A 65592-nucleotide genomic window follows, 5' to 3' on the forward strand; every position below is an offset into this window, starting at 1 on the left:
AGTCCTGGGAGGGGAAGGACTTCCCCTAGATAAACCTGGGGCTGAGGCAGGGTTAGAGAGAAGAGTAGAGAGAAGAAGAGAAGCAGTGATAGGAAAGAAAGATCAGGAGCTCTGTGGGAGTCGTGCTAAGAGGAGATCAGGGCTGGAAGCTGTAGAGCTCGCCCTGATTGAAGATTTCTTACCGGACCCGGAGTCCGAGGCTGTGGGGACTAACTCCTACCCAGCAGCAGAAACCGACCGGCAGGGGATTTCAGGTCCTCTGGCCCAGAAACCCGAAGGCTCGGTCACACGTGTGGGACCAGCACCGCCGTCGTGGAGCGGAAGCTACTAGAAGGCCCCGAGTCACCGGCCATACGGGTGAGCACCACACGGTACACTCAGGGACGTGGGCTACCTTTACCCGCCTCTAGCAAGGTAGCCAGAAGAGTACAATTAGTTGGGGAGGCCTACAACTCCGCCTGGCCAAGGGGGATCCCATCTGCTCAAGGACTGACCAGGCCCCGACCGCTAGCCAGTACTCCGGGAGGGTCTATCTTTGTCACCAGTAAAGACCCTGAACTACACCGTATCGTCTCTGAGTGATTCCTGCTACCCCCATCATCCACGTCGGCTGCCCTGAGGCCATACCCCTCCCGTTGGGGGTTATACCATCCACGCTGCACCATCCTCCCACCGGCCTCAGCGGTTTGCCCTGCAGCGGCAGCTCCATAGCTGCATTCAACGGGTGGTGTAGTCGTCCTACATCTACTGCTAATATACCGCCACTTAGTCTGACTCCCTGGGCACGGACCGGGTCACCGCCACGAGACTACTACCCCTATCAGATCCGGCTCCGGGTAGTCCCTGCGTGCGCAACGCTACATCACATAGGCCCAGGGCGCGTCTACTTTTGGCGTAGTCGGCAGGATCTCGTGCCCGTAACCACCGGGTACTGCGTGCCTGAAAAAGAGACTTTTTACTTACCTGTGGTGAAGTTTCCCGCCGTCCGGAGTCGTTTCCCGCCATCCGGAGCCGATTCCCGCCATCCGACGCCATCTTCTGCCTTCTTCCCGCCATCCGTGGAGTTTTCCCGCCATTGGGCGCCATCTTGAGGACACCGCGCGGGAAGAAGAGGGGCGTGGACTCCGAAAGCGCGCGAGAACTGAAGCCCCGCCTCACGTCCGGACGTTGCGTAAGGTCCTGGAAGGAGCCCAGCAGACGCCGACGTCACAGGAGCGCGACGGAAGGTCCTCAACCCTGACGATCCACTGCGGAGCCGCGGCCTACGGAAGAGGATCATCGCAAGGTAGGCCACGGTCCACTAGGGGGGAGGAAGATGTCGGATACGGAGGAGAGCTTCACTGCCTCAACCCCCGCCAGCGCCACCGCTGCTGCAGTCATGCCTTTCACCATGCCCTATATCCCGGGAGCGGCCTGGCTACCCCAGTACTAAGGGGAGTCACATACTCTGCATGACTTTAGAGAAAAGCTGGATAGCCTCTTCCAGGTGTACCCCCTCACAGAAGAGCAAAAAGTGAGCATCCTGGTGGCCCAATTAACTGGGGCAGCCCAAAGGGAGGTAAAGTCCTGGCCACCTGGGGGAAGGACTGTCGCAGGGATACTAACCCGGCTGAAGGATACCTTTGATACCCGCACCTCAGCCGAGATCAAGCTTAGATTCTACGGGTGCAAGCAGCGAGCACAAGAGAGTATAAGGGACTATGCACTAAACCTACAAGAGGCCCTGAGAGCCATTAAGCAGACCGACCCTGACGGCGTGGGAGACGAGGACCGGCTGTTGACTGAACAATTTATAGAGGGTTTTTATTGCAATGCCCACCGAACCCAGTTGCGGGCAATGGCCTTACAGGACCCTCATCTGGGATTTGCACAGTTCAAGGACAGAGCCATCCGGGTGCTCCGAGAACCGGCACCAGGTGGCGTTGTGACCCACAGACGCCCCACTACCACTTACCACCAAGAGGCGGCGCCCTTGTCGGCAGGGCCTGTGGGAGCTGATGCGCAGGCTTTGAACATTGACCCGGCTCCCGACCTGCACCATCAGGTCCAAGAGCTAGCTAAAAGCGTTGCTGCGCTAACCCGAACTGTGCAGTCTTTACAGGTTTCTACTCCAGGGAAGATCCAGCTGGCATCCGGACCGGAGGACATCCCGTGGCGCCGACCAAGGAGGACCCCACCGGCCAGAGGAAGACCCAGCGACCGATACAACGAGGACGGACAACCTATCTGCCGCCGCTGCAATCAACCCGGACATATGGCAAGGTACTGTCCTTTAAACTGGCACAACCTAGGGTAGAGGGCCAACCCCTAGGAAAAAGATCATCAGGCCCATCAAACTGGCGTGACAAATATGTGGGAGGACGTCCAGTCTTGCCTGTGGTACTGGATGGCATTCCTATGAGTGCCCTACTGGACACTGGGTCACAGGTCACCACCATCCCGTACGTGCTCTTCAAGCAGTACTGGAATGACTCGGATATAACCCGCTACCCTGACGACGACTTGAGTATCATCGCCAGCAATGGTCAGCCCGTGCCACAGATCGGATTTAAAGAGGTGACCATTAAAATCGGTAGAGTCGAACTGGCAGCCCAGGGACTGATCATTGTGGACATTGATAAGCGCGAGAGTCACCCTAAGATAACTCTAGGAACTAATGTAATTGAAAATTGTCTTGCAGAGGTGATTTTTATTTTACAGCAGGTTGCCAAGAACGCCAGCTCCGGCCAGCAGCGAGTGCTCCAAAAAGAGATCCGGGCACTGATGCGACGGCAACAGGTGGAACTCTCCGGCGGTGAGATTGGTAGCGTGAGAATGTGTGACCCTTTCCCTATTGCCATGCCCACAAAAAGTGAAATGATGATTTGGTGCCGGGCGGCTATTGGTCTGAGAGGTAGAGATTACCAGGCAATGGTAGAACCAGTTTACTCAGACAGTAGGCCCACCATTTTGACAGCACGGGGGGTGGTCAATGTACGCCATGGGAGGGTGCCCGTTCGCATAATAAATATCGGGAAGAGGGAAGTGTACCTGCCCCGGTATGCCACGCTAGCCAAATTGTATACCATCAATCAGATTTCTATACAGTCCGTAGAACCCTTGCCTCCATCTTCTCCGGAGGAAGGCAACGGCTCTAAACAACAAATGGAGGATTGGTGTCAGCAACTACATTTGGGTACTGACTCCACTCCCTCCCACCAGAAACAGGGAGTCTACCGGGTGGTTCAAGAGTACGAGAGAGTGTTTAGTAAACACCCGTTAGACTTCGGGCGAGTCAAGGGGGTAGAACATCACATCCCCACGGGAGACCATCCTCCCATAAAAGAGAGGTATCGACCCGTACCCCCTGCACACTACCAACACGCCAAGGGGATGCTTAGAGACATGAAGGAGGCTGGGGTAATCAGGGAAAGCTGTAGCCCCTGGGCAGCTCCACTAGTCTTGGTCAAAAAGAAAGACAACACCATGAGAATGTGTGTAGATTACCGGAAAATAAACCGTATCACACACAAAGATGCGTACCCCTTACCAAGAATAGAGGAGTCTTTGGCTGCTTTAAAATCTGCTAACTTCTTCTCCACCTTGGATCTCACTAGCGGGTACTGGCAGGTTCCTGTAGCAGAGGCGGATCGGGAAAAGACCGCATTCACCACCCCGATGGGATTTAGTGAGTTTACCTGCATGCCGTTTGGACTCTGCAACGCACCAGGAATCTTCCATCGATTGATGGAGTGCTGTCTGGGACACCGGAACTTTGAGACGGTCCTGTTATACCTGGACAATGTCATCGTCTACTCCAAAAAATACGAGGACCACCTGAAGCACCTGGCGGAAGTGTTTGAAGCTCTGGCAAGTTACGGCCTAAAGGTGAAACCCTCCAAGTGTCACCTCCTGAAGCCAAAGGTGCAGTACCTGGGACACGTGGTGAGTGCTGACGGAGTGGCTCCCGACCCTGATAAGATCACCGCAATTAAGGAATGGCCAAGCCCCTCCAGTGTAAAGGAAGTGAGGCAGTTCCTCGGGTTGGTAGGCTACTACCGAAGGTTCATACCCGGTTTCACCAAAAAGGCAGCTCCTATGCATGACCTCCTGATAGGCCAGTCCAGGAAGGCCAAGAACCAGAAGCCGCCCTTCAGATGGGAGAAGTTGGAAGAAGAGTCCTTCCGCCAGCTGAAGATGGCCCTCACGGGGGATGAAATCCTGGCGTACCCTGATTATAGCCAACCCTTTATCCTCTACACCGACGCCAGTAACATTGGGCTAGGAGCCGTACTATCCCAGATCCAGCAGGGGAAAGAACGGGTAATTGCTTACGCCAGCCGAAAACTGCGACCCACCGAAAGAAATCCTGAGAATTACAGCTCATTTAAGCTAGAGTTCCTGGCAGTGGTGTGGGCAGTCACCGAACGCTTTAAGCACTACCTCGCTTCTTCCCGGTTCACCGTGTACACGGATAACAACCCGTTGACACACCTGGACACTGCAAGACTCGGTGCCCTAGAGCAGAGATGGATGGCCCGCTTGTCCAACTATGAGTTTACAATCAAATACCGGGCAGGACGCTCCAATACCAACGCGGACGCCCTGTCCAGGATGCCAAACCTACCGGACGAGGGTGAGGATTCAGAAGATTTGGAAGAGGTCGAACTCCCTGCGTTCCACCGTCATGGGACTATCCAGTATTCCCACCGTGTAAGGGGTAAGCAAGCCGCTACGTTCAACCCCTTACCTCACTACAACTGGGCGGAAACGCAAGACAGTGACCCTGCCGTCCGGCTGGTGAAGGAGATGCTGACTCAGCCCGAAGCTCGCCTTGACCCAGACGCTCCGGAGGAGGCCAAGCAACTGTGGGCAGAGAAGAGTCGACTGTTCCTTTACAAGGGGAAGTTGTGCCGCAGAATGGTTAACTCCCGGACGCATGAACTGATCTGGCAAGTAGTGGTGCCAAGAAGGGACGCAGCTATGGTGATGGAGGCATACCACGACGGGGCTGGGCACTTCGGATGGAAGAAGCTGGAGTTCCTGCTGCGCGGGCGGTTCCATTGGGTAGGCATGAGAGGAACCATCGAGAGGTGGTGCAGAGACTGTGGCCCATGCAACCTAAGAAGGAAGGACCGTGCCAGCCAGAAGACCCCCCTTCAGTCCATCGTCACCCGGCAGCCGTTGGAACTGGTAGCCTTGGATCATGTAAAACTGACCCCAAGCAGAAGTGGCTACGTCTACGCATTAACCATCGTGGATCACTACTCCCGGTTCTTGGTTGTCGTCCCCGTCAAGGACTTAATGGCTCAAACAGCAGCTAGAGCCTTCCAGCAGCACTTCTGCCGTCCACACGGCTACCCAGAGCAGGTGCTGACGGACCAGGGACCTGCCTTTGAAGCGTAGGTCTTCCAAGAGTTCTGTACTCTGTATGGCTGCCGGAAGATCAGGACGACACCCTATCATCCGCAAACTAATGGACTTTGTGAGAAAATGAACCAGGTGGTGATAGATCTTCTAAAAACATTGCCCCTGGAAGAACGCAGTCTGTGGCCTGAGAAGCTGCCCGACCTGGTGGACCTATACAACTACATCCCTGTAGGTTCCACCAACTGTACCCCGGCTTACCTAATGAGGGCAAGACCCGGTAAGCTAACGGTTGACCTGGAGATGGGAGTCCTGACACCCGAGGACACTTCACCGGAAGCAGACTGGGACACAGAGAGGCAGCAGCAGTACCGGAAAGTACAGGAGAGCGTGGAGCGAAGTCTCTGTCTAGCTAGGGAAAGACAAGAGAAAACTTACAACCAGTATGCTCCCGCTGTTCCCTTGGTACCCGGAGAGCAGGTCTTGAAGAGGAAAAGACGGCTCCACAAGTTGGACGACCAGTGGGAGAAGGACCCGTACATCGTACTGCCCTCAAGCCACGACAACCCGAAGGTCTGTACCATCAGTAAAGACGGAGGGGAAACCACAACCATTGTATCCCGGGATCACCTGAAGAAGTGTCCCGAACAGCTACGGAATCCTGAAGAGGAACAAGAAGACCCTCGACCCGTAGAGGAAAGGGAAGATGTGGTTAGTACTGTGCTCGGAGACTTCCCTCGGTCCTGGACTCAAGTCAATGGTGCAGTTGTGGTACCCGTCCTCACGTTCTTCCAACCAGCATCCCAAGTACTCACGGAGCAACCGGTAGAGCTGGAAGAACAGCCGGTCCAGGAGGCAGAAGACTCCACACAAGCAGATCAGGAGGATCAACCCTCTGCTTATAGTGAGCCTGCCATACCCCTAGTGAGCCAAAGAGCCTGTAGACAGCTGCCCAGTTTACCCTTGACAGCTCCTACACCCTGTAGTTCAGGGCCAGACAGTCAGCTCCGTAGGTCCACTAGGGCCACTAAAGGCCAGCTACCCGCACGTTGGAGAATTTGAAGTGTTTAAATTGTTTTATTTGTGGTCACCTGTCTGTTACTTGTAAATAATTATGTGTTTCTAGTTATTTTTAGGAGTCCTTGGTGGATTTACCGGGAATCCTTGTACAATTGGTTGGAGTGTAACTTAGGAATGGACTAAAGACTGTTAAGGACTCGGGGCAGGACAGACCCCTACCTGGTTATGTCTCCCTGTTTTGGTGAAATGGACACCTTGCTTTGCTTCAAAAACTGCACCCGGTTGCGGACACGCCGTGACCATTCTAATATGTTTTTTTTTTCTATTGTACCGTTTCTGTTTGTATTGGTTATGTTTTTCTAAAATATGTTTAGTCCCGGAGTACTAAATTTCACTAGGGGGGAATGTGGCACCCCAGGGGTCTGGTTTCCACAGTAACAGCAGTGTTATGTCTGAGAGCAGGTGGGAGGTCTCTTGGTCAGGAATCCTATGCATGCCACACCTCCTGCCCAGTCCTGGGAGGGGAAGGACTTCCCCTAGATAAACCTGGGGCTGAGGCAGGGTTAGAGAGAAGAGTAGAGAGAAGAAGAGAAGCAGTAATAGGAAAAAAAGATCAGGAGCTCTGTGGGAGTTGTGCTAAGAGGAGATCAGGGCTGGAAGCTGTAGAGCTCGCCCTGATTGAAGATTTCTTACCGGACCCGGAGTCCGAGGCTGTGGGGACTAACTCCTACCCAGCAGCAGAAACCGACCGGCAGGGGATTTCAGGTCCTCTGGCCCAGAAACCCGAAGGCTCGGTCACACGTGTGGGACCAGCACCGCCGTCGTGGAGCAGAAGCTACTAGAAGGCCCCGAGTCACCGGCCATACGGGTGAGCACCACACGGTACACTCAGGGACGTGGGCTACCTTTACCCGCCTCTAGCAAGGTAGCCAGAAGAGTACAATTAGTTGGGGAGGCCTACAACTCCGCCTGGCCAAGGGGGATCCCATCTGCTCAAGGACTGACCAGGCCCCGACCGCTAGCCAGTACTCCGGGAGGGTCTATCTTTGTCACCAGTAAAGACCCTGAACTACACCGTATCGTCTCTGAGTGATTCCTGCTACCCCCATCATCCACGTCGGCTGCCCTGAGGCCATACCCCTCCCGTTGGGGGTTATACCATCCACGCTGCACCATCCTCCCACCGGCCTCAGCGGTTTGCCCTGCAGCGGCAGCTCCATAGCTGCATTCAACGGGTGGCGTAGTCGTCCTACATCTACTGCTAATATACCGCCACTTAGTCTGACTCCCTGGGCACGGACCGGGTCACCGCCACGAGACTACTACCCCTATCAGATCCGGCTCCGGGTAGTCCCTGCGTGCGCAACGCTACATCACATAAGCCCAGGGCGTGTCAGAGATACGTATTGCTAGGGAAAGTAGATCAAATCCCAAACTGTTCTTTACGTATATAAATAGTAAAAGGATTAAATCGAATAATATTGGACCGATAAAAAGTGATGAAGGCAAAATCATAGAGAAAGATGAGGATAAAGCTAATCTATTAAATAAATTTTTTTCGTCAACTTTCACAAAGGAAAAAGAACTAACAGGCGAAATGAGAAGTGACAAGCTTAATCCTCCACTAAGTATGACAAATCTAACCCAAGCTGGGGTACAGAAACGCCTCAGTAACATTAAAATAAACAAATCACCAGGACCTGATGGCATACACCCACGGGTACTAAGGGAACTAAGTAATGTGATAGACAGACCGTTATATCTTATATTTAAGGACTCTGTTGAGACTTGGTCTGTGCCACTTGATTGGCGACAGGCGAATATAGTGCCAATATTCAAAAAGGGAGCAAAAAGTAACACCGGAAATTATCGGCCGGTGAGTCTGACGTCCGTTGTGGGCAAAATTTTTGAAGGCTTTATTAATGAGGCAATCATGGAGCATCTTGATGCTAATAATCTATTAACCCCGAACCAACATGGATTCATGAGGAATCGCTCCTGCCAAACAAACCTGATTGACTTCTACGAGGAGGTTAGCTCTCGAGTAGATCAGGGGGAACCAGTGGATGTCGTGTATCTCGACTTCTCAAAAGCGTTCGATAGCGTGCCACATAATAGGTTGGTATACAAAATGAGAATGATGGGGCTGGGGGAAAATGTCTGCAAGTGGGTAGCTAACTGGCTAAAGGATAGAAGGCAGAGGGTGGTTATAAATGGAATATACTCAGATTGGGTAAGCGTCACTAGTGGGGTACCACAGGGGTCTGTACTAGGCCCAATGTTATTTAATATCTTTATTAACGACATAGTCAACGGGATAAATAGTAAAATATCAATATTTGCAGATGACACAAAGTTATGTAAAACAATTAATACAAAAGAGGATAGTGAAGACCTACAGAGGGATTTGGATAAGCTGGGTAGGTGGAGCATTAAATGGCAAATGAGGTTTAACGAGGAGAAATGTAAGGTCATACATATGGGAAGGAGAAATGGAAGTCACCAGTACTCACTGAATGGGAAATCATTGGGGAATTCAGAGATGGAGAAGGACTTGGGCATCTTGATTGATAGCAAACTAAATTGGAGTGCCCAAAGTCAGGCCACTGCTGTAAGGGCAAACAGGGTAATGGGATGTATCAGAAGAGGTATAGCTGCAAAGGATGAGAACATTGTTCTTCCACTGTACAAAGCACTGGTCAGACCACACTTGGAATACTGTGCTCAGTTATGGGCCCCAATATATAGAAAGGATATAAATGAGCTTGAAAAGGTACAAAGGAGGGCAACAAAATTAATAAGGGGAATGGAGGGACTGCAATACCCAGAGAGGTTGGCAAAACTAGGACTATTCAGCCTGGAAAAGAGAAGGTTGAGGGGGGACATAATAAATGTGTACAAATATGTTAGGGGACAGTATAGAGACCTTGCCCGGGATTTGTTCAAAAGGAGGGATATCACGGTAACAAGAGGGCATTCACTAAGACTGGAAGAGAAAAGGTTTCAGCACCAGCATAGGAAGGGGTTCTTTACGGTAAGAGCAGTGAGAATATGGAATTCACTGAGTGAGGAGACGGTAATGTCGGATTCACTAAACCAGTTCAAGCGGGGACTGGATGCTTTTCTAGATACCAGGCAGATTTCTGCATATACTTAACAATAGAATAAAATAGTAGGTTGATACAGGGATTTATTCTGACTGCTGGTTTCAGAGTCGGGAGGGAATTTTTCCTCAGGTGAAGATTGGCTAAATCATTTGGGGTTTTTGCCCTCCTCTGGATCAACTTTAGCAATTACAGAACTAACAGGTCGAACTTGATGGACGCAAGTCTTTATTCGGCTTTACTAACTATGTAACTATGTAAACTGATTTCTCACATCTTATCCCTAACACCATTAACATGACACTCACAATTTGAAGCAACACTACTGTCTACTGCATTTGCAATCGCCTTCTTCGGGGCACTATGCATAAGCGAATTAGTCCCTCAATCCAAAATTACCACCAGTGGAGGCTTATTACAATAGGACGTAGTCATAGCCAATAATGCAATACGTCTACGCATACGCAAATCGAAAACGGTTCCAGCGGGCAGGGGCACTTGGGTACTTCTACAACCCACAAACGGTACACTGAGTCGGGTAACAATAGTAAAAACATATATAACCATCAGATCACAAAGTAATTTCTTCCTATCACACATTGATGGAACGCCATTATCAAGATACCAGTTCCAAGCTATATTTAATAAATGCCTAACATCGGCAGGGAACCACCCCAAAGATTATGGGACACACTCATTCCGCATAGGTGCGGCCACGGAAGCAGCAAGAGCAGGACTGTCAGAAACGGAAGTTCAGAGGATAGGGAGATGGCGATCCACGTGTTTGGTGAGATACATAAGACCGGACTTGTTATCCTAACGTGGTTTGTTTCTTTTACAGGTGACGCTAAGCCAACAGTGTGGGTGATAGGCCACTCATATATATATTGGGCGGAAAAAAGGGCGAAAGTCCGCCCAGGCGGGAGGAAATTAGAGTTTCATAACACATATTTCAACTGGAGAGGTATTAGAGGCCTGCAATGGCCACAGGTACTAATGGAGGTAATCAAGGTAGGGAGAGAGGCAAGAGGTCTGGTCATCTTAGTTATACAGGCCGGGGGAAGCGACCTAGATCATCACAAGAGCACATAACTAATGGCAATTATGAAACTAGACACTGAGCGCTTCAGAGAATTTTTCACAAAACTAACTATAGTATGGTCAGAGATTGTGCCGATAGCGGTATGGCAAGGTGCGCGAGACATCACGGCCATCGAACGGACAAGGCGGGTAATAAATATTCGGATGGCAAAATTTAGAAGAGACAGAGGCGGTGTAGTGATACGACACCGACAACTGGAAGAAGATAAAGCAGGCCTCATACGGCCCGACGGTGTTCACTTAATGGATATTGGACTGGACATATTCCTGTCAGGACTCCAGGATGGAGTGGAACAAGCGTTAAGAGTGATGGATGGGGGTCAGAGTCCTGCATACGAGTACGCAGGATCCTCCGTGGCCTGGAAATAGAAAGGACATGTTGGAGAGTTACACTTGTTGGCCAACTTGCCGGTGTGGAGACACAGGGCATGCTGCAACAAGCTGAATTATTTTAGAAATAAAATGCCTTTCTAATGGAATGAGTATAAAAAGTTAATAAAGCTGTGACCGATCCTCACTAGTGTTGAGCGAACATGCTCGACACTGCTCGGTACTCGCCCGAGCATCACGCTACTCGGGATGTTCGGCGAACACTGAGCATTTCCGGGTTACTCGGGCGGGAGCTCGGGTCTCCGCCCTGCATGTTTGGTGCTCTTTACAGAGCCAATGAACATGCAGGGATTGCCAGCCAGTCACTGTAATGCTACAGCCATGTTGGTTGTGGGCATTACAGTGATTGGCTGGCCGCACAGCGTCACCTCGAGTATTTAAAACCGGGCGCCGCCATCTTGGACACAGTCGCTCCGGATTAGACAGTGTAGGGCCAGCGCTGCTGATTTAGGGAGAGATATAAACTGCGAAATAGTTAGTGTAGGGTCTGTAAAGGCTGCCAGAACAAACAAACAGTCCTTTTCAGGACTAATATCCATCCCAGATACCAGGCAGGCAGACTGTATAGGAGACACAGTGGTTATACCAGCAAACGCTGCATTACAGTCCTGTGTGCTCCTGTTGCTGAAATTGCTGGACTTAGCACCAGGTGTCGGGGGCCAGGAAAAATCCTTTTTTTTTCATCTAAATCCTCCTTTTTTTTCCTCCTTCACACTGTACAAATACCCGTCTTATTAACCTTTTGGTGTGTTCCCCCCCCCCAAAAAAAAGCGTGTCTCTGATTTTTCAGACACAAATATAACTGTTGAAAATAGTCTGGTGTAGGCTAGAGAAACAGAAGTGTTGTTTTGCACTTCCATGGGTCAAACCTCTGTATTATCCATTTTGGGCCATTTGTATCTAAAAAAAAAAACTGTTTGAGTGTGTCGCTCACTGTTCAGCCGCAAATATCTCTATTTAAAAAAGTGTGGTATACCCCAGTAAACAATAACTGTGGTTTTGCCATCCCACGGTAAAAAATCTCTATTATTCAGCTTTTGGTAGTTTTTTCCGTAAAGAAAAACAGTAGTGTCTCCTGACTGTTGTGACACAAAAATATATCTGTTGAAAATAGTCTTGTGTAGGCCCGACATCCCAGTGTGGTTTCGCAGTTCCACGGGTCAGATCGCTGTACTATCCAGTTTTGGGCCTTTGATATCTAAAAAAAAAGCAATTTGAGTGTGTCGCTCACTGTTCAGCCACAAATATCTCTATTTAAAAAAGTGTGGTATACCCCAGTAAACAATAACTGTGGTTTTGCCATCCCACGGTAAAAAATCTCTATTATTCAGCTTTTGGTAGTTTTTTCCATAAAGAAAAACAGTAGTGTCTCCTGACTGTTGTGACACAAAAATATATCTGTTGAAAATAGTCTTGTGTAGGCCCGACATCCCAGTGTGGTTTCGCAGTTCCACGGGTCAAATCGCTGTACTATCCAGTTTTGGGCCTTTGGTATCTAAAAAAAAAAGCAGTTTGAGTGTGTCGCTCACTGTTCAGCCGCAAATATCTCTATTTAAAAAAGTGTGGTATACCCCAGTAAACAATAACTGTGGTTTTGCCATCCCACGGTAAAAAATCTCTATTATTCAACTTTTGGTAGTTTTTTCCGTAAAGAAAAACAGTAGTGTCTCCTGACTGTTGTGACACAAAAATATATCTGTTGAAAATAGTCTTGTGTAGGCCCGACATCCCAGTGTGGTTTCGCAGTTCCACGGGTCAAATCGCTGTACTATCCAGTTTTGGGCCTTTGGTATCTAAAAGAAAAGCAGTTTGAGTGTGTCGCTCACTGTTCAGCCGCAAATATCTCTATTTAAAAAAGTGTGGTATACCCCAGTAAACAATAACTGTGGTTTTCCTCTTCCACGGTTCTAATCTACTCGTTATTACCCTTTTTCCATTGATAGTGCAAGTGTAAGCTATTTTACTTCATTTACAATGGGCTAGGCGCATGGCCAGGGACGTGGAAATGGACGTTCTGGTGATGGTTCGTGCAGAAGACGGGGCCGTGGCCAAGGTGAAAATGTGCCACAACCAACAGCCACATCTTCTCGCTCCCACTTCTTGACCGAATTACTAGGGAAGCACAGAACAACACCAGTATTGAGAACTGATCAGTGTGAACAGGTTATTAATTGGATAGCAGATAATACTTCCAGTTACCTGGGCACCACCACCTCCGGCCTGTCTTCCACACGGTCAACTCTTAGTAGCCGTGAGTCTCGGCCGCATACTCCTCCTCACCCTGATGCTCCTTCCTCCCACCATGCCGAGTGTCGTCAGACAGCAAGTGATCCCACACTTGGACACTCTGAAGAGCTGTTCACTGGTCCATTTCCATATTTGGGCCCCTCGCCTTATACGCTTGAAGTGGTGGAAGAGGAGATCCCATGTTGCGATGCCCAAATATTTGAACAGCCACGGCCACAGGAAGTCGACGTTGGCAATCTGTTGCAAGAGGTGGACGATGACGAGACACAATTGCCAGGAAGTGAGGAGGAAGATCGTGGTGCGCAAGTGGAAGAGGAGGAGGTAGTGGATGATCTAGGAACTGACCCAACGTGGAAGGAGGACATGCAGAGTGAGGCCAGCAGCACACAGGGGGAGGGAGGCAGAATACCCCAACAGGCAGGAAGAAGCAGTGTGGTGGCCGCAGACAGAAGGCAGGCAACCATTCCCCGTAACACCAACACGAGGGACGTTGCCAGTACAAGCGGTAGGTCTTCCAGAGTCTGGAATTTTTTTAAAGACTCTGCTGATAACCCCAAAAAGGCCATATGTTCCACCTGCCATGCCAGCATCAGCAAGGGTGACAAAACTACCAGCCTGACCACCACCAGCATGATCAGGCACATGGCAGCAAAGCACCCGACTTTGTGGGGCGAAACCCAGGGTCCACGACCAGTGTCAGCGGGTGTCACCACTGCTTCTTCCACTGTTGTGCGTGCAATAGAACCCCCTGTTGTGTGTGCAAGGCAATCCCCTGTCCATACTGCATGTAAAGATGCCCCCTCCTCTCACTCTTCACTTGTTATGGCAGTTTCTCAAGAAACCGCATCAACGTCCACATCCACGTCCCACCGCAGCGTTCAATTGTCCATGTCCCAGACCTTTGAACGAAAGCGGAAATTCGCAGCTAACGCCCCACAGGCCACAGTCCTAAATTCGCACATTTCACGACTGCTTGCATTGGAAATGCTGCCTTTTAGGCTGGTGGAGACGGAATCCTTCCGCAATCTTATGGCGGTGGCCGTCCCTCGGTACTCGGTCCCCAGCCGACACTATTTAGCCCGGTGTGCCATCCCCGCATTACACAAGCACGTGTCCCAAAGAATCTGCCGTGCCCTCAACAACGCAGTTACTGGGAGAGTCCACCTGACAACGGACACGTGGACAAGTGCTTGTGGCCAGGGACGGTACATCTCTCTGACGGCACACTGGGTAAACATAGTGGAAGCCGGGACCCAGTCGGACCTTGGGACGGAACACATCCTCCCCACACCGAAGATTGCGGGCCCTATGTCAGTCAGAGTAGCCCCCACAGTGTACAGCTCCTGCGCATCCTCCTCCTCCTCATGTTCAGCCTCCATCTCAGATATCACCACATCAGTTACAAGCTGGAAGCATTGCTGTACTGCCTCCGCCAAGCGGCAACAGGCTGTGCTGAAACTCATAAGCTTAGGTGATAAACCTCACACTGCTTGTGAGTTGTGGACAGCTGTGAAAGAGCAGGCAGATCTGTGGCTGAGACCGCTGAACCTACATCCCGGCATGGTCGTGTGTGACAATGGCCGTAACCTGGTGGCGGCTCTGAGGCGAGGTGAGATCACACACGTACCATGCCTGGCTCATGTGCTTAACCTCGTGGTTCAGCGGTTTCTTAAATCGTACCCCGAGTTTCCAGATCTGCTCTTGAAAGTACGCCGCCTGTCAGCTCATTTTCGCAAGTCGGCTACAGCTTCCGCCGCCCTTGCTGTGTTGCAGCAGCGTTTGCAGCTTCCAGCACACCGACTGGTGTGTGATGTCCCCACACGTTGGAACTCTACCCTCCACATGTTGCAAAGGATTTGTGAGCAGAAGAGAGCAGTTGTGGAGTACGAGCTGCAACAAGGCCGTCGATATTCAGGTCAGACTCCACACATAAGACCTCAGGAGTGGACCTGGATGTCTGACATATGTACCATCCTGACAAACTTTGAGGAGGCCACCAAGATGGTGAGTGGCAATGACGCCATCATTAGTGTCAGCATCCCACTTGTCTGTCTTTTGCAACGCTCTCTGCAGAGAATTAAAAAGGAGGCATTGCAGCCAGAGTATGATGAGATGGATCAAGAAGCCGTAGCGGGCGATTACACACAGCCCAGCCTCATCTCATCCCAACGTGCATTGGGGGACAATGAGGGAGAGGAGGAGGAGGAGGGGGAGGAGGAAGAACAGGAGCTGCTATCATGCGTTGTAGACGGTAGTACCTGTACAAGTGTCATACCGTCGGTTCAGCGTGGGTGGCCTGAGGACAGGGGGGAGGAGGAAGAGGAGGAGGAGGAGTAGGAGGAGAGCATGGTCAGTCGTCATCTTGGTGAGGACACGGAAATCTTGCCCGTTACCAGTCTGGCACGCATGGCTGACTTTATGTTACACTGCCTTAACCGTGACCCTCGCTTTGTCAAAATGTTGGTTGACAGTCATTACTGGTTGGTGACACTTGTAGACCCCCGCTACAAGGAGAACTTTCACTCTCTTATTCCTGAGGTGGAGAGGTCTACAAAAATGGGGCAGTACCAGAAGGCCCTTGCTGCAGAACTCTTAAAAAAATTCCCATCTGAACACGCTAGCGGCAGAGGTCACAGTTCGTTGCCCAACCAAGGCGTACAGGCGAGAGAGATGCAACTCCAATCCAGCAGAGGCAGGGGAACACTGTCAACGTTCTGGGACAGATTTCTGACACCCGCCCAGCTTACAGGCCCTGAGGCGCGGGGTACTCTCACAAGGAATGGAAAGTTTCAAAAGATGGTGAGGGAGTACCTTGCCGACCGTACCAGCGCCCTCCGTGATTCCTCTGTGCCTTTTAATTATTGGGTATCCAAGCTGGACACTTGGAATGAACTCTCTCTGTACTCCTTGGAGGTCCTGGCCTGCCCTGCTGCTAGCGTGTTATCGGAGCGTGTTTTTAGTGCCGCTGGGGGAATTATAACTGATAAGCGCACTCGCCTGTCAACTGACAATGCTGACAAGCTGACCCTTAACAAAATGAACAAGGGCTGGATTGGGCCAGACTTCTCATCACCACCAAATGACAGCAGAGTAACATAAAGTCAAATCCACTGTGTTATTTCGGGAGGTGTATTCACATGCACCGCTTCACACCCACACATGGGTATAAGCTTCCTCCTTTCGGCTGTTTTATCTTCTTCTCCTTATCCTCAGCCTCCACCACCACTATACCACCAGGGTGCCAGCATTGCTAGTTCCTCTGTCCTTATTTTTGGCAGCTTTTGCTTGCAAGGCATAAGCAAATACTATGGGACACCCACTCCCCAATAATGGGACTTATGTTTGTAATATGCTGTACTGCATGGCTCTTGTAAGGGGCATTGCAAGTTGCTCCGTCCTAATTTTTGGCAGCTTTTGCTTGGAAAGCATAAGCAAATACTATGGGACACCCACTCCCCAATAATGGGACTTATGTTTGTAATATGCTGTACTGCATGTGACGCGCCCCCTGGGCCGTGTGTACACGTGTGTGGGATACCCGGTGCCGGGTCTCTGGGGTCTGTAGTCTCCGTGGCGGTGACCCGGTCCCGTGGCTCAGGCTGGTCAAACCAGTGGCAGTCTTTCTTAGGTTTTGAGGTTAATTGTCCGACTGCGCCACCCGTGGATTGCGGTCAGGGAGTACCACCGCTACGAGGCAGACCGCTGAGGCTGGTGTTGTGTGCGCAGCAGAGAATGGGATAACTCCCCACGGGAGGAGTATAGCCTCAGGGCAGTGAGTGTGGATGATGGGTGTGATGGTGCACGAGCGCAGCAGGAACGACTCAGAGTCTTTGCAGTGCAGTTCAGGGTCTTTACTGATGATTATAAGGTAGACCCTCCCGGGAGTACTGGCTAGCATAAGAGGCCTGGTCAGTCTGTGAGCAAGCAGGAGTTCCCCTGGCCAGGTGGAGTTGTAGGCCTCCCCGTCTGTCTGCACTCTTCCTGGCTACCTTGCTGTAAGCGGGTAGAAGTAGCCCACGTCCCTGAGTGTACCGTGTAGTGCTCACCCGTATGGCTGATGACTTGGGGCCTTCTGTTAGCCTTCGATCCTCGACGGTGGTGCAGGTCCCTTGCTTGTGACTGAGCCTCCGGGCTTCTATGGCCAGAGGACCTGAAATCCCCTGCCGGCTGGTTTCTGCTGCTGGATATATAAGTCCTCACAGCCTCGGACTCCTGTGTCCGGTTCCTATTGTCTTCTCCAGGGCGAGCTCTGCTGAGCTTCCAGCCCCTGGTCTTTAGCTCCTAACTCCTACAGAGCTCCTTGCTGTTACTTTCCCTTGCTCTCACTCTGACTCTGACTGTTCTCTGTTCTCTGACTCACTCAACCCCGCCCCAGATCCAGTTTATAAGGGCAGAATTCTCCCCTCCCAGGACTGGGGCAGGAGGATGTTGCATGTTTAAGGGATCCTGACCAGGAAACCTCCCACTTTCTCTCTGACGTAGTATCTCTATTACTGTGGTGACCAGACCCCTGGGGTGCCACACATGGCTCTTGTAAGGGGCATTGCAGTTCCTCATAATTTTTGGAAAGCCTTCCACTCACTGCTTAGGCCAACAGTGCACAGGAGACCCAGTTGCTATAAATGGAAAAAAAGGTTTAGTTAACGCCCTCTGACCTCCATGTCATTTCCAAGGGGCATTGGAGTGCCTCGAAATTTTTGGTAGGTATTGCACTCACTGTATGCCCTATAACTGTGTAGCCGAACCGCTCCTTTTGTTACAGAAACATATTCTACAAGACATATCTGGTTGACTGGCCTGATATTGATGTGAATGGTCCCTGTTCCTCCTGCTCTTTCTCCTTTGCCACTACCTCATCCATCATTTATCACCTGAAGCTTGGTTTTAACGGGAGTCATAGAACTTGGATAGTAGCAGGAAAACATCCAGCAATCCTCGGAGGAGGTAGGATATGCGCCAAAACGCTGACCACCTCAGGCCTAGCCGCTACTACATACATGCGCTTGCATTACAACAAAACAAAGCAGATGCTAACTTCTATCATCCTCATCATGCTCCTCACCTTGGCACTCTCAACTCCCCTGATGGAGAAGCCAGGGCCCACAGGAGGAGTCTGATAGTCCGGTGGGCTCGGCCAATGCTGCCCTAAAGCAGGCCAGGCTAAGAAAAGTGTGGGAAAGGTTACCGGGACAAATAGGGGTGGCTGGGGACCGAGTATGGACACCCGGCCACCCCCTGGAGGCTGGGGAGCAAGCGGGGACTCCCGGCCACCAGGCGGCTGGGGACTGAGTATGGATACCAAGCCACCGACACAGCCATGGCGTGGTGGCCAGATTCCGCCTCCACATGCCTAAAAGGCCCAATTTAAAGTGCAAGCAAGCAAGCAGTATGGTATTGCAGCCTGGGGGTGGGTGGGTGGCAGGCTGCATACTTGCGCTTGCATTGCAAGGAATGGGAGAGGTACAATTGAACACTGCCCTGGGACAAGGACTTGTTGCAAGTCTGCAACGACAGGTGCAAGGTGGGAGGCATCTTCGCATGTACCATGAACAGGGGTTTGGCATGCACACACTACAGCGGAATAGGCTCTCCTTCCCACTAAATGCACTGGGGAGGGCACAGGTAATGTTTTGGTATACGCACTTAATCTTATGTATACGGCACACCAGGACAAATAGGGGCGGCTGGGGACTGAGTATGGATACCTCGCTGCCAAAGCAGCCATGAGGTAGTGGCCAGCTTCGGCCTCCTCCAAACTAAAAGGCCCCATTTCAAGTGCAAGCTAGCAGTATGAAATTGCAGTCTGGGGGTGGGTGGGTGGCCGGCTGCACACTTACACTTGCATTAAAAGAAAACATAGCAGATGCTAACTTCTGTCATCATCATCATGCTCCTCACCTTGGCACTCTCAACACCACCGATGGAGAAGTCAGGGCCCACCGGAGGAGTCTGGTTCTCTGGTGGGCTCGTCCAATGCTGCCTAAAGCAGGCCGGGCTAAGAAAAGTGTGTGGGGGGATGTTCCAAGGAGAAATAGGGGCGGCTGGGGACCGTTTGTGGACACCCGGCTGCCCCCAGGCGGCTGGGGACCGTGTGTGGACACCCGGCCGCGGGGCGGCTGGGGACTGAGTATGGACACCCGGCCGCCGGGCAGCTGGGGACTGAGTATGGATCCCAGGCCGCCAACACAGCCATGACGTGGTGGCCAGATTCCGCCTCCACATGCCTTAAAGGCCCAATTTCAAGTTCAAGCAAGCAAGCAGTATGGTATTGCAGCCTGGGGGTGGGTGGGTGGCAGGCTGCATACTTGCGCTTGCATTGCAAGGAATGGGGGAGGTACAATTGAACACTGCCCTGGGACTAGAACTTGCATGGGGATAGTTGCAAGTCTGCATCTTCTGATGCGGCAAGGATCACTTATGATGGGCACACTTTTAGACAGTGACCTGGGAGTCAGAGATGCTTCCAGGGGTCTTCCCCATGCTGTTCCCATGTCTTTTCAGCACTTTATGCATGTGTCACATAGCACATGGCAAGATAAGGTTGTAAAATGTTAAAATGACATTTCCCAGTGAATGCATTTGTCATAGTTGAAAGCAATACAAAAGTGCAAAAACGCATAAAAAATGCTACTTGTGAACATAGCTGAAGGTGTGGAGGAGTATTTTTGCTTTTGGTCTTTTATTTTAACTTATACACAAGTCTTTTCCCTGGAAAGGATGTTCCTTAACATATTTCACAGGAAAAAAGTTTCACTTTCGTTTTTGAACGTTTTATTGTGAGCCCGTAAAAGTGGCTTAATACCTCTGACCATGTTGTTGACAGCAGTGACCTGGGGGTCAGAAATGCTTCCTGGGGTGATCCCCATGCTGTCCCCATGTCATTTGAGCACTGTCACTATCGTTTTGGGCACTTGTTAGGCTTTTAAAAGACTGCCGGGGGTGCCACCGCAAAAATGCTCGAGTCTCCCATAGACTAACATTGGGCTCGTTGCTCGGGTCGAGCACCCGAGTATCACGGCGAGCTCGGCCCGAGCTTCGAGCACCCGAGCATTTTAGTGCTCGCTCAACACTAATCCTCACCCATCCAGTAGTAAGAGTTACATTATTGTATTGTCAAGGAAAGGGGGGCGGTAGGGGGGCTGAGCGTCTGGGTTTGGTTGGGGGTCCCCACAGTCTGCCTAGGCTAGATGCAGTTAAAAATTCTTATTAGATACACAGGCGGTGCAGCTTGCTTCGCAGCTGGGCTACTACGCCCAAAGTATTGCCTGGGCTAAATGCAGTTAAAAATTCTTATTAGATACACAGGTTGTGCAGCTTGCTTCACAGCTGGGCTACTGCGCCCAAAGTATTGCCTAGGCTAGATGCAGTTAAAAATTCTTATTAGATACACAGGCGGTGTAGCTTGCTTCAGAGCTGGGCTACTACGCTGACTAGCAGACACTGAAGCTTTGGTGCAGACCTCTGAGAAAACAGCTCTTCAGATTCAACCATCTGTGTTACCCCAAGCCATAGTGTATGTAGTTTCTTATGGTTAAAAGGTGGGGGGAGCGACCCAACCCACCTGGAATTGACGAAGCCAACATCACGTAAAACACAGCAAGGGGACTCCAAAAAGAGTCTCCATTTTTTCCAAAAATTGTGGCACAGACACCACTTAAGTGTCATCAATTGCCCCAGAGTTGCTAAAAACAGTTGGTGAGGTGATTTTACCAAATCCTCAAGCTTTTAGTCTCCCCAGGGTGACACAGGGGTAGAAAAGTCCTTGCAGATCCATGATTTGTTCATCTTTATGAACGTGAGTCTGTCTACATTCTCAGTGGACAGCCGCGTGCGCTTATCTGTCAGCACACCACCAGCAGCGCTGAACACACGTTCAGAGAGAACGCTGGCTGCAGGGCATGACAAGATCTCCAAGGCGTGAGTGGCGAGCTCCGGCCATTTTTCCAGATTGGAAGTGTGGCGCCCCTGAGGGTTCGGTCGCCACAGAGGTATTGCATCTCACACAGAGGTGTGGTATTTCACTCTCAGGTAAGGAAGGAGTATGGCTCAGGACCCTAGCACTACATTCACTACACCACATTTCCGGGGGACAGGGCGACAATGCTCCTGTGGGGAAGTACAACTGTCCCTGATCCCTGTCTGGAGTGGGGGGAACCACCTAGTTAGGGGAACCATGTAGTGGGTGTGGGTGGAGGACATAGATCCTGGGAGCACTGGAGTAGGAGGTATAAAAGGAAGGAACCATCTTGGTTCAGTAGTACAGTACAGTGGTGGAGTTCAATTCAGCCTGAGAAGAAGTGACAGGAGCAGAGGCTCTGTAGGAGCTCTGCTCCACAGGCAGGCCTATCCAGGAGGCCGGAGCCTGAAGGAGAGAAGAAAGGGAGCAGGAAGGCTCCAGGAGTCAAGAAGGGACCCTAGGGGTGCGGGCCGTGCAGAAGGCCACCCGTACACCCGCCATTACCAGGAGGTAGGGGGGTCAGGCCAAGGCAGGGAACCGGATCCCTTAACTAGTGGAGGCAGAAACCACGCTCAGCTAGTCACCGGAGGCTGTGGCATTACATGTGCTACCGGCCACTCACATCCCACGTAAGGAAGGCAGCCACATAGGGCCCAGGGGACGGAACACACGTCGCCCGCCAAGACCCGAGGCAGCTGGACCGAAGCGGTGTAAGGTGTGAGGCACGAAGGGCCAGAGAAAGGACACATGAAGGGGGTCCTGATAAGTACTCCAAAGATATCTGGGAGTCGGCCGAGCTCCTCACTTGGTGAACACAGTACGACGCGGGAGATTATGACCGGCCGTAATAATCTGGATTAACAACTGTGAGTAAAGACCCTGGACTGCACTGCAAAGACTCTGAGTCGTTTCTGCTGCGCCCTTGCACCACAACCACCATCATTCACCCCCGCTGCCCTGAAGCTACACTTCTCCTGTGGGGAGTCACATCATCTAGCTGCAAACACCATCAGCTTCAGCGGTCTGCTCCGCAGCAGCGGTTCCTCATAACCGCAATCCACAGGTGGCGTAGTCGGACTATATAACCTATACACATAGACTGCCACTGGTTTGACCGACCTGGGTCTCGGACCGGGTCGCCGCCACAGTGACTACAACCCCCAGCATCCAACAAGGCCCGGCTCCGGGTATCCCCCACGGTCCAGGGGGCGAGTCAGAAGCCCAAAATGAGCAAGGGTCCAGTGACACAATCATGACTTCGATGTTCACTTGGAGATACTCCTGTACCATCCTCTCTAGGCGTTGACTATGTGTCAGACTTCTTGTCTCCTGTGGCCTTGCAAAGGATGGTCTAAAAAAGTGGTGAAACGATTCCACAAAATTGCTGTTACCAGCAGATACTGTGTTACTGTTACGGTTTGAGTGATGAAGACTCGACAGTCCCACGGTTGGCAAGTTAGAACTGTGAGATTCACTACGTGCACCACTGGTGTTTTGAGGAAAAGCACATGTAAGATTCTGCAACAGCCTCCTACATGCGTGAATCCCTTTCTATGGCAGGAATTATTTCGGCAAATTTACTTTTGTACCGGGGATCTAAGAGTGTGGCAACCCAGTAGTCAGGATTACTTCGAATTCTGAAAATCCGTGGGTCATGTTGCAGGTAGTGCAGCAAGAAGGCACTCATGTGTCTTGCGCATCCAGGAGGACCAAGTCCTTGTTGTGTTGGTAGCGAGGTAAGAATCATGTTTCCTTCCTCTGCCCTCTCCCCCCAACCTCACACAACAGAAATGTGATCAAGGTCTCCCTCATCTGATGAGTCGTCCATGCCCATCGCCAGTTCATCCTCCACTTCTTCCTCGGCTCCTGCACCTTCCTCAACAGTTTGGCTGCTACCATGCGCCATGGTTAATCCCTCTTCCCCACCCTCCTATGCCTGCCGCCTTGGTGCTGCCGACCGTCTGGACCATGGAGATGTTATCCCTTCCGCATACGACTCCTCCTCTACTTCCTCCACCTCCTCTTGTCCCACCACCTGACTCTGAATTCTGTTTAACGTGTGCTCCAGCATGTAAATCACCGGAATAGTCTTGCTGATAATGGCATCGTCAGCACTAAACATCTTCGTCGCCATTTCAAAACTGTGCACAAGGGTGCATAGGTCCCTGATCTGAGACCACTCCTGCAGCGTGATTTGCCCCACCTCTGGATCTGGTTGGCCCAGGCTATACGTCAGAACGTATTGCACCAGGGCTTGTCGGTGCTGCCACAGTCGCTGCAACATGTGCAGAGTTGAATTCCACCGTGTTGGCACATCGCATTTCAGCCGGTGAACTAGCAGGCCCAACGACTTCTGTAGAGATGTAAGTTGTTGAGCTGCGTGATGCGAACGGCGGAAGTGAGCACACAGCGACTGTGCCCTCTGCAGAAGGCCATCTAGTCCGGGATAGTGGGCTAAAAATTGCTGGACAACCAGGTTCAATGCCTGAGCCTTACAAGGCACGTGTGTGACATTGCCCCGGCGAAGGGCCGCACCCAGGTTTGCGGCATTGTCGCACACGGCCTTCCCTGGTTGCAGGTCTAGTGGAGACAACCATTCATGAAACTGGGTCTCCAGAGCTGACCACAACTCCTCAGCTGTGTGACTCACATTTCCCAGACATTTCAAAGTAAACACCGTCTGATGCCGATGAGCCCTGCTGCCAGCATAGTAAGGAGGTATGTAGGATTCCTTCTGCGCAGTTAGAACGCGGGTGGCATTACCAGACAGGCTTTGGGTGCAGGTGGAGGACTGAGAGGAGGTTGAGGAGGCAGAAGCAGTGGAGGAACTTCTAGATAAAGGGGATTGGCGCACAACTCGTGGGGACGGCAAGACTTGGACAGCAGCCCCTTGTCCTGCTCTTACCATAGTTACCCAGTGCCCAGTCAGCGACATGTAACGCCCCTGTCCATGCCTACTCTTCCAAGTGTCTGTGGTGAAATGCACCCTGTCACACACAGAGTTTCTCAAAGAAGCGGTGGTGTTGTGTGCGACATGCTGGTGTAGCGCATGCACACCTTTCTTTGAGAAGTAGTGCCGACTGGGCATCTGGTACTGGGGCACTGCGACGGACATAAGGTCTCGAAAATCCTCTGTGTCCACCAGGCGGAAAGGCAGCATTTTTGTAGCCAACAGCTTGCAGATGGTGAAATTCAACCTCTTAGCTTTGTCATGGCTAGGAGGAAATGGTTTTTTACTTGTCCACATCTGAGGGACCGAGGGCTGGCTGTTATGCTTAGACGGGGTTGAGTAGGGTGTCCCCGGCAAACTGCCGGTCTGTGAGGAAGATGCAGGCGGAAAAGTTATGTTGCCTTGATCCAAAGGTGGTGCTCTCGATGTCGGAGAGCGCTCAACACCAGCTGGTGTTTCCACTTCCAAATGAAATGATGACCTGACAATCACACTGGCTGTTGCGGGTAAAGAGGTGGCAGGTCTGCGTCCAAAAACATGTGTGACTGCTGTCCCCCCAGTCACAGAGGATGAAGAGGCCGCGGATGCACAAGATGGGGCAGACGGTGGTTGGCCCGGCCCGCTAGGCCGCATTGTAGCACAGTGAGCTTCCCACTGCAACTTATGCTTCATATCCATGTGACGGTTCATGCATGAAGTACTCAAACTATGGATTTTTTGGCCTCTACTTAGCTTTTGGTGACAAATATTACTGAAAACACGAGTTGGGTCATCTTTATCGATCTGAAAAAATGCCCAGGCTATGCAAGGCTTAGAGCCCATGCAACCTGAAGAGCCACCACGACTTGTGGTCAGAGGCAGAGTTGTGGTTGAGGATGCAGTTGTTGACGTGCTTCCAGTACTCCGTCTCTGTCCAGGAAGGTGCAACCTAACCTCGTCGTCAATAGCATCCTCCTCCACCTCCTCTGCTGACCTCTTCGACTGGCTGACTGTGGGTTGACAGTAAGTGGGATCTCCAACCTCGTCATCATCACCCTGTGTGTTTTCACACCCGTCGTCCTCAGAGCCAACCTCTTCCTGCCCTGAACGAAAAGTCAAGTTGTCGCTCCAATCAGGTATTTGAGTCTCATCATCGTCTTCATCATTGTCTCCACCAACAGGAGTTACAGTTTGGGAACGAGGGTCTACATTATGCTCAGAACCTTCTTCATCTGGTCCTGGATCCGACTCATAAACATACTGGGCATCAGTGCAGATCATTTCCTCATCTGGATTAACAGTAGCTCTGGAGCAGACCTCCGTTTCCCAGGCTATAGTATGAGTAAACAGCTCTGCAGACTCAACCATCTGTGTTAACCCATGCTCAGACGGGCAGCTGGAGACTTGGGAGCTGTGAGGAAGCAAGTGCGATTGGGGTGACAGCTCTGAGGACTGGAGTATTTGTGATGTTGAAGTTGAGGTAGAGGAGAGCCCACTTGAAGGAGCACTTGATATCCATTGAAGCACCTGCTGTTTTTGTGCCTCATCTGGAATTTGTAGCGATGGGCGTGTCCGTAAGAAAGGGATCATATCACATTGTCCACGAAAAGAAGTAGACATCTTAGTTTGGCTGGAAGATGGTCTTTCTTCTGCAGATGTTACTGTTGCTTTAACACCTACCCCACGGACACAACCTTTTTTTCCCTTTCCAACACGCCTATTCCCCTTTCCACCAGCAGCAGGCCTTTTGCCACTCATTTTGGTGGTTAACTAATTTACAACTCTGTAGTTGTTTGCACAAAAAACAATGGATGGAAACCGAGCATAGCTGAGTGGCCAAAATGTGGTACTAGCCCAAAAGGATTGGCTGGGTTAGATGCAGTAAAACAATTTTATTAGATACACAGGTGGGGTAGCTTGGTACAGATGGGCTACTACAATGAGTAACAGACACTGCTACAGGCCCAAACGTATTTACTGGGCTAGATGCAGTAAATAATTGTTATTAAATACAAAGGTGGTGTAGCTTGGTACTGATGGGCTACTCCAATGAGTAACAGACACTGCTACTATGCCCAAAAGGTTTTACTTGGCTAGATGCAGTAAAAAATTGTTATTAAATACAAAGGTGGTGTAGCTTGGTACAGATGGGCTACTACAATGAGTAATAGACACTGCTACAGGCCCAAAAGTATTTAGTGGGCTAGATGCAGTAAAAAATTGTTATTAAATACAAAGGTGGTGTAGCTTGGAACAGATGGGCTACTCCAATGAGTAACAGACACTGCTACTATGCCCAAAAGGTTTTACTTGTCTAGATGCAGTAAAAAATTGTTATTAAATACAAAGGTGGTGTAGCTTGGTACAGATGGGCTACTACAATGAGTAACAGACACTGCTACAGGCCCAAAAATATTTACTGGGCTAGATGCAGTAAAAAATTGTTATTAAATACAAAGGTGGTGTAGCTTGGTACAGATGGGCTACTCCAATGAGTAACAGACACTGTTCCTATGCCCAAAAGGTTTTACTTGGCTAGATGCAGTAAAAAATAGTTATTAAATACACAGGTGGTGTAGCTTGGTACAGATGGGCTGCTACAATGAGTAGCAGACACTGCTACTGTGCCCAAAAGGTTTTACTTGGCTAGATGCAGTAAAAAATTGTTATTAAATACAAAGGTGGCGTAGGTTGGTACAGATGGGCTACTACAATGAGTAACAGACACTGCTACAGGCCCAAAAGTATTTACTGGGCTAGATGCAGTAAAAAATTGTCATTAAATACAAAGGTGGTATAGCTTGGTACAGATGGGCTACTACAATGAGTAACAGACACTGCTACTATGCCCAAAAGGTTTTACTTGGCTAGATGCAGTAAAAAATTGTTATTAAATACAAAGGTGGTGTAGCTTGGTACAGATGGGCTACTCCACTGACTACCAGACACTGCTAATATGCCCAAAAGGTTTTACTTGGCTAGATGAAGTAAAAAATTGTTATTAAATACAAAGGTGGTGTAGCTTGGTACAGATGGGCTACTGCAATGAGTAACAGACACTGCTACAGGCCCAAAAGTATTTACTGGGCTAGATGCAGTAAAAAATTGTTATTAAATACAAAGGTGGTGTAGCTTGGTACAGATGGGCTACTACAATGAGTAACAGACACTGCTACTATGCCCAAAGGTTTTACTTGGCTAGGTGCAGTAAAAAATTGGTATTAGATACACAGGTGGTGTAGCTTGCAACACAGATAGACTACTCCACTGACTAACACACACTGCTAGAGGCCCAAAAGGATTGGCTTAGCTAGATTTAGCCAAATGCTGTGAAAAACACTTGCACGGCACTGGCACAGACCTGCCTGGCAAAAAGTGCTAGGAACTGCTGTAACCTAGCCCTCAAAAGGGCTGCAATTACAACTAATCCCTACTCCATAAACCTATCTGTCTATTTAAGAGCAAATTCGCTTGCAATTCACACAGTTACAAACTATAGCGCCCACAGCAGCAGCGGTGCCGTCTAACACTCAGCTGCAGCAGTGAGAAAATGGTCGCTACGGGGAAAATGGCTGGGTCTTATAGGGCAAGGACATGTGACATACGCAGCCAATGACACATGCCCTTGCTTGTGTGAAAAAAAAGCACTTCGCTCCGTGTGTGCGCTGCTGATAGGCTGACAGATTGCACCTCCCCACTGTAAATGCGGGAAAGAGAAAAATAATGGAGATCGGCATTATTTCTGCAGAGATCCATCCCCTGCCCCTTTCCCCGCCCACTCTACACTGAAGCTGTCTATTAACATTGATTAACAGTATTACTGTGAAAAAATCCAGTTACGATTTTGGTGCACGAACAGTTATCGAACATAACCTCGAACAGCCGGATTTTTTGCAAATCGTTTGGGTTCGTCGAACGGCTCGAACACCGCCAAAAACAGCTCAAATTTGAGATTGGCGAACAGTTCGAGTCGAACACCGCTCATCTCTACTCTTTACAATATAATGGGCCCACATAGTGCTCCATACAGTATAATGGCCCCACATGATGCTCCATACTGTTTAATGGCCCCAGATTTAAAAAATACTCACTTCTGCCATTCTTCACTGGCACCGCAGCCATTTTCCTCTGCACGCGTGCAGTCTCATAAGGCTGTGCACTCTGATGGGAGGACATGCATGCTCAGGGCGCGTGTGCAGAGGAGAGTGGCCGTGGCGTTAATGAAAGGGGGATGGCATGCGGGCTGAGAAGAGTGTGGCAGTTGCAGTGCTGGGGAGATGACACTCGTGTCCACTGGGAGGGCTCTGCGTACCCCCTCTGGCACGCATGCCATAGGTTCGCCACCACTGGTATAGAGGGATCATCCTTATTCTCATTTGCACTTGGAAACACGAGAAGCAATGGAATGAAACTGGAAGGGAGAAGATACAGATTAGATATTAAAAAAAATTTTTTGACAGTGAGGGTGTTCAATGAGAGGAACAGGCTACCATGAGAGGTGGTGAGTTCTCCTTCAATGGAAGTCTTCAGAGGCTGGACCGACATCTGTCTGAGATGGTTTAATGACTCCTGCATTGAGCAGGGGATTGGACACGATGACCCTGGGGGTCCCCTCCAACTCTAACATTCTATGATTCTATGAGTGCCAGTGTAGGCTTAGATTCTGAGCCTGCTCCATACAATTGCACCAATGACGCATATGAACGTTACTCTTAGGGAAGGGGCAAAGGGAATGAGCTGCAATACCGGACACCCCATATGTATAAATGTGCACTGTTTATGGAAGAAAGACATCTATATTTTTCTGTAGCCAAATAGCCCCTTTAATGTTTACTTTATGATGCTAGAAAAACCCCTGATCGGTTATTTGTAGCGGGGGAGGAACAAAATGTCCATTATAATTGATGTTTATACAGTATATGGTTAATTTCATTAACGGGGGAGGAACCCGAATGCCTTTGACGCGCCCAGGGGATAATGGGGGGACGACTCGGCGCCTGGGCCTCGTTGGTTTTGGGGATGTTGCGGTGGCCGGCTCCCGGGCCCGTACCCTGGGGTCACTCTTAAAAAGAGGGGAAGGTTATATGGGATAGGGGAATGTTCGTGACGCCACCCGTGGTATCTGGTGAGGATCACCAGCACTGCAACAGTCCTCTGAGGCCGGTGTTCTGGCAGCTTAGTTGGTGCTGCTCCCCACAGGTGGAGCGGGGCCTCAGGGCAGTGTAGAGGGAAAGGCAGAGTAGAGCGTTGGCGGGTGTAGAGCCGCGGAGGAAAGAACAGACAGAGGCAGTAATTGAAGTCATCCAAGTCTTTTACTCACAGTAGTCTTTTCTCAGCTCAGAACTTCTCTCTGCTGTCACACGGCGAGCTGCGGCCGCCAGGGTGGGGTTCAGCACACACCAGGTAGTTCAGGAGCACTTGACAGGACCCCCGCTCTAGTGTGTTCCTCTCTAGTTGAACTTCTCCCGCCTTGTGTTCACCACTGAGTCCCGTACGGGTACTGCAATGTCCCTTGTGGGTAACGTGTAGTTCCCGGACCGACTGGGTGCTCTTTTTGGTGACTTGTGGTGAGAACGTGGCGCTAGGCCGGGTCCCTCTGGATAAACTCAGATTAGGGCATACAGGTGGCGATTCCGCTCCGTCCGTATCCCCCTGGGATCCACATAAGCCTCCGGACTTTTCCGACAGAGACGTGAAGTGCAAAGTCAGATAATCAGGGACCGGTACCCCCTCTTGCGGCAGGGTCTCTCTGGCTGTGCCAGAATATGGTATGCAGGTGGCGACTCCGCTCCGTCCGCACCCCCTGAGATCCTTTCGCCTGTGGAGCCTATCTCCTCTGTTCCCCTCCTGGGCCTTCTTGGTTGGACTAAGACCGGGGACAGAGCCGGTTATAACTCTGCCACAATCCCCCGTCTCGAGGCCTGAGACCGGGAACCGTGGACCCCTCAGCCGGCTGCAGCTTTGTGCTGACTTGCCGTCCCAAAGACCCACGACCAAAGACCCGGTTCTTAAAATGGCCTCTAGCTATATATGATTCTATTAAGTGCTTAGGTAAAGTGCTTCCTCCACCCTCACTCACTACATGGTTCCCCCTATCTTTGGTTCCCCCCAACTCCTCCATTCAGGCCCGGGGCAGCACTATGGTGCTTTAGGCCCCCTTCAGAACTGGAGTGGTGTAGTGTTGAGTGTGTGGTTGGGGTCCTGTGTGGTACTCCATCCTTACCTTGGAGAGGAGATACCACACCTCGTTCTGAGGTGCAGTACCCCTGTGGCGACTGAACCTCAGGGGCGCAACACCTTCAAATCCAATAAATAAGCGACCTTAATAGAAATTGTAGTCAAAACTATTTTTTTTATCCCAATAAATTACCAAGTTTTCAATCAACCAAGCCTTGAAGAATAAATTTTAATGAAAAAGATTTATAACAAATCCTACAAATACAATATAACATCAAATATACCTTATTATTGGAAATCACCCTTAATATAATTGTAGCACCCCGAGGACTCGGCTGCTACAGGGGTATTGCACCTCAGGCCAGAGGTGTGGTATTCCACTCCCGGGTAAGGATGGAGTGTGGAACTGGGCTCAGTTAGCTGCATGCACCACACTCACCCCATTTCCGGGGGACAGATCAACGGTACTCCCACCAGATAGATGTGCAGGTACGACAGCTTCTGTCCCTGGCTGGAGTGGGGAGGGGGGAGGAACATCCTAGTGGTGTAGGAGCAGATAGGGGAGGGACTCTGGGCATAGGTAGGAGCCCATTGGGTGCTAGTCACCTGGGCTCGGGTGTCAGAGGGAGTATATAAGGTGGGCACCATCTTAGGACAGGGTCCTGTTCAGAGGAGAGTCTGTGCAGAGAGGAGCTCAGCCGGAGAGGGCTGACAGGGAGCTGTGGCTCCGTCTGGGCCCAGCTCCAGAGCCAGGCCTGAAGCAGAGAGAGAGAGAAGGAAAAAGGAGGAAGAAGAGAGACGCAAAGAAAGGCCCAGAGACGAAAGCATAGAGGGAACCCTGAGATCCCACGAGAGAACGGAAACGGGTGAAGGGTTGGCAGAGCAGGGTACCGGATCCCAAACTGGTGGAGGCCAATTATCCTCAGCCAGGAACTGGAGGTCGTGGACAAGTTTTGGCGCGACCCCTCGCCATATCCACCAGGAAGGCATACCACGTATAGGGTCAGGGAAGCCGGGAAAGGTTTCACCACTAGAAGGCCCGAGGGAGCTGGACAAAGGTGGATCCCTGGTGGGGACGGCCAGTAGAAAGGAAGAGAGGGGAGCTCAGGACCACGCTCTGGAACTGCCTGGGAGTTGGCCGAGTCCCTGACCTGGTGGGCGCAGCATGACTCGGGTGGTCCTACTGTGCACGGGCGACCTGGTAAAGAACTGTGAGTAAAGCTTTTGAAACTGCACTTCAAGCCTCCGTGTTTCGTCGTCGCACCTGCACCATCAGTACTGGGACACCCGCACCATCACTCCCATTGTCATCTCTATCATAGCTGCCCTGAGGCCATACCCCTCCCGTTGGGGGTTATACCATCCACGCTGCACATCCGTACCACCGGCCTCAGCGGACTGCCCTGCAGCGGCGGCTTCATAGCCGCATTCAACGGGTGGCGTAGTCGGACACTAATACCATCATATCAATAACGCCACTTAGTTTGACACCCTGGGCACGGACCGGGTCACCGCCACGAGGACTACTACCCCTATCTGATCCGGCTCCGGGTATTCCCCGCGTGCGCAACGCTACACAAACATGGCCCAGGGGGCGCGTCATAATAACATAAAGATACAGTATATTTCCTTGGCACCTGTAGGTCTGGAAATCCCATTGTTCTAGAATTTGTACAAAAATAATCCCAGGCTTATCTTCAGTCTAAAAATAACAAATATTTTCATTAACCAAATATGAAAATGATCCCAATTCACTAAGCATTTGGTGTCAGGTTGTTGCAGTGACATATATTATTGTATCATGTATTATTTCCACTCTTAGTTGCACATTAGACACATCTAATAATACTCCTGCAAGTCTGCTAATTTAATTTTCCCATTATAGTTAGGCTGCATTCACACATTGCATTTTTTGTTGCAAACAGAAAAACACAAAACAGCAAAGAAAAAAAAATGCACATGTGAACCCAGCCTTAAACTACATAGTTCCTTTCAATACTAAGTTTTTCATGTTTTTATGAGGCTTTACCAAAATGATATAACACTTTGGTGCAAATACAGAACATAACATCCCAGAACTGGAGGCCAAGATGGCGAATACCTCAACAGCCACTGTAGACGTCCCTTTAGCACTGAGATAAGTCGGAATGAAGAAAACCCAAACGCTAAAGAAAACCAACATGCTGAAAGTAATTAATTTAGCATCGTTAAAGGTGTCAGGTAATTTCCTTGCAAAAAAGGCAACAATAAAACAAACTGATGCCAAAATACACAAATAACCCAATATGATATAGAAAGCAATGGCTGATTCCTTATCACACTCCACTATGATTCTCGCCACTTCTGACTGTTTGTTATAATAGATGGAAGGGGCTCTTACAAAAAACCATAAAATACATATAAGGACCTGTATGATTGAGCAGGTGAAGACGATGTATTTTGGAACTTTGGCCCCCACCCACTTCCTTAAGTTTTTTCCTGGTTTGGTGGCATTGAAAGCTATCACCACAATCAATGTTTTGGCTAGAAGTGATGATACCGAGATTGCGAAGGTGATTCCAAAAATGGATTGTCGTAAAAAACATGTTACTCTTTGTGGGCGCTCAATAAAAATAAGACAACAAAGGCAGGAGAGCATGAGCGATAATAAAATGAGGTAGCTGAGGTCCCGATTGTTGGCTTTGACAATTGGCGTGTTCTGATTCTTAATAAATGTTACAAGAACTGCAGAAGAGGCCACAGAGAATAAGATGGCTATGAAAGTCAAGACGACTCCGATTGGATCTTCGTGAGATAAAAATGTTAAATCTTTCTTGATACAAACTGTCTTCGGATCATTGGGCCATTCGTCTTCGGGACATTTGGTACATACCTCCACATCTACAATGATTCAATATACAATTATTATCATTTTTATAAAATTATATTTTTCAAGTACAAGGACCATCACTTCACTGATTACTGATGTACTGTAGACTATGTAGCAAGTCAATATTTAGGAAACTATAGCTAGTCAATGTACCATATATGTCTGATGCTGCCCATGCTCAGTTAGAAAATTAGTTCTTACATACTTTAAATTTATTTACTGTATACATTGTACCAAAAATTGTCAATATCTGAACTTTTTAAAACTTTTTATTCTTTAAAACTCATCTCTAAACATCAACCAAAATCTGGAATTTGCCCATGGAGTCCCAATGCTCAGAACCTTACTTTGTTGACCTGCAAATTGCTCCCTAGGAGTTTTCTCATTGGATGATACTACTCATACCTGCACATGAAAGAGCTGATGTTGCTCAGTCACTCTTCCGATTTTCACGTACGAGTGATATCCATGTTTTTCATAAATAACACACGTAACTGTGAACATCTATTGGGCTGTGGTTCCATGGGAGATCGCAAAGACGTGTCCGATTGTGATCCGATGGTCAGATCACAATCGCCAATGCAAGTCAATAGGTCCCTGATAAAATCGCACTGCAGTCAAATGGCATCTTAGTGCAGTCCTATTTTCACAGACTATCAGAAAGGAGAAGGTGTAGGTTTATTTTTTTATTTCTCCATATACGAGAAAAACATATGACACTCCCAAAGTCTGGTCAGAATAATCTGTCCATTTTTCTCGTGCGAGGATAAATCGGACGTGTGAATGAGACCTAAAAGAAATACTGGTAGATCCTGTATTCTGGAACATAATGAATATTTCTTTACATCAGGAAATTCATAATGATATTAATTAGGATTTTAAGAAAGTAGTAAGTAAAATCCCAAAGATCCTCTTCAGAATACAGGTTAGTAATATTTTGGATGGTGTATAGTAAAATATTTTATATACCCTCACCTACTGTATCCTCACTCATCCCTTGTAGACTGAGTCCTTGCGGGCAGGGTCTTCTCTTCGCTTGTACCAGTCGCCTTCAAGTTTTGTTCAAGATTATTGTAATTGTTTTTGCTATGTATACCCCTTTCACAGATAAAGCTCCATGGAATAAATGGCGCTATAATAATAATATATAATAATATATATAAAAAAACCTATTGAAGTCTGTAGACATTTGAGAATTACAGTATGTCTTAAGGTCCATTTAGATGAGAACAATCTATACCAGGACTCTCATTTCTGGTTATAGGATTGTCTAAACAGGGTGGAAATCACCCAATAAGTAGAACGCTAATTTTGGGGGGTGAGAAATTTTTTGAGCAAGCTTAAATCTCATAATTCATAAACAAGATGATTTGTTTAGACAAGCCGACAAGCGTTCTATGCATACAGAATGATCATTAATACGATCGTTCTGTCTGCATAGAACGTTTGTCGGCTTGTCTAAACAATGCATCATATGACTGCTTGTAACGGGTCTGGGAGGCGGAACCTCTGAGCAACTATACAAGGGGGCGGCCCTTGTAAGGAAGCGGGTGGCGCCCAGGGAAGACGGGCAGGTAGTCACAGCAAGTGACAGGGACAGTCTCTGGCAAAACGGGCAGATGGTCACGGCAAGTGACCGGGACAGTCTCTGGGTAAACGGGCAGGTGGTCACGGCAAGTGACCGGGACAGTCTCTGGGTAAACGGGCAGGTGGTCACGGCAAGTGACCGGGACAGTCTCTGGGTAAACAGGCGGGTGGTCACGGCAAGTGACGGCAGAGCCTCCAGGTAGGCAAGCAGGCTGGTAGCAGGTGGACGCTCCCAGGTGAGCGGGCAAGAGTCTCTGGACAGGCAGGTGGTCACAGCACGTGACAGGGGAGCCTCCAGGTAGGCTAGCAGACAGGTAGAAGGTGAGCACTCCCAGGTGAGCGGGCAAGAGTCTCTGGACAGGCAGGTGGTCACAGCACGTGACGGCGGAGCCTCCAGGTAGGCTAGCAGACAGGTAGAAGGTGAGCGCTCCCAGGTGAGCTGGCAAGAGTCTCTGGACAGGCTGGTGGTCACAGCACGTGACGGCGGAGCCTCCAGGTAGGCTAGCAGGCAGGTAGCAGATGTGCGCTCCCAGGTGAGCGGGCAGACGGATCCATAGACAGACTGGCAGGGCTGGTAGGCAGACTGTCGGACCGCAGGAATAGTAGCAGGTTGACACGAGACAGGCAGGTATCAGACAGGAAACTGGCAGGAAACTGGCAGGTAACTGGCAGGTAACTGGAAACGGGACCTGAGGGCTGAAGCAGAGTGATGAACTGTGCTACAACATTGCTCGGGCACCTCCATTTTGGAGGAGGTGCCTTATATATGGTGAAGTCCTCCGGCCATTGGCCGGGGACTCCTTAGGACGGCGCGCGCGGCCCCTTTAAGAGAGGGGGAGCGCGCGCGCGCGCGCCCTAAGCACCGTGGCCGGGAAGGAGCGCGCGCTGCTAGCAGAGCGGGAGGAAGACGCCGGGCACGGAGCGGAGAGGTGAGGGGAACAGCGTCCCTGCCTAGCAGGAGGCAGGGACGCCGACGCTACAGTACCCCCCCCTTTAGGCCCCCCCTTTTTTAGGCCAGACAGAAATTTAGCAAGGATGAGCGGGGCATGGATGTTCTCCCGGGGCTCCCACGTTCTCTCCTCAGGACCAAACCCCTTCCAATCTACCAGAAAAAAGGTCTTTCCTCTTACCCTTTTGGTGGCCAGAATGTTCTCTACCTCAAACTCGTCTTCAGCAGAAACCGGAGCAGGAGGCGTACCTGTAGACCTGGAAAAAGAGTTAAGTACCACGGGTTTGAGGAGAGATACATGGAAGGAGTTAGGGATCCGCAAGTTGGCCGGGAGTTTCAATTTATAGGCCACCGGGTTGATCAGTTTGATAACCTCCAGTGGGCCGATGAACCGAGGCCCTAACTTGTAGGAGGGAATCTTGAGCCGGACATACTTGGACGAGAGCTAGACTTTATCTCCAGGACGGAATTGTGGAGGATCCAGGCGTTTTTTGTCAGCGTGTTTTTTCATCCGCTCAGACGACTGAAGGAATGCGGATCGGGTACTCTCCCAAATGGAGGAAAATTCGCTAACGAGAGATTCCGCAGCCGGATTATCCACCGAGGTGGAGACGGGAAATGGGATCCGAGGATGCTGACCGAAGACTACAAAAAACGGGGATTTGGAGGAAGATTCGCTCTCGTGATTGTTGTAAGAGAATTCGGCCCATGGCAGGAGATCCACCCAGTCTGAATGGTGGGCATTAACGAAGTGCCGGAGGTAACTGGTCAGGATCTGATTGATCCGCTCCACTTGACCATTGGACTGTGGATGGTAAGCGGAGGAGAAGTCCAAGGTGACGTCTAGCAGTTTACATGTGGCTCTCCAGAAGCGTGAGGTGAACTGAACCCCACGATCCGACACGATGTGGAGAGGCAGGCCATGAAGACGGAAGATGTGGCGGATAAAGTCTTTAGCCAGCTCGGGTGCAGACGGGAGGCCTGGCAGGGGAATGAAATGGGCCATTTTGGAAAAGCGGTCAGCAACCACCCAAATGACTGTACAACCGGCAGAGACAGGGAGGTCTGTTATGAAGTCCATAGCTATATGCTGCCAGGGGGCAGCAGGTACAGGAAGCGGAAGGAGGCGACCGGCTGGCAGGTGTCTCGGAACCTTGTTGCAGGCGCAGGACACACAGGCAGAAACAAAGTCTATTACGTCCTTGTGCAGGGTAGGCTACCAGTAGTGCTGGGTAATAAGCTGGAGGGTCTTTTTCTGACCGGCGTGGCCAGCAAGTTTAGACGAGTGACCCCAGTGTAGGATCTTCTCCCGATCAGGTACAGTGACGAACGTCTTACCGGGAGGGAGACGATTTAGACTCACGGGAGCCACCTGCATTACTCTGGTGGGATCGATGATATGTTTAGGTTCCTCCTCGAGATCAGACACCAGAAAGGATCGGGACAAGGCGTCCGCTTTGATGTTTTTGTCAGCCGGGCGAAAATGAAGAACAAAATCAAAGCGAGCAAAAAACAAGGACCACCGGGCTTGGCGCTGGTTAAGTCTCTGGGCACTCTGGAGGTAAGCCAAGTTCTTGTGGTCAGTGTAAATTATTACCGGGTGAAGAGCCCCCTCGAGCAGGTAACGCCACTCCTCCAAAGCTAGCTTAATGGCCAATAACTCTCGGTCTCCAATAGAATAGTTGCGCTCAGAAGAGGAGAAGAGTTTGGAGAAGAAGCCGCAAGTTACCATTCTCCCGGAAGACGATTTTTGGGTAAGTACCGCTCCGGCTCCAGAGGAGGAGGCGTCAACTTCCAGGAAGAACTGCTTGTTGCCGTCCGGGCGATGCAGCACTGGGGCGGAAGAGAAAGCCTGTTTTAAGGAAAGAAAGGCTTCCTCTGCTGCGGGCGGCCATTCTCTGGGATTAGTGCCCTTACGGGTGAGCGCGGAAATTGGGGCAGTCCGGGAAGAGAAGTGCGGTATAAAGAGGCGGTAATAGTTGGCGAAGCCCAGGAACCGCTGAATAGCCTTCAACCCCTCTGGTCGGGGCCACTTCTCGATGGCAGACAGCTTCTCAGGATCCATTCGTAGGCCGGTCTGAGAAATTATGTAGCCCAAAAACGGAAGCGAGGTCTGCTCAAAGAGGCACTTCTCATATTTAGCGTAGAGGTGGTTCTGCCTGAGCCTGAGCAGGACCTGACGAACATCCCTCCGGTGAGTCTGGAGATCCGGAGAGAAGACCAAGATGTCGTCCAGGTACACCACTACGCAGGAGTAGAGAAGGTCCCGGAAGATGTCATTGACCAACTCTTGAAAGACGGCGGGAGCGTTACAGAGACCAAAGGGCATTACCAGATATTCATAGTGGCCGTCCCGGGTGTTGAATGCCGTCTTCCATTCATCCCCCTGACGGATACGGACCAGGTTATACGCCCCACGGAGGTCCAGTTTGGTGAAGATTCTAGCCCCCCTCAGGCGGTCAAATAATTCAGGAATGAGCGGGAGGGGGTATTTATTCTTCACTGTAATCTGGTTAAGGCCTCTGTAATCTATACATGGACGGAGTGAGCCGTCCTTCTTTTTGACGAAGAAGAAGCCTGCTCCCGCCGGGGAGGTAGATTTCCGGATAAATCCCCGGGCCAGATTCTCCTCAATATATTCAGACATGGACCGGGTCTCTGCTGCGGACAAAGGGTAGATACGCCCACGGGGAGGAGTAGAGCCGGGTATCAGGTCGATTGGACAGTCATATGGTCTATGAGGGGGTAATGTCTCTGCTTCTTTTTTATTGAAGACATCCGCATAAGACCAATAGGGAGCCGGTAGACCGGGTAGATTGACTGGGGTAGGAGAAGGACGAGCAGGATGAACGGGAACTAGACAAGTCTTATGGCAGTCCTGTCCCCAGCGAAGGACCTCTCCGGTCTGCCAGTCAAGCACGGGTGCATGTTTCTGGAGCCAAGGTAGACCCAGCAAGAGTGCGTGAGAGAGTCCAGGTAGAACATGAAAGGAGATGCACTCAGAATGCAGCATTCCCACCTGCAGAGTTATGGATTCTGTGATGAGTTGGATAGGATGTGGTAAGAGGCCCCCATCCACGGCGGCGACAGATAAAGGTACGGCCAGAGGTTTGGTAGGAATGCGATACCTCTCTACCAGGGATTGAGAGATGAGATTACCAGCAGCTCCTGAGTCAAGTTGAGCCAGTTCGAAATAGCGGTTCTCTCCGCAGGTGATAGAGACTGACAGCATCAGGGATGGAGAGGGTTTACTTTTGTCTAGGGCGACCTCTCTGAGCGACCCTAGACACAGGCGTTTCCCGATCTCTCAGGGCAGGAACGAATCCGGTGCTCCTTACTGCCACAGTAGAAGCAGCTCCCCTCGGCACGGCGTGAGTCTTGACGGGTTTTGACCATCTTGGTCTGGTCGACCTGCATAGGCTCAGGTGAGTGTGCCTGGGGAGTAACGGAGGGATTGACGGGTTTCTGGAAAGTAGGAGCTAGACTTGGAAACCTCCTCTCATGGGTGACCTCTTTGGCGTGCTCCTGGAACCGGATGTCAATCCGGGTGGCAAGTGTTATCAAGTCGTCGAGAGTGGTAGGAATGTCCCGACCGGCGAGTTCATCTTTAATACGGCCGGACAGACCCTCCCAGAAGACCGACACCAGAGCGTCGTTATCCCAGGCCAGCTCCGAAGCAAGGGTACGGAACCGTATGGCATATTGGCCCACGGTGAGATCTCCTTGACGGAGGCGTAGCAGAGACAATGCGGATGAGGTCTTCCGTCCGGGTTCGTCGAAGACTTTCCGGAAAGCCGTGAGAAAGGCTGGCAGGTCGGACACCAGGAGGTCTCCTCTCTCCCATAGAGGATTTAGCCAAGCCAGTGCCTCCCCCGTGAGATGAGACATGATGAAGGCAACTTTGGCCCGGTCGGAGATAAACTGGTGGGACAGGAGTTCAAAGTGCAGGGTGCACTGGTTTATGAAGCCCTGAGCTTGAGCGGGGTCGCCTCCGAAGCGAGGAGGTGCAGAAAGCCGGGGTCCGGGGCAGGATACCACGGTATTGGTGGGCAGCGGCGCTGCCGGGTTGCGGGTCATGACGCTAGCGGTGGTTGCTGGTGGAGCAGTCAGAGTGTCCAGGCGAGAGTTGACATTCCGCAGGTGACCCAGGATGGACTCCTGTTGGGACCTCTGACGGGACAGTTCATGACATAGGTCCGAGAGCGAGGGAGCTTGGGTGCCACCGGGTTCCATGGCCCGAGCAAACTGTAACGGGTCTGGGAGGCGGAACCTCTGAGCAACTATACAAGGGGGCGGCCCTTGTAAGGAAGCGGGTGGCGCCCAGGGAAGACGGGCAGGTAGTCACAGCAAGTGACAGGGACAGTCTCTGGGAAAACGGGCAGATGGTCACGGCAAGTGACCGGGACAGTCTCTGGGTAAACGGGCAGGTGGTCACGGCAAGTGACCGGGACAGTCTCTGGGTAAACGGGCAGGTGGTCACGGCAAGTGACCGGGACAGTCTCTGGGTAAACAGGCGGGTGGTCACGGCAAGTGACGGCAGAGCCTCCAGGTAGGCAAGCAGGCTGGTAGCAGGTGGACGCTCCCAGGTGAGCGGGCAAGAGTCTCTGGACAGGCAGGTGGTCACAGCACGTGACGGCGGAGCCTCCAGGTAGGCTAGCAGACAGGTAGAAGGTGAGCGCTCCCAGGTGAGCGGGCAAGAGTCTCTGGACAGGCAGGTGGTCACAGCACGTGACGGCGGAGCCTCCAGGTAGGCTAGCAGACAGGTAGAAGGTGAGCGCTCCCAGGTGAGCGGGCAAGAGTCTCTGGACAGGCTGGTGGTCACAGCACGTGACGGCGGAGCCTCCAGGTAGGCTAGCAGGCAGGTAGCAGATGTGCGCTCCCAGGTGAGCGGGCAGACGGATCCATAGACAGACTGGCAGGGCTGGTAGGCAGACTGTCGGACCGCAGGAATAGTAGCAGGTTGACACGAGACAGGCAGGTATCAGACAGGAAACTGGCAGGAAACTGGCAGGTAACTGGCAGGTAACTGGAAACGGGACCTGAGGGCTGAAGCAGAGTGATGAACTGTGCTACAACATTGCTCGGGCACCTCCATTTTGGAGGAGGTGTCTTATATATGGTGAAGTCCTCCGGCCATTGGCCGGGGACTCCTTAGGATGGCGCGCGCGGCCCCTTTAAGAGAGGGGGAGCGCGCGCGCGCCCTAAGCACCGTGGCCGGGAAGGAGCGCGCGCTGCTAGCAGAGCGGGAGGAAGACGCCGGGCACGGAGCGGAGAGGTGAGGGGAACAGCGTCCCTGCCTAGCAGGAGACAGGGACGCCGACGCTACACTGCTCATCGGCTTGAAGGTAACTGATATGTAGTTGTTTCATGGCAGAGGTCGTCTCACGTAAAAGTGTCCTCATTTTAGACTTGCCTCCATCATATTAATTAAAGGCTATTAGGGCTATATGTGTTTGCATAGTCTAGATTTTCTCCCTGGTGAGTTATAGCCTGTTTTACGATATAATGGTTTGGAACAATATTCCCTGGACACCCCCAGAAGCAGCAAGTGGCGAAACGAGCATCGTAGTGTGGGGACACCATGCTGATTTCTCCAGACTTCACCTGTTATCTCTATCTTACAGACCATACAGGTATTACCTCCAGGGCTTTTCTCCTTCACTACATGTGGGATATTGTAGGCACCTTCTTCTACACACTGATAAGCAAGGCTGTAACCAGACTATATGTAGCACAGTGGGTTTTTCTATATGGTTACAATAGTACTTACATGCATGTATATATCATTTTCTACCTTGATTGCTATATCAATACTATGGTGTATATATTTGTTTGTTGCTTTAATTTTTGTCCCCTGCTATACCCTAGATAGGATTCAGGTGTCAGTTTATACTGATTGAATTAGATTCTCTCCCCTCATATATATCTTGGTGATTACACCAGTTAATATAAATGTAATAATTTTAAGGATTCTATTGATTTGGTTCTCTGTGATTTATCACATGGGGAGTCATTTGACTCTATCTAAAAATTATCTCATATTTTGATTATCACACCACTATCATTGTAGCAGTTTATCCATCTAAAAGTCCGGATACAGTGGCGTCCCCCATACAAGGCACTCTGCATTTTTTCTAATGTGTTTTTACATGTTGTTTTTAATAAAGATTGATTGATTTTAGCATAATGGTTCTTTCTTTACTTTGGCTGGCTACCTTTACCCTGAGCATGTTTTGGATATTTTGTGTGAAGTGCCATTAACCTTATTGTTTGGATATTGCGATAATTATAGTAGAAACTAACCTGTTTGGTTGGAAATTTGTCCTTCTGGGCAAGGAAGACAGTCATAGCAGCATACTGGCTGTCCTTCTCGGATAGATTTTCTGTTTCCTGGCTGGCAGATATCACTGCACACAGATCGTGGTATCTGCGTTATAAAATATCATCATTGAATGAATCGAAACTCATTTTGTCAATCTATACAACTAGAAACTATCAGACAATGTGCTTTAAGTAACTTTGATTGCTTTCAGTGGGAAAAACAAGATAATCTTGTAGTTATGATTCCTTTTAATGGCTACCAAAAATAAAATAAATGATGTTACAAGGCAAGCTTTCGGGACAACTTAGGTCCCTTCCTCAGGCATGGTATGCCAGTATGCCATGGTACCATAACACGCCTGAGGAAGGGATCTAAGTTGTCCCGAAAGCTTGCCTTGTAACATCATTTATTTTATTTTTGGTAGCCATTAAAAGGTATCATAACTACAAGATTATCTTGTTTTTCCCACTGAGAGCAATCTTTTTTCAACTGGCTACCACGGTGCCAAACCAATTTTTTACTTTTAGGTAAATTTTACACATCTGTGTTTCATAGTTCGAGCACGGACTGCAATGCATCGACTGACAGTAGGTTTTCAGACCTGAAGTCAATAGTCTCATATATGTCTCTGAGACTGCCAATTTTAGGTAAGTAGACCCGCAGATCACGAAACATGGATAAGTGAAACCAGCCTTCAAGGGGTTCTCTGAAAATGTGTGAGAAATATGGTCTGTGTCACATATTTCAAGCTGCAGCCTGTTATTGGCATGCATCAGGACAGGCTGCAGCCTGAAGAAACAACGCTCAAGACGTGTCTGAACTGTAAGACATCATCAGCGAGCAAAACTGATTTACTCACTCAGCCATGGAGCAGGGATGAAGCAAGAGGAAAAAACTCCAGATAATTGAGAAGAACAAGCTTTTTTCCCTTTTGCTTTAATCCTGTTTAGAGATGAACAGATCAGTCAAAATTCAAATTCGCCAGTCCACATTTATTTTCCCTGGAAATTGAATTCATACAGAAGTTATTCCCCGCAAACGTAATGTCCCTTATGCTCTCCAGACTCAAGAGCAGAATAAACATAAGATGTAAAAAAAATAATTAAAAATTCTTATATTTACCTCACCGCTCATGTCTCTGAACCCTCCGCTCCTCACTGTCACCCACCCGGTCCTTGCTGCATCCTATGATCTCCGCTGCTCGCTCTGAAATCCAGAGACCGAGAGGATGATGCACAAGTGCGTGAAAGATCATGGCTTCGTGATGCCACGACGTGCTCCATGATCTTGCACATGCATGAGCAGAACCCTCCCAGGCCTGTGTTAGAGATTTGTGGATTTCTGCGCAACTGAGCTGATTCATGAAGCCTTTCAGATGAGACACATCTCAAGCAGTGTTTTGTCAAGCTGCAACTCATCTTGATGTGTGCCTAGGCTTGGTTGCAGCTTGAGCTATGTGACGGAGGCAATTTTGATCACATTCTCAGAGCATCCCTTTAAATCAGTTGCCAAGGTCAAATACATTGATGATCTATGCATAGGATAATTCATCAATATGAAATTGGTGATGGTCTGTTATCTCCCATGATTTGGGAATTTACAGACTGCCTTGCACTTCTTTCAGTTATCATGTATTGCTGTTTTGTTGCTATGCAGTAATGTTTGCTTCCTTTCAAGTTTGTCCTTTCTCTCTCCCTGTCTCCCTCTGATGTGGCTGTGATGTAACTAACCCCTCCCTTTTTCCCCCATGTCTTTTCCTCATTCTCCATCTTAACCACTATAGAAGCTCATTTGCTCTCAGTCTGTGTCTGAGAAAAGTCTTTTTACCTGCTGTATCTACTACTACAAGATCTCTGCAAGAAAAATAAAGCTTCTTCTGAATCTTCACCAACGTGCCATCCTGCAGCCAAGTTAAACTCTCTGGGGACATCGCTTCCATGGGAGTAGGGTAAAAGAGTCAGCCTAGAAACGGCGTCTCACAACGCCCTATACTTGCAGCACAGCTATGGAAACAGAATATGGTCGAAAACTGAAAACTGCACACACAGCAATTGTAGCTAAGCCATGTACGGGTGGAACACAGCAAACCTGTACATTATTTAGTGGTGGCTGCCCAGTGCTGCACTCTATATTTCATTTGGTGCAGTTTTTAACTAAGATGTCATGGGTGTTACAGAAGTTGTCCACTACTTTGACAACTCCTTCTCATAATCCACGCTTGGCCCTGATAAAATAAAAAAGCTTATACTCACCTCCCGTGCCGGCGCCATTCCTGCGATGTTGGCACTCGATCTCCCCGGGGCTCCCGTGCTGGCGTTGTGACACGTGTCCCCGGCGTCCAGTCAGCACTGGCATCACTGTCCCCGCCTCCTGTCGAATTGAACATGAAGAGGGAGTCAGGGATCAGCTGCAGCCCCGACTTCCTCTTCATGTTCAATTCAACAGGAGGTGGGGACAGTGACGCTAGCAGTGATTGATAGTGATGAGCAAGTGTGCTCCCAACTGCTCGGTACACACCCGAGCATCTCACTGTTCAAGATGCTTGGCGCTCAGCGAGTACTTCCTGGATGATCGGGCGGCAGCTCGAGTCCTCGCCCGGCATGTTTGGCGCTGTTTAGACAGCGAATAACCATGTGGAGATTGCCTGCCAGTCACTGAAATGCCACAGCCATGTTGGTTATGACTTTACAGTTATTGGCTGGCCGCATAGCGTTATCAGGTCTATATAAGACCCGGTGACCCTATGCTCATCACAGTCTACCCTTCAGACAGGCAGAGTAGGGAGAGCTGCAGCTGAGTGAGGGAGAGAATTGTCGGTTTATTTAGTTAGGTATTCCAGAGCAATATACATCTCAACTAACAATCCTTCTAAGGACTAATCCAGATGCATATCAATCCTGATAATAGCAAGAGTTAGGCAAGTGATGCGCCCCCAGGGCTGTGGGGTACTTGGCAGCCGGGCTTCTGGCTGCTTGCAGGGGGATATCACGGTGGCTGGCCGGGTCCGTGGCCCAGGGCGGTCACTGAAAAGGGGAATTTGTATTATATGGGGATTTTGGGATTATTAGTGACGCCACCTGTGGATTCTGGTAAGAGGTTACCAGCGCTGATGTTAGGGGAAGCTATGATGGGACGGCTCCCCACAGGTGGAGCAGGCTTCAGGGCAGTGTAGAGGTGTAGAAAGATGGTGGAAGCAGGAGGGAGACGGCAGGACGGTCCCAAAGCAAGTACAGGCACACACACAAGGGTAAACTTCAATACCTTTGCTGGTGGTGATGCAGGTACGGTCCAGGGCACTGAGGGCGAAGGGTACATTTCTGGACTCTCCCCAGTGAGCGGGTGAAAGGCCTCCTGATCTGTGTCTTTTACTCTCTAAGCTTTGGGCCTGCCTGGAACTAGGCCTAGCTTGCTTACTGCTTCCTTCTTGTACCTACTGACCTGGCGGTAGGGTTTTCTCCTGGTTCCCACTATTCCTGGTTGCTGGAGCCTTAGTGGTACCTAACCCTGTTTCTGTGGTCAGCGGTTGGTTAACCTGGGACTTGTAGTTCTCCAGGGATTTCGGTTGTTCCTACTGGTCATAAAGATCCCTGTAGGCGCGGACCCGGTGTCCGGTATATGGTTCGGGGTGAGCCTGTTATGCTCCTCTGCACCCTATGCGTTTCTCCTTCTTCTCCTCAGTCTGCAGACTCTCTCATGCAGACTCCTTGAGCAGACTCTCTGAGTTCTGTCCCTGTCTGTGCCTGACAGGAACTCTCACTTGCCTCCTAGCCCGCTCCAGGCTCTCACTGGCCAGACTAGCCCGCAGCTTGGGCCTTGCCTGGCCTTCAGCCACACAGACTTCAGCTTGTCTGGAGCTGCAGCATGGTGTCACACTGTCGGCTTCCCACTGACTGACTTCCTGAAGTCCACCCCCCAGTATTTATATACCTGACAGGGCTCCATCTAGTGGACTTGGGTGGAGGTGTCTGCATGTATTGAGGCCAATGGGGAGAATTCCATCCATGCACCCCTCTGGGATCTGTGGCACCAGTGCGCAGCAGGGCGCCACACAAGCATAGTTTGTGGAGCATGTATAGTGAGAGTAAAGTGAGAATGTAATATTATACTCCATTTAAAGTCTGGCAGTTGTGTGTTGTTCAAACCTATTCACACTTGGTCGATGGCCAATACCACACTATAATGCCACTGCCTAAAACCGTGGTGATCAGAAGTAATCCGATATTACTGCGGTAATAATCCTGACATTTTTGGGAGCGTGCCAAATATTATACTTCATTTAAAGTCTGACAGTTGTGTGTTGTTCAAACCTATTCACACTTGGTCGCTGACCAATACCATATTATAAGGACACTGCCTAAAACCGTGGTCATCAGACATGATCCGATATTACTGCGGTAATAATCCTGAAATTTTTGGGAGCATGACAAATATTATACTCCATTTAAAATGTACAAGGCACGTGGCAAGGGACTGGGAAGTGGACGTGATGGTGATGGTGCCCGCAGAGGCCAAGGCCGTGGGCAAGCTGAAATTGTGTCTGCTGAGGGAGCACAACAAGCACCCACATAATGTCACCCTACCTTCCTGTCCCACTTTGTAGGGGGCCGTGGAACATCATTATTGAATCCAGAGCAGTGTGAAAAATGTTGTTGGCTGGATAGCAGATAATGCTAAGGGAGGCATAGCACCACAACAGGCTGGAACAAGCAATGGGATGGCCACAGACACAAGGCGGGCAACTGTTCTCTAGAAAGAACACCAACATGAGGTAAGTTGCCAGTCCAACTGTTAGGTCTTCCCGAGTCTGACTCTTTTTGAAAGACTGTCAAGTTAACCCCAAAAGGGCCATTTGCAACATCTGCCATGCCAGCATCAGCAGGGGCAGCAAATCTACCAGCCTGACAACCACCAGCATGCCCAGGCACATGACAGCAAAGCACCCGACTAGGTGGGCCGAATACCAGGTTCCAGAAACAGTGTCTGCAGGTGACACCACTGCCTGTTGTGCTGTTGTGCATGCAAGCTAATCCCCTGTCCATGGCACAGGAGAAGATGCCTCCCGTCCTGCACCTGTCGTTGCACACTTGCAACCACCACCATCAGCAACCACGTCCACGTCCTTGTCCCAGCACAGCGTACAGTTGTCCCTACCCCAGTCCTTTGAACGCAAGCACAAATATGCAGCCAACGTCCAACAGGCCACAATACTAAACTGCCACATTTCTTGAATGCTACCACTTGAAATGTTGCCTTTTAGGCTCATGAAGACGGAATCTTTCCACAACCTCATGGCAGCTGCCGTCCCTCTGTACTCGGTCCCGAGCCACCGCTATTTCTCCCGGTGTGCCGTCCCCGCCTTATACAAGCATGTGTCTCAGAACATTAGCCGTGCCCTCAATGACGCAGTTACTGGAAAGGTCTACCTAACCACGGACACGTAGACAAGTACTTGTGGCTAGGAACGGTACATCTCACTGATGGCCCACTGGGTTATTATAGTGGAAGCCGAGACCCAGTCGGACCCTGGGATGGAACTCGTCCTCCCGGCACCGAGGATTGCGGGCCCTGGGTCAAAAATGGTTGCCCCCACATTCTACATCTCCTGCACCTCCTCCTCCTCTTCAGACTCAATCTCCGAAATAACCACATCAGTTGGACGCTGGAAGCACTGCAGCACTGCCTCGGCTAAGCGGCAACAGGCTGGGCTGAAGCTAATATGCTTAGGTGACAAACTGCACACCACTGCAGAGTTTTGACAGCTGTAACAGAGCAGGCAGATCAGTGTCTGTCACCGCTGAACCTACAGCCAGGCATGGTCGTGTGTGACAATGGTTGGAACCTGGTGGCGGCTCTGAGGTTTGGCAACCTCACACATGTACCATGTCTGGCCCATGTGCTCAACTTAGTGGTCAGCGGATTCTCAAAACCTACCCGGATCTGCCTGAGCTGCTTGTGAAAGTACGCCACGTGTGTGCCCATTTCAGAAAGTCACCTACAGATTGCACCGTCCTCGCTGTGCTTCAGCAGCATTTTCAGCTTCCAGCTCACTGACTGGTGTGTGATGTCACCACGCGTTGGAACTCAACGTTGCAGATGTTGGGAAGGATTTGTGAGCTGCAGAGGACAGTTGTTGAGTACCAGCTTCAACACGCCCTTCTGTATTCTGGTCAGCCTCCGCACATAAGTCCTAAACTTTGAGGACTCCACCAAGGTGGTGAGCGGTGATGACGTCATAATTAGCATCAGCATCTCACTTCTCTGTCTACTGAAATGCTCGCTGCTCACAATTAAAGAGGAGGCATTGCAGGTGGAGCATGATGAGATGGAGCAAATAACTATACAGGTTGATGCCACACTGCCCAGCCTCAACTCATCTCAACATGGATTGGGTGATAATGAGGAGAAAGAGGAGGAAGAGGAAGAACAGGAGCTGTTTTCCTGCGCTACCGACGATACTACCCATACAACAATCATACCGTCTGTTCAGCGTGAATGGCCTGAGGAGAGAGAGAACGAGGAGGAGGACCAGGAGGAGGAGAGCATGGTCACTCGTCCTCTTGGTCAGGACAGGTAAGTCTTGGCTGTTGGCAGTCTGGCACACATGGCTGACTTTATGTTCCACTGCCTTTCCCGTGACCCTGGCATTGTATGCATTTTGGGCAACACTAATTACTGGTTGGTCACACTTCTAGACCCAAGGCTACAATTAGAACTTTCTATCTCTCCCTCCCGTGGTGGAGAGGTCTAATAAAATGTTGCAGTACCAGAAGGCCCTTGTTGGCGGCAGAGATCACAGTTTGTTGGACAACCAGGGAGTACAGGCGAGGGAGACATAAATACGATGCAGCAGAGGCAGGGTAACACTATCAAAGGTGTGGGACAGTTTTCTCAGACCCTCCCAGCGCCCAGGCCCTGATGCGCGGGATACTCTTACAAGGAGGGAAACGTTTTGGAAGATGCTGAAGGAGTACCTTGCCGACCATACCAATGTCCTCCATGATTCCTCTGTGCCTTATAACTATGGGGTATCCAAGCTGGACACATGGCATTAACTGTCTCTCTATGCCTTGGACGTCCTGGTCTGCCCTGCTGCTAGCGTTTTGTCAGAGCGGGTTTTTAGTGATAACTGATAGACGCATCCGCCTGTCAACTGAAAATGCTGACAGGCTGACTTTTATCAAAATGAACAAGGGCTGGATTGGGCCAAACTTCTCAACACCACCGGATGATATCAGCGGAAAATAACATTAAATCCAGTGTTTTTTTTGGGGAGTCTATTCCCATGTACCTCTTCACACCCAGACATGGGTATACACTTATACGCTTCAGGATTTATTGTATATTATGTTGTCCTCCTCCTTCTCCTTCTTTTCATCCTCCACCACCATATCACCAGGGTGACCGTGAAGCAACACCCACATAAATTTTTTAAGGGTGTAAGGGTGTTCATGATGCCTGTAGGAAATATTTTTAGAGGCCTACCTCTAACATTCTGTATGTTATACAGTATGTTTATACCCCCTAGGGGTAAATCTTTTTCAGCCCATGCACTTAGTGCATGGGCATTACCAGTATAGGAGACCCACTCCTTAATAATGGGAACGATTTTTTTATGAGGACCTCCTCTACGTCTCTTCAAAGGGGTATTGGAGTGCGTTCAAATTTTTGGCAGCCCTTGCAGTCACTGCATGGGCATTACCACTATAGGAGACCCACTCCTTAAAAATGGGAACAATATTTTAATGAGGCCCTCCTCTACATCTCTTCAAAGGGGTATTGAAGTGCATCCAAATTTTTGGCAGCCCTTGCAGTCACTGCATGGGCATTACCACAATAGGACACCTACTCCTTAATAATGGGAACAATTTTTTAATGAGGCCCTTCTCTATGTCTCTTCAAAGGGGTATTGGAGTGCGTCCTAATATTTGGCAGCCCTTGCAGTCACTGCTTATGCAATAACAGTATAGGAGACCCACTTCTTTATAATGGGAACATTTTTTTTAATGAGACCCTCATCTATGTCTCTTCAAAGGGGTATTGGAGTGCGTCCAAATTTTTGGCAGCCCTTGCAGTCACTGCATGGGCATTACCGCTATAGGAGACCCACTATTTAATAATGGGAACAATTTTTTTTAAAGAGGTCCTCCTCTATGTCTCCTCAACGGGGCATTGGAGTGCGTCCAAATTTTTGGCAGCCCTTGCAGTCACTGCATGGGCATTACCACAATAGGAGACCCACTCCTTAATAATGGGAACAATATTTTTAATGAGGCCCTCTTCTACATCTCTTCAAAGGGGTATTGGAGTGCATCCAATATTTGGCAGCCCGTGCAGTCACTGCTTACACAATAACAGTATAGGAGACCCACTCCTTTATAAGGGAACATTTTTTTTACTGAGGCCCTCCTTTATGTCTCTTCAAAGGGGTATTGGAGTACATTCAAATTTTTGGCAGTCCTTGCTGTCACTGCATACGCAATAACAGTATAGGAGACCCACTTCTTTATAAAGGGAACATTTTTTTTACTGAGGCCCTCCTTTATGTCTCTTCAAAGGGGTATTGGAGTGCATCCAAATTTTTGGCAGCCCTTGCAGTCTCTCCATGGGCAATAACAGTATAGGAGACCCACTCCTTAATAATGAGAACAACAAAGCATAGCCGGCTGATGCTGTCAGTATTCCGGGTTTTCTAGGTAACCTTGTGAATGATTTTGCCCTTTGTTAAAATGGAGTTTGCTGTTCTTGTGTGCCCTACTTCCTGTTCGTTTTTTTAAAACCTGGCTCAGGTGCTGGCTTCCTTGCTGGAGTATTCTGCTTCCGTTTCCCTTCAGTCCAGCTGCTTTGTCCTACTATTATCTCCCAGATCTCTTGTGTATTTACCAGGTTAATCTTCAGGTGTTTCTCAGCAGCAGTGAGCTTCTACCATGGCTCTGGACATTCTCTGCCTATGTAAGCTACACCCACTGTGTTATCATTAACCTGTTGACTTTGGAATTTTAACCCTTGGCTCTCTCTACCCGGTAAGAACTGTGTTTCTGAACTGTGTGTTGCTGTTTAACCCTTCGTTCACTCCCTCCGGTGAGGGCTGCTGGAACTATTTACTGGAATATTACTTAAATGTCAACTTGTTTCTGGACTTCCCTGAATCTACGCCGCATCTAGGATTAACTTGTGAACTTGTTTTTGGACTTCCCTGTGGCTACTGCATACCTGGATCTGACTCTTACTACACCAGCAGTGTTTGAATCAAGCCTCGTCACCAGTGTGTCAGACTTTCCTTTTAATCACATTTGTATGAGGACTCCGTCATAAGAACCTTGCCGACTTTGCTATATAGGTTCCAAAGACTTAATATCGCTGGACTTATTTCATTGCATGTCTCTACGGGTTATCTGTATATTGTTTTTGGGTGTTATTGCTGTGGCACAAATACACTATTTGCATTAAAGAAACCCATCTCTGATTGTTCATTGCCCCACGCTACCAGAATCCTCGAGTTCCTACAATAGTATTACAGGATACTCCAGCCAAAAAGAGGATTCTGCTGGGGCAATGACGGAGACATGGGCAGACAAACTGTTCACCATAATTAACTCCTTGCAGCAGGAGATAGAGGCTATACACAATAAGATTAGAGACATGGAATCCCGGGTTGACCACAATGCACAGGTGTTTGGTCAGGCTCTCCAAGATCTACATACTAAGTTAGAAGTCCGGGAGGCCTTACCTACTGAGCCTACATCATCCACTAGTATGCCCAAAATGCCTCCATTCCGGTTTAATGGTGACCGAAGTCAATTCCGTGGGTTTGTTAACCAATGTATATTATTCTTTGATGTACATGCCTCCTATTACCGGTCTGATAGATCTAAGGTTTTATGTATTATTATGTTGTTGACATCACGGGCACTGGCTTGGGAAAATCCTATGGTTGAAAGTCACGATACCCGTCTAAATAATTTGGATGATTTTCTGACAGCCAGAGTTCAGAGTCTCCACAGGTGTTTGAGTTGTTTTTACAACACTGTGTACGTATTGATATCCGTCTAACTGAACGCAGACAAGAAAAATGGGCAGCTGTAAATCGCATCACTAATTTCTCTCTTCCGTCTAGGGAAACCACAGGCAAAAACCCACGGGAGGCCGAGGAGGTGCCTATGCAGGTGGACTCGCTACAAAGACGTGAGAGTAATGAACGCCGCGAATACCGTCTCCGTGAGCGCTTATGTTTTTATTGTGGTCAATTGGACCATTTCCTCATCAATTGTCCTAAATGTCCCAAGCGACCCAACAAGGAGTTGGCGGTAGTAGGGGATTATGATAACACAGACGCTGAGTCTGAAGTTTCGGAGACCAATCTACATCTAGATGCTGTGTTTCCCCCAAAATTGATGCTGACTTCCCATAAAGACCAAGGGGAGAAATATTCACATTGTTCTCTTCCTATTCAGATTCAGTGGGAGGGACAGTGGATACAAAGTTCTGCCATGATAGACTCTGGAGCAGGTGGGAATTTCATGGATTCTTCTTTTGCCAGGGAACATGGTATAAAGACACAACTAAGAGCTTCACCAGTCACTATGGAAACGGTGGATGGTTTCCCATTAGTTTCTGGACCAGTAGATCGGGAGACAGTGCTTCTGGAGTGTAAGATGGAACCAGACCATCAAGAAACACTTTCATTCATGTTAATATCTTCTCCTCATTTTCCTGCAATTTTAGGAATTCCCTGGTTACGGTCACAAAATCCAAACATCAATTGGGAAACCAAGGAGATATCCCCCCCAAGTGTAGTCCTGCCATCAGTCCAACGGTAGCGGCTCCAGTTACCCAGAACTTGGAAGAGGCAATACAGGTATCTACTCTCCCTCTGGGTTACCAGGAATTCTTGGACGTTTGTGACAAGAGGAAGGCAGATGAACTTCCCCCACATAGACCGTATGACTGCCCCATAGAATTGCTTCCTAGGGCAGCGATTCCTTTCGGCCATGTTTACCCGCTGGCGGCTCCGGAATTAAAATCATTACGAGAATATTTAGATGAGAATTTAGCCAAGGGGTTTATCCGACCATCTTCTTCACCAGCGGGAGCCCCTATATTCTTTGTAAAGAAGAAGGATGGGACTCTAAGACCTTGCATTGACTACCGGGAGTTAAATAAGGTAACCGTTCGTAACAGGTACCCGTTGCCGCTAATTCCAGAATTGTTGGAAAGAGTTCGCCAGGCCAAAGTATTTACCAAATTAGATCTTCGCGGGGCATACAATTTACTCCGTATACGTTCCGGAGACGAATGGAAGACAGCTTTTAGATGCCGGTATGGACATTATGAATATTTAGTGATGCCATTCGGACTCTGTAACGCTCCTGCTGCTTTTCAACATTTAGCCAACGATATTTTCAGGGATTTATTGGACCAATATGTGGTAATTTACCTGAATGACATTTTGATCTTCTCTGATTCCTTACAGGAACATCGGGAACATGTTAAGACCGTGCTTAGACGTTTGAGAGATAATCATTTGTACATCAAACTCAAAGTGTGAATTTCATTGCTCCGAAATTCAATTTTTAGGCTATATTATTTCTCCTCAGGGATTGAACATGGAGTCCAGCAAGATCCAGGCAATCTTAGACTGGCCGGTACCAGGAAACATTAAAAAGGTACAACGATTCATTGGTTTCGCTAACTTTTATAGACGTTTTATCCGGAATTTTTCAGAAGTTGTCCGTCCAATTACTCTCCTCACCAAGAAGGGGAAGACGTTTGTATGGTCTTCGCAAGCTCAGAGAGCCTTTGATCGCCTCAAGGTTTGTTTTACCACGGCTCCGATATTGATGCATCCGGATCCTGCACTGCCTTTCATCGTGGAGGTGGACGCTTCAGACTGTGCATTGGGAGCTATCCTCTCACAACGTACCGGAGACAAAGGTTTGCTGCACCCGTGTGCCTTCTCTTCTCGTAGGTTATCTTCTGCTGAACTGAACTATGATATTGCAGATAAGGAACTTTTGGCAATCATTGCCGCCTTTAAGGAATGGAGACACCATTTGCAGGGAACAACTCAACAGGTAGTAGTGCTCACGGATCATCGTAATTTGGAATTTCTTAAGTCTACTAGGTGTCTTTCTCCTCGACAAGCTAGGTGGAATTTGTTCTTGAACCAGTTTAATTTTATTATTTCGTACCGCCCAGGTTCACGTAATGGGAAAGCTGACGCATTATCCCGAATCCATTCGATGGACTCCGTGCCTGGGACCCCATCTAAAACCATCTTGTCTGATGCCAATTTCGTAGGAGTGCTCCAGGACCAGGACTTGTGGCAGGAGATCAAGCTGGCCTGTGACGGTGACGTATTTCTCGCTGCTCCACCTGACAACGTGAATCTTGTCCTTCAGAATGGTGTGTGGCTTAGAGATCGATGTATTTATATCCCAGAGGCTGTGAGACTTCGAATTCTCAAATTGGTCCACGACTCGGTATTGGCTGGTCATAGGGGGGTACAGAAGACGCAGGAATTTTTAAGTCGTTTTTTTTGGTGGCCTACCTGCTTGAAAGATGTGAACGACTATGTCTGCTCTTGTGAGGTTTGTGCCCAGTACAAAGTTCCTCGCGTTTCACCTACTGGTCTTCTTAAACCGCTACCTGTACCATCTCGCCCTTGGGGGTCTATTTCGATGGACTTTATTGTGGAGTTACCCACCTCTGGCGGTAAAAATACTATTTTGGTGGTAGTAGATCGTCTAACGAAGGCTGCTCATTTCATTCCGTGTACCGGTCTTCCCTCAGCTACGGAGACAGTGGATCTGGTTATCCAGAACGTTTTCCGGCTGCATGGGGTACCAGATGAGATCATTTCTGACCGGGGAATACAATTTACCTCTAGATTTTGGAAAGGATTTTGTTCTGCGCTCCACATTAATGTTTGCTTGTCTTCTACATACCATCCTCAGACCAATGGGCAGACCGAACGGACAAATCAAACCTTGGAGCAATATCTACGCTGTTACGTCAGTCATTTGCAGGACGATTGGCTGAAGCTACTTCCTTTAGCTGAATTTTCGTACAACAACTCTCAGAGCAGTTCCACGAAGGTAACGCCTTTTTTTGCCAATCTGGGATATCATCCAAATATTTTGCCTAGGTCTCCGGTTGCTACTTCGGTACCGGCGGTTGAAGACAGAGTGACGATGTTGCAACGTAATCTTGAAGTTTTGAAGGACTCCCTGACCGTAGCACAGGAGCGTTATAAGAAGTCGGCCGATAGATTCCGGAAACCGGCACCTATGTATAAGGTAGGAGACTCGGTTTGGTTGTCCACCAAGAATCTAAGATTGGGTGTTCCTTCGCAGAAACTGGGACAGAAATTCATCGGTCCATTCAAGATCACTGGGATTGTGAGCTCTGTTGCCTGTCGGCTGAAGCTACCACGGACTTTAAAGGTACACCCAGTATTTCATGTTTCTTTATTAAAACTGGTCTCTCCTAACACGTTTCAGGGACGTATCGTATCTCCCCCTCCACCAGTGTTGGTTGATGGCGAAGAACAATTTGTGGTACAGGATATTGTTGATTCAAGACTTCATAGGAACCGGCTTCAGTATCTAGTTAGATGGCAAGGTTACTCTCCCGAAAACGATACTTGGGAACCAGTAAGTAACATCAATGCTCCCCTGAAGGTTGCTCAGTTTCATTGGAGATACCCGGACAAGCCTGGTCCAGGACCGTCTGGAGGCCGTCTTTAGGGGGGGGCAGTAATGTCAGTATTCCGAGTTTTCTAAGTAACCTTGTGAATGATTTTGCCCTTTGTTAAAATGGAGTTTGCTGTTCTTGTGTGCCCTACTTCCTGTTCGTTTGTTTAAAACCTGGCTCAGGTGCTGGCTTCCTTGCTGGAGTATTCTGCTTCCGTTTCCCTTCAGTCCAGCTGCCTTGTCCTACTATTATCTCCAGATCTCTTGTGTATTTACCAGGTTAATCTTCACGTGTTTCTCAGCAGCAGTGAGCTTCTACCATGGCTCTGGACATTCTCTGCCTATGTAAGCTACACCCACTGTGTTATCATTAACCTGTTGACTTTGGAATTTTAACCCTTGGCTCTCTCTACCCGGTAAGAACTGTGTTTCTGAACTGTGTGTTGCTGTTTAACCCTTTGTTCACTCCCTCCGGTGAGGGCTGCTGGAACTATTTACTGGAATAATACTTAAATGTCAACTTGTTTCTGGACTTCCCTGAATCTACGCCGCATCTAGGATTAACTTGTGAACTTGTTTTTGGACTTCCCTGTGGCTACTGCATACCTGGATCTGACTCTTACTACACCAGCAGTGTTTGAATCAAGCCACGTCACCAGTGTGTCAGACTTTCCTTTTGATCACATTTGTGTGAGGACTCCGTAATAAGAACCTTGCCGACTTTGCTATATAGGTTCCAAAGACTTAATATCGCTGGACTTATTTCATTGCAAGTCACTACGGGTTATCTGTATATTGTTTTTGGGTGTTATTGCTGTGGCACAAATACACTATTTGCATTAAAGAAACCCGTCTCTGATTGTTCATTGCCCCACGCTACCAGAATCCTCGAGTTCCTACAATAGTATTACAGATGCCCTCTAGCAATAGGGAGTGACAACTGCTGGCCCTCTAACAATAGTAAGGGCCACCTGATGTCCTTGTAAAAATAGGCTTTGAGACTTTCACAGTCCCTCCTTCATAAATGAAACAGGATGTGTCTGATCATGTCTCACACACCACATGGCCACATAAGGTAGTAAAATGTTAAAATTACATTTACTGGTGAATGTATTTTTCACAGTTGAAAGCAATGCAAAGGTGTGGAGGAGCATTTTTGTCTTTGGTTATTTATTTTGCCTGAAATACAAGTCATTACACTGGAAAGGATGTTCCTTAATATTTTTTTCCAGGAAAATCCATTTTGGTTCCGTTTTTGTATGTTTTATTGTCAGTCCGTAAAAGTGGCATAAAACTCTGACAACATTGTTCACAGCAGTGACCTGGGAGTCAGAGATGCTTCCAGGGGTCTTCCTCATGCTGTTCCCATATCATTTGAGCACTGTTTTCATCAATTTATAGTCCCCCTTCAGACCTCCGGGGGGACCGCCGGAAAAATGCTCGTGTTTCTCATTGACTTACATTGGGTTCATTACTCGGGTTGAGCACCCGAGCATTACGATTTACTTGATGCGAGCAACGAGCACCCGAGCATTTTAGTGCTCGTCCATCACTAGTGATTGGATGCCGGGGTCACATGTCATAACAACCGCACAAGAACCCCGGGACTGCGAGTGCTGACACCGCTGGAACAGCGCCAGCACCGGAGGTGAGTATAAGCTTTTTTATTTTATTGGGGCCAAACATTTGGATCAAGAAGGGGTTTTCCAAATAGTGGACAACCCTTTCAATTACAGGTCATCAATACTTCAATCCTGGACAACTCCTTTAAACAATGCTCTTAATATTAAAATGCAGGTATTTAATTAACACAAGCTAATGTTCTATGTGGTTTTTAAGACATTTTGACCTGTGTAGGTGATCTCAAGCTAAAGAATCCATCCAATTATTAAGTTTAGTTTATCTATATACTTTGGTGGACTCTGGCCAGCCAATAACAACCATTGCTCACTGACTGAATCTCTGAGCAAAGTTTATATTGTTGATTTCCATTATAGACAATGTAGTCTTTGTCTCATCTGCCTGAGGTAGTGGCGGGTAGCAGGGGTCTTGTTTGTGGTCTATGTGTCTGGGTTTGTCTTGATATTGTTTTACAAAGTTTGAAAAATGTTAACATCTCTTCTGTATCTTTACTGTTGTCGTTCTGCTCAAACTTTTTCCTGATCGCAGACCCAACTAAGCGGACCTTTACTAAAACTGTGCACCTGTGTTTTAGACTGACTGTATAGATTGTTACCTACCTTGGAGAATTTTTTTTCCCAAACTATGGCTGATTTATTTAAAATGATTTGTTTTCCTAATGGGGCACGGAAATCAAAAGTTCCAATTCTTTGAGAATTTATCGTCCAGTTTGGATAGTGAATAACATTATAAATATCATAACCGACTGAAATTTCTCCATCGCTAAAGAAAATATCTTGCCCCAGGGGGTTTGTGAAATTGACTTTTCTGAGATATTTATGCAACTATAAAAAAATAAAACATTATAGAAAAATAAAAGTTACAGTAAATCCTTTTACCATATTTTTTCTAAAAGGCAAATTATACTAAAATATTCAGAATATCTTGAAAAGTAACTCACCTTTATCTCAAAGTCTATAATTTCAGTGACGTGTAATCACTCAATGTTCCAATACTCGCAACATGTAGAACCATTTGTGGAACGACTATTTTTTTTTTATACAGGAGGACTTTTATCTATTTATCATAGAAAAACCAAAGGGACCTTCTATAACAGGGTTCCCCAACTCCAGGCATCAAGGCCCACCAACAGATAATGTTTTCAGAATTTCCTTAGTATTGCCCAGGTGATCATTCCATACTAGGGATCATGCAATATCAACCAAATCCTGAAAACATGATCTGTTGGTGGCTCTTGAGGACTGGAGTTGGGGAACACTGCTTTATGGTAACCAGCTTCACTCTTTTCAACTAAGCTCCCAAATCGAAAGACTCCAGCAAAATCCCATATTACGCGGTCACTTATTCATATGAATGTAATCCAAGATGTGTAATTACTTTACCCAAGCAATAACAATTGATCCCCAGAGGTTTAAGGTGATTTATCACCTATGAGTTCTGATTCACAAACAAGATTGTCTACAAGAGTAGCTATACGAGTAGATTATACATGGCTTGCATCTGGCGATGCTACATGAGGGGGTCAAAGGACCCCGCTACCACATTGTCACCAAAAAGTTGTGGAGTTTGTTGCAGAGCTTAAGTCATTCCATTGGTTGCCTAGATATAGATAAACTATGTAAAGTGCCTCCCAAAGACCATGTGAAATCTCAAAAAATGATATGCATTCACACAAAGCCATTTTTTCATAAACATTCAATGCAGCTTCTATGGAGTCTTTAGAAGATGTTCAAGCTCAGGTCATATCTGGTTTCCACAGCATTTTACAGAAATTATCCTCACTGTCCCCATTGGGGCTCACAATCTAAATTCCCTATCAATATGTCTTTGAAGTGTGGGAGGAAACTGGAGAGCCGGGGGGAAACTCACACAAACACAAGAACATAGAAATTCCTTGTAGATGTCATCCTTTGCGGGATCTGAACCCAGGACCCCAGCGCTGTAAGGCTACAGTGTTAACCACATTCAAGATGGAGCCCCATACTCAGAATCCCTGGGGATTCAAATCTCCAGCAATCAGTAGTCTATCCTCAATTCTATGGAAAAGGGGTTAACTTGATTCTGAAAATATCCCTTTAATACCACAATCACTAAAACAGTAGAGAACAAACAGCTGAAATGGATCTCATAGTAATGCAGTCCAGTTAAGGCATGAGAGAGAGATAAATAAATGAATCAGCACCAGGTTATTTGACCAATGATAAGAGCCTTTTAACTTAAAACCTACAAGGGTCAGATTTTAAATAAAGTAATACTTTTTTATTTTTGGTAATGCTGTACTTGTTTATTTTGTTTTTTTTTGCTATTTTTTTACAATATTTTCAATGTAACATTAGGTTCTCCTCCAATTGTGGTGGTATGGATCATGATCAGGAGAAAATGAGGACATGGTTTTAGTTTCTACTGTGCTTCTTTTTGCATGATCTTCAGTATCTAAACAGTTTTTTATGAGATGTTTCTCATTATGGACCTAAGGATTTTTTGTGGACTGGGCAGGATCAACGTCTGTCAAATTGGGGTTTTGATTTCCTTTGGATCAACTTTGTTGAACTAGGTTGACTGATACATTTTGTTTAACACTATTCTGTATGGTCATTCTTACCTTCCAACCTTTCAGATCTTGAAATTTGAGTTTGTTTCTATCGCTCAATCGTTCGCTCAGTGGTATCTGTTGATACATTTCACGTAAAGCATAAGCCACTGCGTAGACAGAATTATATACATTATAACTCATCCCTGTGAATCGGAGATTGCAATGTGAGTACATAATTTGCCTTCCACTCTCCACTCCTGTACAGTTTCTTCTCCTCGGGTTGAACGGACAACGGTTTTCACACAATTCATCCCACCATGTTGTAAATGTCCTTCCTGATGGGAATCTACTTGGATTAACTTCTTTGATAAATTTAATAAATGCTGGATTCTCATTTTTCTGCATGATGAACCTTAAAGAACCATTAACACTGGTGTCGTTTTCCAAGTTGAACATTCGAAAACTTGACTCTGCCGTATGGATCCACACTTTCCCAGGAATGCTTGTTACATGAACATTTAATTCCAAGTAATACACATAATTTTTGGATCCATAGACAAGTATGACATTTGCTGATGATTTCGCAATAGTTTTCTCGATTTCTTTGATTCTTTCTGGACTAAAGTCATTAATGGAGGGTACAAGCTTAATAAATTCAATGCAGCCTCCATTTTCCACTATCAGATTTTTAATAATCTTTATAGCATTTATGCTGCTGTCATCATCTGGATATATGATACCAACCCACATCCAGCCAAAGTGTTTCAGTAATGCTATTACCGCAGAATACAAAGTCTTTTCACTCGGTACCGTCCGGTAGAAGGACGGGAAATACAGCTTGTTACTCTGCAAAGGTTCTTGTGACATAAAGCTGATCTGCAAAATAAATACATAAACTAATAAATGCATCTTCAAACGCTTAGGTGGACAGCTATGGCATTTCCTTCTGCAAAGGGGAAGACATATCATTGGTGCAACCTGTGCAGCCACACAGTGGAAAGACCAGATATTTACATGGCAGCTTCTTTATATTCATCTAATGGACTTATATAGGGGAGGACATACCATTGGTGCAACCTGGGCATCCTTACAAGGGCCCAAGAGGTAAGGGGCCAAGCAGGTGGAATTGTGCATTATCATGAGTTATTGGACTGTTTTTGCACAGGGGACTAGTGTTGAGCCACCCCCGTAGTGTTCGAGTTCGGTTCGTCGAACACCCGTGTGTTCGCCGAACTGTTCGTCGAACTGTTCGTCGAACACCTTCGAACACCGTTAAAACCAATGGCAGGCAAACAAAAACACATAGAAACACATAGAAAACACCTTCAAAGGTGTCCAAAAGCTGACAAACTGCTCAGAAGACATAACTAACACATGGAAAAGTGACAAGTACATATAGTCATGCGAAAATAAAAGAGGTGGAGGAGTAAAAGGAGGGGGAGACACAGATATAGGCATGTCATGCCCTTCTAAAATCCAAAAAGTGAGAAGCCGACACGGCCAGTCCGCTCCTGCCCGTGCCACCTCCGTGTCGCCGGGTTTGTGCCAGAGCCGCGGTGAACCCTGACGGCCAGCCCCCCTCTCCCAATACTGGTGCCTGTCCGCTGGTGGGTCGAGCGAGCCCCCCTGTGGTGGAGGCAGCTCTAAGCTTTTTAATTTAAATTGTCTCTCTAATTTGAATAAATACACTTTAAATCCATTTACAAGGATCTATTGGAGGGCAAGTCTCATGCCAGCAGCCGCGGTAATTCCAGCTCCAGTAGCGTCCACTAAAGCTGCTGCAGTTAAAAAGCTTTTATAAGGATCGAGCTCGGCTGTCCACCGCAAGGCATCCTACTGCCAGTCCCAGCCCCTATGCCTTGGGGTGCCTCCTGATGCTCTTCACTAAGTATCCCATGGTCCCGAAGCATTTCCTTTGAAAAAATTAAGTGTCTAAACTACAGGTGGTGCAGCTTGCTTAACAGCCGGGATAATCCGCTCACTAGCAGACACTGCTACTAGGCACAAAGTATTTCCTGGGCTAGATGCAGTTAAAAATTTGTAATTAGATACTCTCGTTGGATGCTGAGAAAGCATTCCATAGAGTCTCCTGGCACGCCATATATGATTCTCTTAAAAAGCTTGGGGTAGGGGTCTAGGGGACCCTTTTATAGCCAAAATCACGGCCCTGTATCGCAATACGTCACCTAGGCTGAAGATAAATGGAACTGTAGCACCCTGAGGGCTCGGTTGCTACAGACGTATTGCACCTCACCCAGAGGTGTGATATCTCACTCTCAGGTAAGGATGGAGTGTGGATCAGGACCCGACACCTGCATGCATTACACCACATTGCCGTGGGGCAGGGCGACCAATATGCCCCTGAGATGGGCACGACAGTCCCTGTCCCTGGCTGGAGTGGGGGGAGGGAACACTGAGGAAGGGGAACCCTGTAGTGCAGGAGCAGGGAGGAAGCAGTTCCTGGGTGCATTGAGAAGGGAGTATAAAAGGTGGGCACCATCTAAGTTCAGTGCAGAGAAGTCTGAGCAGAAGTGGCAGGGAGCAGGGGCTCTGCATGAGCTCTGCTCCGGAGGCGGGCCTAGTAACAGAGGCCCAGGCCTGGAAGAGGGAGAAGGAAGGAAGAGGAGCGGAGAAGGCACCAGGAACGAGGAATGAAGGGATCCCAGGGGTGCGGACGGGCGAGTCGCCACCGCACACCCGAATCCACCTGCGTGGAGGGGTCAGGCCAAAGGGGGAGACCGGTCCCCGAACTAGTGGAGGCAGGAAACGACCCTCATCTAGAAACCGGAGGCTCTGACATTTTATGTGGCGCAGCCCCTCGCTACACCCGCTAGGAAGGCACCACATAGGGTCAGGGAAACTGGCGCCAAGTTTACCAAGAGGAGGCCCGAGGCAGCCGGACAGAAGTGTTGGTAAGAAAGGCCAGACAAAGGACACACAAAGGGGGTCCTGTGAAGTGCTCCAAAGTTATCTGGGAGTTGTCTGAGCCCCTCACCTGGTGAGCACAGTACGACGTGGGCAGCCGTTACCTGCAGACGTGGTCTGGATAATAAGAACTGTGAGTAAAGGCCCTGAACTGCATCACTGACTCCGTGTCGTTACTGCTGCTGCCCTGCACCATCACCCCCATCCTCCGCATACACTGCCCTGAGGCTATACTCCTCCCGTGGGGAGTTATGCTACGCTCTGCTGCACCCACAACACCAGCCTCAGTGGTCTGCCCTGTAGCGGCGGTTCACTCTGGCCGCAATCCACGGGTGGCGTAGTCGGACATTTAAACATCAAAACCACATAAATAGTTCCGCCACTGGTTTGACCGCCCTGAGCCACGGAACTGGGTCGCCGCCACGAAGACTACAACCACCAGCATCCACCAAAAAGGGTCCGGCTCCGGGTGTCCCAAGGCCCAGGGGGTGCGTCAGAACATTTTCATCACCTTTCACAATCACCAATGGGACAAGGCAGTGATGTCCTCTGTCCCCTCTCTTATACATCCTAGTGACGGAGCACCTGCTCTCATCAATTCGCCATAACCCCAATATTAGGTGGATTGAGGTGGGAGGCACCGAGTATAAGTGCTCTCTATTTGCTGATGATGTCCTAGTATATATCACTCAATCACATATATCCATCCATGCTGTTATGGCTGAAATAGATCACTTTGTTACATGGTAAAATTTTAAAATCAATGCAGCGAAGTCTGAGGCCCTCGATGTCTCCCTCCCCAAATCCATATAGGATTCCATCCAGTCCAACTTTCACTTTGCCTGGCCCTCACAGGGTATCAAATACTTAGGAATTCCTATTCATAGAGACCTCTCCCATCTATGTTATCTTAATTTTGGGCCCTTTATTGAACAACTCCATACAGACCACGGTTGGCAAGTTAGAACTGTAAGATTCACTACGTGAACCACTGGTGTTTTGTGGAAAAGCACATGTACACTGCGTTCCAAATTATTATGCAAAAAGTGTTTAGGAGTGATAAGGGAAGAATTTGTTTGTTTGTCAGTTAAACTCATTGATGGTGATGTGTGTCAGGGCTCTTTATATCACTGTAAGCAATTGCAGACACCAGTGCTAATTAGTTTGGCAGGTGTGTCCAATGAAAGGCAAGACTACTTAAGAAGGCTCTCTCACATTATTAAGCAGCCTACATTTTCTGACAAAATGGGAAAGAAAAAGGATGTGTCGGCTGCTGAGAAGCAACAAATTGTGGAGTGTTTAGGTCAAGGCATGACTACAATCAACATTGTGCGATGATCAGGATGAAGTGTCTTGGCAATCAAGAAGTATGTAGCTGATTCACAGTACACACGTGTGCGTGCTGATAAGGGCAAATTGAGGACTCTTTCCTACAGGCAATTACGTCAGGTTGAAAGAGCAGCGGCAAAAAAGCCTTGTCATAGCAGCAGACAAGTTTTTGAAGCTGCTTGTGCCTCCAACGTCCCCCGAACAACAAGATGCAGGGTCCTTCAGAGGTTTGCAGCTGTGCATGCGCCATCCTGTCGACCTCCTCTATCCACTTCACACAAGCAGAAACGGCTCCAGTGGGCCAAACATTACATGAAGACTGATTTCAAAACTGTTTTGTTCACGGATGAGTGCCGTGCAGCGCTCGATGGTCCAGATGGATGGAGTGGAGGATGGCTGGTTGATGGACACCCCACGCAAACACGGCTACAGCGCGAACAAGGAGGAGGTGGAGTAATGTTTTGGGCTGGAATCATGGGGAGAGAGATTGTCGGCCCCTTTAGGATCCCTGAAGGCGCTAAAGATGAACTCCATAATGTATGTGGATTTTCTCAAACAGCACTTCCTGCCATGGTTCAAGAAGAAGAACCGTGTATTTCACAGCAAGATCATTTTTCTGCATGATAATGTACCATCTCATGCTGCACATAAAACATCTGCATCTCTGGCTGATATGGGCATAAAAGGGGACAAACTTATGGTGTGACCCCCATGCTCCCCTGACCTCTACCCCATTCAGAACCTTTGGAGCATCATTAAAAGGAGTGTCTATGATGGCGGGAGGCAGTTCACATCTAAGCAACAGCTCTGGGAGGGTATTCTGTCCTCATGCAAAACAATTGAAGCAGAAACCATCCAAAACCTGACAAATTCAATGGACGAGAGAGTTCAGAAGCTCCTTTCGAACAAGGGGTCCTATGTGAAAATGTAACATCACCTAGAATAAAGTTTTGAGTTGAAAACTGTTTGATTTCAGTTTCTAACAACCTGCTAATGCTTATAATTTCAAAAATGACCATTTTTTTGGTCTTTATTAAAATGAAAAGGTTGATCGAAAAGTTTGGGGGATCTAAGAGTGTGGCAACCCAGTAGTCATGATTACTTCGAATTCTGACAATATGAGGGTCATGCTGCAGGTAGTGCAGCAAGAAGGCACTTATGTGCCTTGCGCATCTCGGAGCCCCAAAATTATTTTCCGGGCTAGATGCAGCTAAAAATTATTTTTAATTTTAAATCTGGTGAAGCTTTAGTATAGATGGCCTAATAGGATCAGTGCTGCACACTGCTACAAAGCCCAAATTATTTTCCAGTCAAGATACAGATAAACTTGATTAGTAATTTGAAAGCTTAAAACGGTTGGTAGGGTGATTTTAACCAATCATCAAGCTTTTACTCTCCCCAGGATGACACAGGGGTAGAAAAGTCGTTTCGGATCCATGATTTGTTCATCTTTATGAACGTGAGTCTGTCTACAT

The 65592-nt window shown here is 48.6% G+C and overlaps 1 protein-coding gene across 1 annotated transcript; it reads right to left on the bottom strand.

Annotated features, from left to right (window-relative positions):
• Positions 1–32249: 32249 nt before the first annotated feature.
• On the bottom strand, positions 32250–60730 carry LOC141153232 (vomeronasal type-2 receptor 26-like). The gene is made up of 5 exons (XM_073637937.1): positions 59911–60730; positions 57930–57985; positions 52559–52564; positions 41980–42103; positions 32250–33151 (listed from the first exon to the last, which is right to left on the bottom strand). Exons 1-5 carry the CDS (start codon positions 60728–60730, stop codon positions 32250–32252), a joined length of 1908 nt encoding a protein of 635 aa, XP_073494038.1.
• Positions 60731–65592: the final 4862 nt, after the last annotated feature.

The sequence above is a fragment of the Phyllobates terribilis genome, unplaced genomic scaffold (assembly GCF_046119375.1).
Source record: "Phyllobates terribilis strain yellow unplaced genomic scaffold, ASM4611937v1 Scaffold_7__3_contigs__length_470593459, whole genome shotgun sequence".
In the NCBI taxonomy this organism is placed as follows: Eukaryota; Metazoa; Chordata; class Amphibia; order Anura; family Dendrobatidae; genus Phyllobates; species Phyllobates terribilis.

Excerpts from the sequence above, each read along its gene's own strand:
- LOC141153232 (XM_073637937.1), bottom strand. The coding sequence starts at position 60,730 with ATGTCACAAGAACCTTTGCAGAGTAACAAGCTGTATTTCCCGTCCTTC. Across the intron at positions 57,986-59,910 it reads AAGAATGACCATACAGAATA|GAAAACAAATCATTTTAAAT; the intron begins GTGTTAAACAAA and ends GTGCCCCATTAG. Across the intron at positions 33,152-41,979 it reads ACAAATTTCCAACCAAACAG|ATGTGGAGGTATGTACCAAA; the intron begins GTTAGTTTCTAC and ends GAATCATTGTAG.